This window comes from Miniopterus natalensis, chromosome 2 (assembly GCF_054644295.1).
Source record: "Miniopterus natalensis isolate mMinNat1 chromosome 2, mMinNat1.hap1, whole genome shotgun sequence".
NCBI classification, from domain to species: Eukaryota; Metazoa; Chordata; class Mammalia; order Chiroptera; family Miniopteridae; genus Miniopterus; species Miniopterus natalensis.
Window position 1 is genome coordinate 179,978,334 of NC_142082.1, and position 70,083 is coordinate 180,048,416.

General features: G+C 54.1%; 2 protein-coding genes across 3 annotated transcripts; both read right to left on the reverse strand.

Annotated features, from left to right (window-relative positions):
* Positions 1-11,322: 11,322 nt before the first annotated feature.
* MFNG (MFNG O-fucosylpeptide 3-beta-N-acetylglucosaminyltransferase) lies at positions 11,323-25,494 on the reverse strand. Of its 2 annotated transcripts, XM_016223277.2 has the most exons (8): positions 25,240-25,494; positions 20,351-20,399; positions 19,936-20,038; positions 19,383-19,536; positions 16,406-16,491; positions 15,984-16,149; positions 14,153-14,238; positions 11,323-12,286 (listed from the first exon to the last, which is right to left on the reverse strand). In XM_016223277.2, the coding sequence occupies exons 1-8, from the start codon at positions 25,492-25,494 to the stop codon at positions 12,220-12,222; spliced, it is 966 nt and encodes a 321-aa protein (XP_016078763.2). In that variant the 3' UTR covers positions 11,323-12,219. The 2 variants fall into 2 exon arrangements, with proteins under 2 accessions (XP_016078763.2, XP_016078770.2); XM_016223284.2 differs by lacking the exon at positions 14,153-14,238.
* Positions 25,495-28,516: 3,022 nt separating this feature from the next.
* CARD10 (caspase recruitment domain family member 10) lies at positions 28,517-53,629 on the reverse strand. Its single transcript, XM_087813992.1, has 20 exons — positions 53,395-53,629; positions 52,527-52,664; positions 50,726-51,051; positions 46,670-46,858; positions 45,670-45,825; positions 44,955-45,080; positions 43,678-43,869; positions 42,369-42,503; positions 41,825-41,940; positions 40,973-41,001; positions 40,426-40,549; positions 34,624-34,771; positions 34,089-34,200; positions 33,412-33,655; positions 33,162-33,231; positions 32,154-32,256; positions 30,498-30,656; positions 30,288-30,403; positions 29,723-29,835; positions 28,517-29,530 (listed from the first exon to the last, which is right to left on the reverse strand). Exons 1-20 carry the CDS (start codon positions 53,627-53,629, stop codon positions 29,299-29,301), a joined length of 3,063 nt encoding a protein of 1,020 aa, XP_087670118.1. The 3' UTR covers positions 28,517-29,298.
* Positions 53,630-70,083: the final 16,454 nt, after the last annotated feature.

Here is a 70,083-nt window from a genome sequence, read left to right on the forward strand (position 1 = left end):
CTGGACAGCTCCCAGAGGAGAGAGCCACAAGCACCCAGTTTGAGATGGTGCCATTTGAGATGGTGAACCTGCCGTCATTGGAGGAAGCAAGCCGTTCTTAGGTGGCCTGGGATTCCTATGCTGGGTGAGAGGTTGGACTAGACGTACCCGAAGGTACCATGCAAGGAAGGCTAAGTGAGCTACTATCTATGTAAACTGGCTTCTAAATGGACACATAGTATAAAGCTAATGTGTGTTTACTATGGTTTAACACTCTGATTATTTCTCATCTCTTCACCCTGCATATCATGCTTCATTTGCCATAGGTCTTTATTATCAGTTAATATAGCTAAGGCATTACTTTCTGTGCGGGACACACAGAATTTGCTGTCTTGAGTTTATTTCCAAGTTAGTTTCTTCGTTTATGGGAATTTCCCCCCCTACAAAAATTCCCTTTCTTGAAAATTGTGCCAAGTTAATTAAGAACATATATTCAATATTCATATAACATCGTTAAAGTGGCTATAATCTGTTTATCTGTTTCCATTGGATTCTGATTGGCTCATAACAATCTGCAGTAACTTTCTCGATTAGAAGTTGAAGGAGCAAGTGTTTGGTGTGGGCCTTGTAAGGGGCGCTGTCTGCTTCTAAATCCACACATAGTCATGAACACGCAGGTTGAGTTAATATTTGACGTGTGCGTTGTTCCATTATCTTGTTAGATGCTACAGATAAGAGAAAAGAATTCTCAGTCATGAATTTTCATGGCTATGCCCCTGGGAAAGAATTGATAAAAATAAATTTTGTACCATTTGGAAAGATTAACATACAAATCAAGATTGAACCTGATTTTTTATATCAGTTTAATGGTGTTCAAGCAGCAATTTTTTAAACGGATTTTTAAAACATAAAATGCGAATGGATTTTTCATAGAGCAGGGTTAAAATTAGTTCTGTGGATGGCAAGTTATTCGATATTAATTCCGTCTTATGAACAAATGCAATTATATTGCAAATCCCCTCACAGAGTACAGTGTTAGGCCAATGTCTTAATCCACTTTAGGAAGTGTCAGATTCCATCCCCACGGAGGAAGAAATCTTTGGCACGATGCTGAAACCATACATGTTAGTTTTAAATCTGGGCCTGGCGCTCTCACATGGCTACAGGGAATATAAATCGGTCCATCCACTCGCAAGGGCATTGGACGGTGTCTGCCTAGGTGATAAATGCACTGTCTCTTTCATTCACCGAGTCTACTGCTACAGATTTATTCTCCAATACGCTCTGCGTGTAATACACCACACGTACGAGAAAACTCACTGCAGGACTGTTTGAACTGCACATATTCAGAAACAACCTTAATATCCACCCATAGGAGGGAGACTGGTTTATAACTAACTATATAACTCTTTGAAATACTACACGGCTGTGGTAAAGAAGGATGACTCATCAACAACAAAAAACAACCCGCATTAAAAACTGGGCAAAGGACTTGAACAGGCATTTCTCCAAAGAAGATATTCAAACGCCAATGAGCACATGAGAAGAGGCTCAACATCACCAGTCATCAGGGAAATGCAAGTCGAAACCACAGTGAGACACCACCTCACGCCGATTTAGATGACTATTATTAAAAATAAAAATAGAAAACAGAAAATAACAAGTGTTGGCAAGGCTATGGATAAATTGGAATCTTATGCATTACTGGTGGGGATGAGAAGTGGTGCAGCTGGTGTGGAAAACAGTATGGCAGTTCCTCAAAAGAAAAAAAAAAGTATAAAATTATCATATGATCCAGCAATTCTACTCTTGGGTGTATTCACAAAAGAGTTGGAAGCAGGGATGCAAACAGACATCTGCACACGGTGATCATGGCAGCTGCCCCGAACAGCCAGGAGGCAGAGGCGACGCAGTGTTCTTGGGGGTAAAGTATAAACGAGGTGCCCCCCCCCCACGTGCGGTGGACTAGCGCACAGCCTGGGGAGGGGCGGCGCCGCTGGGTGGTAAGGCGCAGATGCGCCTTGGGAACCATGTTTAAACATTATGAAAAAGTTCCGGCGGTGTTGCACATCATGAATATAATTAATGCCACTGAGTGGTACACTTAAAAATGGTTAAAGTGGAAATGTTTATGTACTATCTTTTAAAAACGATTTTTAAAATTTATAATGCAATTTTACAGAGAAGAGAGACAAGATGGCGGCGTAGGTCACAGCTGCGCCCGCCGCCTCCCGCAAACACATCGAAATTACAACTAAAATACAGAACCACCAGCACTCAGAGCCTCCTGAGATCTGGCTGCACAGAAGCCCCACAACCAGGGACCTGAAGGAGCATCGAGAGACCGGTAGGAGGGGCGGAGACGCGGGCAGGTCGGGGCTGCATCGGAGACTCGGAGACTCGCCGCAGGCCCACACCCGGTGCCGCGGGTTAAACCCGGGAGGGAATCTCAGCGGTGGGGGTTTCCTGGAGGAGGGAGGGGTCCCAGCCCCACAGCAGGCCCCCAGCCCAGGGCTCCAGGGCCGGGAAGAGACGTCCCCACAACTCCGGGCCGTGAAACCAGCGGGGACTGTTGCTGAGGGTCGCGGGGGCTGCAGGAGCCCCAGCAGCTCCCCTTAAGGGCCCGGCTCGGACTCACTCGGACGCTCCCTCTGAGCCCAGCGCCGGGCAGCAGCCGGAAAGGACCCGGGACACTCGGGGAGGAACTGACCTGCCTGGAGTCAGGGCGAGAGCTGGAGGGCGGCTTCCTCCCAGGCAGAAGGGCTGGCGGAGGCCATGGCTCCTGTGGCGAGTCCTCCCCGCACAGCCGGCAGGCAGGCGCCATGTTTGAGTCGCCAGCACCTGACTCTCACCTTTGGCCCCGCCCCGTGATTCCCGGAGGCCCCGCCCCTCCCCACCTGCAGCTCATCCAGGCCATTTCCAGGGGCTTTTCTGTGCAAGTGGCCTCTCGAGCCCCATGCTTAGGACTCTCCTAAAATCTCTCAAACAAGCAGCAGCGGGCCCCATACATCTTGATAAGGGGCCCCAGGCCTGGCACTAGCAGCAGCTGCATTGGCTCACAGCTTGGCCTCTCCTGGACACCTCCAAGCCCAGCACAAGTAGCAGCCAACTACGGTTTGCTGTGTAGCTCATACTGGGTGGCCCTGGGCAAGGCACTGGCAGAGGCTGATTTTGCACCTCCTGGGAGGCCCCAGAGACAGTGCACCTGGTGGTCAGACTCCACCACTCTGGATTACAACCCTACCACATCCACGAGTGACACTCAAGGGGCGCACTTGGTGAGCACCAAAGCCCCACTGAAGTAAATCCTGCTCCATAGGGGTGTCTCCAGCACAGCAGCTCTCTGGCTATAGTTGCAGCTGGTCCTCACAACTGATTGGCCTGGGGGTCAGTTCCTCCCAGTGATGCCAACAGCAACCAAGGCTCAACTACAACAGGACAGTGCACACAGCCCACACAGGGGAGCACCTAGAAGGCCCAGCTCAGGTGACTGGGGAGGCTGAGCCACTGGACCTTACAGGACACCTACTACACAAAGCCACTCTACCAATTCCAGGAGACATAGCAGCTCTACCTAATACATAGAAACAAACACCTGGAAGCAGCCAAAATGTGGAGGCAAAGAAACATGTCACAAAGGAAAGAACGGAAGAAATCTCTAGAAAAGGAACTACATGAAATAGAACCAAGCAAGCTACTAGATACAGAGTTTAGAATTATGGTTATAAAGATGCTCAAGGATATTAGTAAGACTGTTACAAAAACAAGTGAGACCACCAATGACCTAATAAAGTACCTATCAGAAAGGAAGGCCACACAAACTGAAATGAAGAATAATTTACAGGGAATCAACAGCAGAGTAGAGGACGCTGAGAATCAAATCAGCAATTTGGAACATGAGGAAACAAAAAACACCCAACCAAAAGAGCAAAAAGAAAAAAGAATCCAGAAATATGAAAATAGTATAAGGAACCTCTGGGACAACTTCAAGAGGTCCAACATTCGTATTATTGGGGTGCCAGAAAGGGAGGGAGGGAAGAAAGAAAGAAAGAAAGAAAGAAAGAAAGAAAGAAAGAAAGAAAGAAAGAAAGAAAGAAAGAAAGAAAGAAAGAAAGAAAGAAAGAAAGAAAGAAAGAAAGAAAGAAAGAAAGAAAGAAAGAAAGAAAGAAGAAAGAAAGAAAGAAATTGAAAACTTCTTTGAAAAAATAATGACAGAAAACGTCCTCTACCTGGGGAAAGAAATAGACTTACAAGTCCAGGAAGCACAGAGGGTCCCAAACAGGAGGAATCCAAAGAGGCCTGCACAAAAACACATCATAATTGAAATGCCAAAGGTTAAAGACAAACAGAGAATCTTAAAAGCAGCAAGAGAAAAGCAGTTAGTTACCTACAAGGGAGCACCCATACGACTGTCAGCTGATTTCTCAACAGAAACCTTGCAGGCCAGAAGCAAGTGGCAAGAAATATTCAAAGTGATGAAAAACAAGAGCCTACAACCAAGATTGCTCTACACAGCAAAGCTGTCATTTAGAACTGAAGGTCAGATAAAGAGCTTCACAGATAAGAAAAAGCTAAAGGAGTTCATCACCACCAGACCAGCACTACAGGAAATGTTGAAGGGTCTTCTTTAAGAAGAAGCTAATGAACAAAAGAACCTGACAAACGAAATAGATCCAGAGACATTGACACATGCAACAGACGATCATATTTCAGGGAGAAGAGGGAAGGGGAGTGGAGGGTGAGAAGAGATTAATCAAAGAAGTTATATGCATATATGCGTAACCCTTAGACACAGATAATAACGGGGTGAAGACCTGGAGAGCGGGTGGGAGCAAGGTGGAGGGGGTCAATTGGGGGGGAAATGGGACACCTGTAATACTTCCAACAATAAAGATAAATTTTAGAAAATTAAAATATAAAAAATAAAATTTAAATTTTAAAAAATTTATAATATCTAAAGGGGGATGGCAAGGAGTCTCAATTCCCCTTCTTTGCATACAGGCGGGCCTTAGTTGTTGTCTTCCAATGACATGATGCAGCTTGACTCTGAGGCCGGGTCCACTCCTGAGAGGCCATCCCAGCTTCCACTGAGCTCTCTTAGTGGGGATCCCTGAGCCAACATGTAGGAAGTGCAGCTATTCTGCAGCCTCACAGAGATAGGGGACAAGGTCAGCAAGGTGTCAGACACACGAGAGACCCTGCAGATTATCCCAGCCCCATCCTGGGCGCCCTAGCTGACAAAAGCCCTGCCCAAATCACAGATCTGTGAGCAAAATAAGTAGTGTTGCTGCTGTAAGCCATTAAGTTCATTGGGTAGTTGTTATGCAATAATGGATAAATGGAACAGTAAGCATATTACTTATGTATTAGAATTTATTTCAATTTAATTTGAAAATAATCAGATACAGATAAAACAGCTTTGGACTGCATCAATGGCTCCTGCAAACCAACTGGCAAATTGAGTGTTTCACTCTCCTGGCCTGTCTCCTGCTTCTATGAAGCCACTAAAGGTACAAAGACGCTTCCACCCAAACACTGAGTGAAGCTGGGCTGTGAGGTCAGTGGGCTGGAGAGATGGGAACATCGGTCTGTCTGGAGGGCTCTTTCACCCAGAAGATGTGGATATGGGCAGGGAGAGAAAGGTCACTGGGGCTACACAGCATGGTTTCCAACCCAGCAGGGCCAAGTGAGAGACAAACCTGGTCAGCACGTCCCTGAAAACAAATCCAGTTGGGTAAGGGATTTGTATACCATGCAAGATGGGGTGTCAAGAAGCTTGAAAGGAAGTTATATGGTCAAAGCAAGAGACTTGCAGATCAGGACCACTGAGGGGCTGAAGGTTTATGCATTAAGCTTAGGAGAATCTACAAACAAGCCCACCATGTGTCCTCCCCCAAGATCTCCGCTGTCTCCTTCGCGTGTATGTTCCCAGTCACTCCATCACTCACTGCAACTCCGGCTTGTCTGTCTCCCGGTGTACTGTGTCTCCCTGTATGAGTCAGCGTAGGCTAAGCCCTGTAACAAACACCCCTGAGAGCAAGGGCTCAGCTCAACACAGGTTTGGTTCTGGGACTTCTAGCAGTTCGTTGCAGCTGTTTGGTGAACAGACTGCCACCAAGGGAAAAGATCCGGAGGAGATTCTGGGACCTGGGCTCCTCTCATCTCCAGGCTCCACCTCCTCTGACCTAGGTCCCCTCCATCCAATCAGTGATAAAGACAGAGAGAGATCATGTCGAGTGGGAGGGGTTTTATGAGCCAAGTCTGCACACGGGGCACACCCACCAGCCAGAACTTCATCTTTCACCCTTACTTCAAGGGAGGCTAGAAGTGTAGTCTAGCTGGGAGCCATCAGGAGAGGAAGAGTCACCTCTGCCCTAAGCCCCAGTCAGTATAAGATGCCTGGCACCATGCCTGGCACAGGTGTGGAGTCTATGAGTGAATGAATGGTGCTTGGGCTGGGTCCCGGGCACTGGGCTGAGTGGACCCCTTTCTTACAAATGCCTGGGAGGGGGGCCTGGGATAGATGAAGCCACTCCCATTTGTTAGATTAGGAAACTGAGGCTCTGAGAGCCAATGCCACATAGCTAGTCAGTGCCACGGCCAGGTCTCAAATCCAGAAGCTCCTGCCACCAAATGTCTCTTCTCCCCATGCCCCTGGCTGCCTCTCCAATACACACACTCACTAACTCCAGTCTCATTCTCTTCAAGGCCACCCTTCTCTCTAACAATCAATGAACCATGTTTGACAAGCTGTGGGTTCTTTAGGGTGGCAGCTGTGTCTCGCTCATCCCTACATGCCCCTTGGCTACCAGTACAGCCCTTGAACACAGTAGGTGCTCAAACCACATTTGGGGGATTAATTTGTTCACACAGCTCAGGCTTCAAGCTTTGCTGCTTACACAGTATGAGAGTTGCTTACAACTTATAAAAGAAATGGAAGGGATATTTATTATATGTCCCCTCCCTGGGCAGAGTTAGAGCTGTCTCCCAGAGCAGGGCCAGTGCCTGCCCTGAAACTCACTCCTGAAGCTCAGAGAAGGGCCGTGGCACTTGGGGGCCAAGGCCACAGGCATCATCTGGCCCCCATCAGGGTTAGACCATGAACCCCTGCCACATACACACGCAGAATAAATGCCCTTGCTCCAGCTAGTCCTGGGAAGAGAGACACCGCAGCCAAGGTTTCTGTCCGTGGTGCTGAACTCCCTCCAGCCCCACCTCGTCCCCTGACCTAGCAACTAGAGCGTCTTGGCGAACCAGGTAAAAATACAGATTCACAGATTCCCTGGCCCCTCCTTTGGAGACTTGGGTTCTGAAGATGTACAGCTCTGGGCCCTGGAATATGTTTTTGTCAAGCGCCGGTGATTTGTGGCGCTGGCCTGAGGCTGACTCTCCCACCTAAGCAGTCTTTGTGAAGTGCTCAGCACTGTGCCAGATACTATGAGGTCCAGAGATGCACCAACAAGCGTCTCCACTCTAGGGGGAATTCATAAAATTATTCAGGAGATGTAGGGAGGGGAGGAGGGTGTTTTACGTGGACACTGGGCCAGGTACACCCTTCAACTTACCCTGCAAGGTAAGTAGGCACGTGAACAGTCGTGTTCCTAACCGTAACATTTTTACCTTTCCTCAGGGTCTCCATGGCCCTCTCTGCAAGGCAAAGTGTGAGGCATCCGGCTCCTTCTGACCTCCCATGGATCAAGACCCAGATCGAACATCACTTTCCACCTCAAGTCTTCTTGACCCCTGCTGCCCCGCAGACCCCCCAGATTTTAGTCTTCCCTCTTGTGCGCCATGGTTTCATGTTATCAGTGACATGCTCTGCTGTCCCGGCTGCCATCTGAGCTCCTTTGAGGGAAGGGCTTGTTCCTGATTCCCCTGGGTAGCCTCTGATGTAGGAACACTGCTACCGGCCCCTCCCAGAGGAGGTAAGCAGTAAATTCTTATTGGCTGGCTGGCTGGGGGAAGCGTAAGTGGGTGGAGGAGTGTGTCCAGTGACTGTGCCCGAGGAAAGTGCTGCTGAGTGTCAAAGCAGCTGGGACAAGCGCTCAGAACCAAAAGAAATCAGGGTGGGCCTCAGGGAAACCAGGCAAGCAGCCAACTGCAAATCAGGCAGGGGTCAAGGTCGGCCTCTCCTTCCGCTGGGTGTTTGGGGAGAACAGGAAGTGGAGACGGGCCAGCTGTTTCTGATGAAAACAGATGTTCTCTGGACCTGAATGTGGGGCATGAAGGAAGGGACAGGGGAAAGAGAAGGAGAACCATAGCCAGCAAAATGGAATATCCACAGGCCCTCTTGGTTTAATTTTACTTTTTATTATGGCAGTTTTTAAGCCCACACCAAAGTAAAAGGAGTAACATAATGAACCCCCGTGTGCCCAGCACCAGCTTTGACAACCATCCCCATTTTGCCTTTCTTATTTCCCCTCAAGCACCTCTTTAAAGAAAATTCCAGATGTTTTATCATTTTATCCATATTTTCGAATGTGTCTCTCACATATTAGAACATTCAAGAAAAACTCAATATTGTTATCACACCTAATAAAATTAACTATTTCTTAATACCACTCGAATACAAAGTCCATGTTCAAATTTTCTCATTTTTCTAAAAAAGCAAAACACCATTTACTTTAACCAGGATCCAAACAAGGTCCTCACATTGTGTTTTGCTGCCATGACTCTCAAATCTCTTTCAATCTCTTCCCTCTCTTCCTTTCTTATGCCATTTTACTTGTTGAAGAAACAAAGCCCTTTGTCTTCATTGTTGATTGGGGGGATTGAACCCTCATGGTGTCATCGGCAGGTTCCACTGCACCCCTCCTATTTCCAGAAAACAAGTATTTAGATCCAGAAGGTTGGTCTGTGTAGGGTCAATTATTTTAACAAACAGACTTGCTGAGTGGTGCTCTGTCCTTCCTACTGGATCTATCAGGAGCACTTAAAGTCAACGTTTCCTTTTTGGGGGCATACCAGTGTCACCAGCCTGACTCCCCCTTTACAAGGCACCTCGCCACCTTTCCCCAGTGGTTTTAGCACCTTTTGTAGACCCTTAAGGCATTGACAGAGCTGGAAGGGATCTGAAAAGCTCATTCACTCATTTTCCTACTCATCCCACAAGTATTTGTTGAGCATCTACTATGTCCCAGGCAGTGAGCTGCAGTAAACAGCAACAACAAGACCCCTGGGATTGTGGAGCCAACAGTCAGATGGGAGCAGACAACAAATACATGAGTGAGCAGATGCACCAACAAGAGATGTGTCTGCAAAGGTTAGAGCTGCCATAGTGAGGTGACTGAGTGACTGCTGTCAGGTGGACACTTTGTGATGGGTCACCAGGAAGCACCTCCCTAGGAAGGACATAGGAGCTCGATTCAGCCATGCAGAGATGGGGTGCACTCCAGGCAGAGAACCTGGGTACCCACCAGGAGAAACTGGGGGCCAGTGTGCCAGAGCCCAAGCATTGGGGAGGCCAACGAGGAGGCTGCTGTGGTAACGCAGGCGGGACTGACAATGGCTGGGACCGGGGTGGCGGAGTGGAGGTGACGGCCAGTCCAGCACCCCCTCCACCCCCTTTTACAGATGACAAAACTGAGCTCAGAGAGGGCAGGGAGGTAGTGTTCATTGAGATGCTACCTGCACCAGCAGCTTTCTGTGCCGTCTCCAGACCCAGAGCATGCTGCACAGAAGCCATTGTGCCCATTTTACGGGTGAGACCAGTGAACAATGGAGTCATCTGCCTAAGGGTGTAGAACTGGAGGTGGGAAGGGGGGTAAAGTCAGGCCTGGTGAGGCTCCCAACCCTCCAGAGTCATCCCACACTGAGATGACCTCTGCAGGGTCAGCTTTCCTCAAATCTTGGCTCTGGCACCCCTAAGCCCTGTGACCTGGACTAAGGGCCTTCTCCCTCTCTGTGCCTCAGTTTCCTAACCTGTAAAATGGGAATAATATTTGCCCCAGGGACACAGAAAGGCCAAGATGGAGTAGACCAACCTCGCCCCCTACTCCTAGCCCCTGCCCGCGGGGCCCACGCGGGCCACCTCAGCCCGGAGTGTAGCAGCTGCACACTCTCCCACACACGCACACGAAGGGTTAAGCCCAGACTATGTCCTCTGTCCCGATTCTGATCCTTGCTGGCTCTGCCCCTCCCTCCCGCAGCTATTCTGGGACAATGGAGGCAGCAGATGGCCTGTTCCCTCCGCTTGACCCTCAGAATTTGGGAACAACTCACGAGTCCGATGCTGCTTCTAAAAGAGGAGGCGGGCAGCCTTCCACGTGCGGAGTGGAGAGGACCACAGCTCGGAGCACACCGTGCCATCCCCACCCGGCTGCGGGGCCAGCGGCCACTCCTCCTCGGCTCACATCCCCCAAACCCAGCCCCAAAGGAGAGGCGGCTTTGGAAGAGCCTGAGCCTCTGGCCCAGCATCTGACCTGCTGTGAGACCACAAGCACACAGCAGTCCCTCGCTGGGCCTCAGGTTCCTCCCTGGAACACAGGCGCCGAGGCTCTGGTGCTCAGTGGTTCCAGAGTAGCAGCAGGGACAGGTCCCTCAAGGCTGGTGGGTGTGCTCCAGAGGAGCACCTCCATCCCTTAGGATCTCTCCTCCCTTCCCCCAGCCCAGAGTCCCACTGTGACACTGACTTCCCACATTCCTGGGCACGATGCGAGTGGGGAGAAGAGACCCCCCATCCCTAACCCACCAACCATGCACCACCGGGCCTGAAACCTCCCCATTCACCCAGCCTCTCTGGGACCTGAAGTGCGAAGGGCGCCTGCATTTATTCAGCTCCTACCTTGACTATCAAATCGCCCCTTTATCCAACACCAGAGGCTGAAGCCCTTGGCTCCGAGTCTCCATTCTTTCTTCCCTGAGCCTCTGGCCTCCTCCAACCCAGGCTCCGAGGGCACAGAAAAGGAGGAATAGCTCCTGCAAACCAGCACCTCATGACACACACATATGTACACATGTGCACATATCCACACACATGTATATATCCACACACGTGTGATGGTCACACACACATACACCACACCTAAGTCTTATGCGCAGGTGTGTAGAAGGGAACATGCCATGAACACCTTATCACACAGTGGCTCACACACACTAACAGGTCAGCATTCAGAGCCAGGCGCCTTTCTCTGTGCCAGGCCCTGTGCCATGCCCTACAAACACTGTATCACTTCCTGCAGACACCAACCCAGGAAGAAGGTATTCTTTTTCTCATCTGTAGAACAGAAATGTCTGGGCAAACAGGCCAGACAGACCAGGTGGATTCCCCAAGTTTGCACGGCCAGTGAGGCCAAGCAAGGATAACATTTTAGCCACTGTAACAAAAAAACTGGACCAAAAGAATCTTGGACGAATAAGGGTTTAATTTTCTTACAGAACCCGATGCTAGACAAGACAGGTGTGGGTGATTGTCTTGGCCTTTTGTTCATGGCAGCAAGGTGGCTGCCCCAGATCCAGACATCACACCCACATTCACAGCAGGAAGAGGGAGTCCGGGGCTGCAAAACTTTCCCCAGAATCCTCTCCATCGGCTTTGCTTAGTTCACACTAACAGACAGCTCTGACTCTAGGCAGCTGGGGTACATGGAAGCTCCTAACAGCACAGGGAGCTGAGAAAGTGAGCAAAGGGATCATCAAGTTTGGCTGGGACCCATGAGGATCCATCGTCTGACCTGGGCAGGCTGATAATCCAAACAAAATTGGGTTCTGTTAGCAAGGACTGGGGAGCAAGGAGCTGGAGACTGGTCAGTAACAACAGTGTCTGGCAGAGACCCTGCATTTGGCCACTTTTCCACCTGGGTCCCCTCAGTGGTTGCAGATCCAGCCAATGGATCCAGGAGTGGGTGGCCCAGTGCTTGACCCCAGGGGAATGACTGAGAGACCAGAGCTGGGGGTGGGGGCCACACTCCACCCATGTAATTCTCTGGAGGGTTAGGGCTCCTGAGCCCCAGCCCAGCTCAATGGGCCCCACCTTGTTCAACTCAGCCACCCAGAGCCCATGGGAGCCCAGCCGCTGGGGCCTTTCTGGCCTTCGCCTGGTCCCCGGGCCGTCCAACCCACCCCCAAAAGTCTGCGATGGCTTCACCACCAGTCACTGTCCAATTCTGGGCTTGCCCACCACTCAGAGGCCCTGCCAGGAACTGGCCACCCCAGGACACTTGCCACAGGCCCTCAGAGCTGCCTTGTGAAGCAAGGGACAATCAGAGGCCTCAGTTCAACAATCGTCCAGCAGTTCAGGATTCATTGGGCCACCAGCTGTGGGCACCAGGGAGTATCTGGGTAGAGGAGACAATGCAGGGAGCGAAACCTATGGAGAGAGCAGAAATGGACAAGACGGTCGCCCCAGCCTTACCCTCACCCCCGTGGGCTCCTAAGGGAGATGATTGGAGTGGGGTTTCTCCACCTCAGCACTATTAACATTTGGGACTGCTAATTCTTGGTTTGGGGGGCTGTCCTGTCTGTTGTAGGATGTTTAGCAGCATCCCTGGACTCTACCCACTAAATGCCAGTAGCATCTCCCTAAGTCATAACATTCAAAAATGTCTCCAGACATGGCCAGATGTCCTCAGGGGGCAACATGTTCCCTGGCTGAGAACTACTGCTTTAGAGAGACTCTGAAGGCCAGAGAAGCCATAAGGAGACCTCAGCTGAGACCCAACCATCTAACCCTATATATCTGAGTCCCCAGTCCTGCAGCTCCATTAGGCAGAAACCCATGGATACCAGAATCGCCAGGCTTAGAGCATTTAACATCAATTCTTAAGGCTCTTGGCGCTATAGCCACAGTTTGCACATCTCCACTGATGGGGAGCTCACCCCATTAGAAGACAGCTCCCTGGTCCCACAGCCCTTGGAATAGTTATGAGTCATCTGCCCCCAGACAGACAGCTCGACAGAACTTCAGAGCCAGGAGTCCTGGTTCTCCCAAGGGGTACATACTCCAGATAAACCCAAATCCAGACACAAAGCCTTGGTGGGGGTGGAGTCCCCTGCCACCTCCCCAAATGACTCTGACACCACCCCCCTCTCTTGTCCCACATTCCACTCCCACTGTCTTCCTTCACTTTCTTCAGCAGGTCTTGTTCCAGCTGCCACAGTATGTCACAGCTGGGCTCTAAGCTGCTCTATGACAGCCAGGGGCTGAGCTGAACAGCCCTAACCAACCTGTGACCAGTCTGGGGGCAGAACCGGAAGGTGCCCACATCACATCTTAGCCCCCATTCCAACCCTCTACCCACCAAAAACAACCAAGGAAACAAAGAGCTTACAAAAGATCCAATAAAAATTCCCCATCAGGCCCTGGCCAGTGTGGCTCAGTTGATTGGAGCGACATCCTGTGTACCGAAAGGTCATGGGTTCGATTCCCACTCAGGGCATATGCCCAGGTTGCGGGTTCATCCCCGGTCGAGATGCATAAGGGAGGCAACGGATCAATGTTTCTCTCTCACATCGACGTTTCTCTCTCTCTCTCCTTTCCCCTCTCTCTAAAATCAATAAAAACATATCCTCAGGTGACAATTTTTTTAAAAATTCCCTTGCCCTAGCTGGTTTGGCTCAGTGGTTAGAGTGTCAGCCTGTGGACTGAAGGGTCCCGGGTTTGATTCCGGCCATGGGCCCGTGCCTCGGTTGCAGGCTTGATCCCCGGCCCTGGTCGGGGCACGTGTGGGAGGCAACCAGTCCATGTGTCTCCCTCACATTGATGTTTCTCTCTCTCTTGCCCTTCCTCCCTCCCTTCCATTCTTTCTGAAAAGCAATGGAAAAAATATCCTCGGGTGAGAAAAAATAAAAATTTTTTAATTTTTTAAAATTCCACATCAGTGCCTGAAGGTCCTCCATTGGAGCAGCTCCTTTGCTCAGTGAAAACATTTCAGTCTTCCAGGGGCTCCTGAAGGATCCCAGAGGATCAGGGCCGGGAGAACCCTTCAGATCCACAACACTCGGCCTCCTGGTGTCTCAAAATAGGGAGATTATGGCCCAGAGAGGGCAAGGCACTTGCCCAAGGTCACACAGCAAGCCAGTGGTGGAGCAGGGGCTGAAATTGTGCCCTTCACCCCCAGCTCTGTGCTGTCGGCCCAAAGGCCTCTCTCACACCCCTCCCTCCTGGCTCCCCCACCTTTGGGGGCCTGGGATAAGCCTCATTCCTCCCGCTTGACTGTTTCAGCCCCAGTCCCACCTGGAGGGGTCCTCCTCAGGGGAGAAGGGGCCCCGTAGCTTGATGACATTGCGCTTCCCCTCAAAGACGCCGTAGCTGAGGGTGACCTGGGCAGGGAGAAGCAGAGAAGAGAGGGAAGGCTTGAGGGGTATTCCACTGGGGACCCCACAAAGGGGCGAATTTGGGGGGAAGCAGGAAGGCACACAGGCATGTTGAGGGCACAGGTAACCTGCCTCTGTGCCTGAAGCCCATTAGCGGTGGGTGCTTCACCAGGAGCCCTCCCACTCCCCCGGTACTTCGAGTGTGTACAGCATCTTCAGGCCCAAGTCCTGCTCCAGCCCCACCAGTCCAGCTAACCTGGGAAACTGCAACGATTCCCTCATCTACAGATTGGGAAACTGAGGCTCAAGAGGGAAGGCACCTTTCCAGTGTGTGCCTGGGTGGAGGTTTCCCGAGATGCACTGGGGGCCCTGGCAAGTCCCCACTCCCCTCAGAGCCTCAGGTTCTCCATAAGCAGCAGGGATTTGGGATGAGCCCAGTCAAGAGGCTGTCAAGGACATGGTTACAGACTGTCAGCTTAGGGGTCACCCAGCCAGGGTTCAAATCCCCCTCTCCATGTACTAATGTGCACCACGGTTAGTTCCACACTCTGGGCCTCAGTTTCTCCATCTGTAGAATGGCAATAATGTTTGTACCAACCTCACGTGAATGTTATGAGACACCAGAGAGTTAAAGAAGATGAAGCCCCCAATGTGGTGCCTGACACAGTATGTGCTCTGGAAACCCCATTAGGGTGCCCTGGTTTTGGTTGCCCCAAATCTGCCCCCTTTTCCTGGCTTCGGGCCCTGAGGTCCTAATGGGACCAACCCCACACCCCAGCTCCAGAGCTAACTGATCTACACTAATTCTAGGTGCTGGAAAGAGACAGGCCATGTGACCCAGGTGTGCCCTCTGGGCAGCGAGTGGCAACCTTGGGACCTGCGGAAGGAGGCACTCTCCTCCTCTGGGTGAGAGAGACCTGGGGCTGCCAGCTTGCCAGCAAAGGGGGCAAGCCTGCCTGAGGATGAGACCAGTGTGGGGGGAGGCAGATGAAAGAGGGAACAGAGTCCGAGTGCCCAGCCCCAACCAGACCCAGCGAGTCAAGCCAAGCCCTTGGCTTCTCAGGTGCGCGGCCCATAACTGTCCTTCTGTTGATCCAGTCTGTGTCGCTTTTCTATCACTTGCGGCCGAAAGGGTTCTAACTTGCACTGTTGGAGGCAGATCCCAGGGGCCTCCCAGCCAGGACCACCTACAGGGCTGGGAACCTATGACCTGGAGAAGAGCATCTGCAGGGCAGTGCCAGCGGGACCCCAGCAGACTCATTACCTGCCAGGTGGAGGATGGGGCCCCACCCCTCCCCGAGCCTGACTTGCCGCTTGCGTGTCCCCCCTGAAGGCTGCCCTTCCCAGGAACCTCCGGGTTAGAAGGCAAAGCTGCGCGCAGTAGGCAGGTAAGCTCCTGAAGGCAGGGGCTGCTGATGGGCGGAGCCAGAAAGGCAGGCCTGGCCCCTTCGGAGGGATGGGGGGAGATGGAGGAATGAAGAAAGAGAGAGGGACAAGAGGTAGCAGGCTGGGAGCAAGGTTATCTGAGCCTGAAGACAAGCTTCATCTCGTCTCTGCAGTTCCTTCCAGCTGGCACTCGGGGACCGGATCAAAGAATTTTAGCATTACAACCCTCGAGGTTTGAAGGTGGAGAGTCACTGTATGCCCTTAAGGGGGTCCTTTTGCCACCCTGGGCCTCAGTTTCCCTGTCAATAGGGGATAGGCCAAACATAAACTCCCCCCCACTGCCCCCTGCCCCGTGGCCAGCTCACCTGCTCCAGGAGCTGGGCAGCCCCCAGCAGCTGCAGGGTCTCCAAGTGGGAATGGAAGAGGGGGCTGGGCTGCAGGTGGCCACCCAGCTTGCACTCGATTATGTAGCCCACAGTACAGTCGTCAGGAAGTCGGATGAGCGCAGACGTGTCCACGAAGCGGGGGCCGCTGAGGGATAGAGCCGAGCCATGGCCACTGGCCTGTACCCTCAACACCTAGCGCCCTCCCTGCCTCCCAGAAGGCCCTCCCCTGGGATCAGCCGGCAGAGTAGAGCTTGGCTCTAGCATCTGCCTCCTGCATACTGTGTGATCTCCTGAGCTTTCGCTCAAGTCCTTCCTGCTGCAAAGTCCCCCCCACACACACCAAGTGCCACCTGCTCTCAGCAACCCCCTCTCCCCCCACACCTGGGCGGGTCTCTGCTTACCTGGCCCACGGGACCATCTTCAAAGCCAGTTTGCGGTTGATGCAGAAGCCGGCACCCCCCGTGGCAAACCAGAACTGTACCAGCCTCTAGGGGGAGGGGAGGGGACAGCCAAGGTGCAGAGTAAGCCTGGGGTGGGGGAGGTGGGGGCAACAGCCAGGCCACCCCTCACTCCCAGCCAGCATGGCGCCAAAGCTTTGTATTTCATACTTCACTATAGAGTCTTGCTACAGCCTAACATTAATATGCCCATTCTATAGATGAGGAAACCGAGGCCCAAAGTCACATAGATAATTAAGATGATGGGGACACCAATTAGACCCCAATCTGGCTGGATTCTGGCTATAGAGGGCATGTGTACTGTGTTCCCTGCACACTTCACTCCTTTCCCCAGAGAAATGTCTCTACCTTAACCCCATGTGGTTTGAGAGGGGCTACCAAACACCTGCTCCCCTAGGCCAGAGGCGGGCAGGTGCCTCAGGACTGATCACAGGGCCACACCCCTTGACCCAATGATTGGCTCAGCAACAGGCACATGACTTAGGCCAACCAGCTGGGATCCTTTCCTGAGCTTTATGCTAACTGTGAGGAAGAGATGTTTTCCCCAAGCTGGCAAGCTATAATCCTGATGCCGCCCACATCAGGACACATACACTGACTGGTCTTGCCTCTCCTAACTCCTGGGACTGAGAAAGCTTTTCCACAAAAGGACAGAATGAGGCCACTCATTGAATGAAGAGAGAAGAGACAGGCCTGTGAGCCCGAGGCCAGCAAACCCCTTGACATCTCAACCTCACGGACCAATAACATCCCTTTGGGATTTAAACCACTTTCTGCCCCTGCCCAACATCACCAAGGCCTCTTCTAGTTCCTCTGTGTGGCCCTGGGAATTTACCTTGGAATCTAAGTCTTTTGAGAAACACTGGACCCTCTCAGCTGTACCATCTCTTGTCAAGCAAGTTCCCTGAGGTCACCTTCTCCCAGGTACACAGTTGTTGCTCCACTGACGCTTGTTGCATTGGGGTGCATCTCCCAGGATACAGCAGTGAACAGAACCCTCCACAGGGAGTTGAGAAGCCTGGTACTGGGTGCCCTGCTTCCTCCACTTTGAGAAAGTCACTGTCCGTCTCTGGGCCTGATTTGTCACCCAGGAGGGCAACATTGGCTCTAAGTTCTAACATCCAGTGGTTCCCCTGGCCTGAGGTGTCCTCCTCCTATAAACCTCTGCGAGCTTACTTCTGGAAATGCTGCCCTCTTAGAGAGTCAGGGCTCAGCAAGGCTTGGAATGAATGGCTTCTTAAGGAGCCAACACACAGGAGGTGCCCAGTAAATGCTTGTTTAGTGAATTGATGAGTGCATGGCTGCTACTCCCAGATAATTATAGTAACAGCACACACAATGGAACTGCCTGACCCTGGGCACTGGCTGTGCTAAGGGCTGTGCCAGCAGATGAGGTGACAGAGGTGCACAGAAGCGAAACCACTTGCCTGAGGTCCCAGAGCCGGGACTAACCCCAAGCCAGAGCTCTTGCCTTTTTCCTGTCCCACCCAGGGGGGCCCCAAGGTGTGAACAGGCCAGGACACTTTGGGGCAGAGTCCTGGCATCCCAGTGGTGGGGTGCGTGCCAAGGAGGGCATTCATGCACGTTGTGGGGGACAGGGCCTGGGTGTGCCCAGCAGCATGTGGAACCCGCACAGGAAGAGCAGGGCTCAGAGATGAAGGCTGAGCTGAGTCGGTACCACCTGCTAACACTTACTAACACTTACTGGTATCTGTTATATACCAGGCCCCATTCTGAGCACTTGGATAGATGCCACTTAATTCTTTCTTTTTTTGCTCTCAACCACCCTATGGGGAAGAAACTATTATCACCCATTTCACAGATGAGAAAATTGAGGCACAGAGAGGTAAGGAGACTTCAATCAAGGTCAGGAAGCCAAGAGGTGGCAGGGCTGGTGTGTGAACCCCGGAGTCTGGCTCCAGAATAGAGCTCTCAATCTCTGAGGTCAAGAGTGAAATGGTGTAAGAGCCTGGGGGACCCCTCAGCTCACCTGAAATCCACTCACAGACACACACCCTGGGGCCCCGGAGGATTTAATTAGGACTCAGAGGCTGATTAGTTGCTGATAATTAAGGTTTTGTGTTTCCTGCTCTCTCTGTTTCCCTAACGAAGCAGATGGTGACCGAGGGAGGGAGACAGCCCCCTGCGGGCCCAGCTCCTGCTGCAGACGCTGCCTCTAGAGAAGAGACAACTTGCCTTTTCCTGGAGCCAAGAGGGCCCTGGAGGCCCAGGCCCCCCAACACCGAAGCCTGGTGGCATCCAGGGGGCAAGTGGGAGCATGTGCAACATACTTGTACTAAAAAACTCTTCGTTCATCTGAAAGTCAAATGTAACAGGTACCGTAGGTTTCATTTCTTTGTTTTCTAAATCGGGCAACCCTCATCTGTTTCCCCCAGGTCTGGAGTGGAAGCTGGTGCTGGGGACCCTGTTCTGTCATGTGTGGACTCTTCAGTCGCTGGTTAGAAAAGTCTGGAGGGAGGAGGATTGCCTAGGGGAGGGGAGCGTTCAGGGGCTCAAGGCCTGGGCAGTTAACAGGCTGACCCAGCAATATTCAACATTTTAACAACTTGTAAAACCACACAAAACTGCAGACAGCCAGGAGCCCTGCTGTGGAGTCTGGAAGCCTCAGCTCATCCCATGCTCCACTCACTGTGTGACCAGGACAAGCCACTGCTCCCAATGACCAAGGCCCTACTATGTGACAGCTTCTCTGCCTTACCGGTGTTATCTCAGTGTCCCCATTCCACAGAGGAGGAGACAGGGTCAGAAGGAAAGCCACCAGCCCAAACACACAGTGAAACCCAGGAAACCCACCACCTCCTCCACGGCCTGCCCCAGCCTGGCCTCACCCCCAAACCCAGCAGCCCAGGCTGGCCCCTGTCCGGTGGGCAATGCACGGAGGAGTCAGGGGGGGACGGACCGTGCGATTATGGGGCTGCGGCTCAGAAGCTTGGATGGGCCGGTTCAGGCTGGGCCGGCCTACGTAGACATCGAGGGTCAGCGGGAAGGCTTTGAGCAGCTTCAGCAGCGCCCTCGGGTTCACATAGTTGTCGTCGTCCACGTGACAGAGCCACCTGTGGGGACAGAAGGGGACAGTGAGCTTGGCGGGGCTTCCCAGGGGCTGCCAGCCGCTGTGCCCCCATAATCAATCAATGGACAGTTACGGGGGGATGGAGGCTCACATTTAAGATAACTGATCTGGGCCAGGCAGTGTCTGTGCAAGCTCTTGAAGAAGGTGTGCCCATTTAAGCAGTGGGGACTGAGACTCAGAAAGGTTAAGACACTTGCCCCAGGTCACACAGCCAGTGAATGGCAGGATTTGAACCTAGACAGTCTACCCAAAGACAGACCAGGCCACAGGAGGCCCTACATGAGGAAATTCACAGACTTCACTTTTTCAACACGACCACCCCACTCAGGAAGTGGCCTGAGGCGAAGGTCACACCCGCCCTCGGAGACCCAGATGCACTCACCTCAGCCCACTGGCCAAGAAGGCATCAAACTCAGCAGCCATCTTGCAGGACAGAGCTGGGTGGCTGTGCTCCGAAGAGCAGTTGGTGACCACCAGGTGGGACCCTGGCGAAGTCAGGACAAGTCAGAGGCCCCTGCCCAGCTCCCCCCCACAGCGCTGCACACACACTGTGACAGGACAGAGTAAGGCCTCAGGGGGCCTGCAGCAGTCCAGCCACAACCACTGTACACACGGGGAAACTGAGGTCAGGGAGGGCTGACCTGCCCAGGACCCCATAGCTGATGGACTCGCCCAGCACAGCCCCTCCCCACACCCACACCCACTTCCAGGGAAGAGGCTGGCCCTCCTCCTGGGCAGAGGGGACCCCCCGGGCCCCGGGCCAGGGCACAGCCACCCCACGCAGGCCAAGCAGTTACCCAGTCTCTCCCGGAGGCCTTCGTCCGGGCTGTCGGTGAAGACAAAGGTCTGGGGAGAAGAAAGGGGAGTCAGGCCCGGGCTCAGGCCAGGGAAGCGGGGAGGCGGGGAAGGCAGCGCACAGCCCAGCTCCACGACCCGCCCGTCGGGGCAGATGCACGCACGGCAGGCTCTGCCCTCCGCCAGTGACAAACACACCCGTCTCCTGTCACACACTCCCGTGGGACAGCATGACTTTCTCGGCTACACCCCCCGCACAACACACACAACTGTGGGGGCTAAAAAAATATTAATGCTTTTCCTCCCACCTTCCAAGTTCTTCTAGCTGGGCCACTAATCAAATGAACAGAGACAGGATAACAGGAGAAAATCAAAGTTTTAACACACGCGCATGGGGAAGCCACACAAGCATGAAAATTCCAAATACAGCGAGGCAACACTGGGTCTGTAAGACATTTTGGACAAAGGAGAAGGGGGGGGGGCCTAGACTGCAGAAGTGAGAATGGGCGATTTCCAGGTAGCTGAGGAAGTGGGCACAAGCCCCGCAGGAAGATCCCGCGGCTCACAGCAGGTACGCGGCTGACAGGCTGGAGCCCTCCTACTAGGGTGCGGGTTCTTAAGGTGATTCAACCAAAGCCGGCAGGAAGGGGGGAGGGTCAAAGGCTCCCTCTGAGTCTTGTTTCTTAATAAGCAGTTTAAAATCAATATCCCAAAGAGCAGCGTCAGGGTGGCAAAACTTTGGTTCCCTCCACAAGCCAGCTGTTGCAGACACACAACTTCACTGCGCACACCAACCCACCCGTCTCACTCACACTCGCCCCTTCACAGACCAGCACCCACAGAGGCCCTATCAGTCACAACCTTGGCAGAATCACACCCTCCTCTATCACACACACACACACACACAGTCCCACTGGCTCCTTCACAATCATATACACACAACCCTAAACACTGTCAGGAGACAAACCGAAAAGACCCCCACGCTGGGACACTACACCACTTAGCAGGACAGTCACAACTTTCAGAGCCACACAAAATCCCCGTGCATTTGCAGCCCCCCACCCCCCCATCTCAGAAATCTCGCATCTCAGAAACCTTGCATCATGACCCCATCCAGCTCTCCCGGGGCAGACGGGCACCCCACCAGGAGCTTTCTCACTCCTGGTCCCGACAGACTCATTAAACATGGAGACAGGTGTTGTCATCTGTCCCCCTCACAGATGGCACAACTGAGGCTAAGTGACGGGCCAAGGCTGTGCAGTTGGCAAGTGCCAAGCTGGGATTCAAACCCACAGGCCCGGGGCCACTCCCTTGCTCTCATGTCCCACCATAGCCACGGCTTTCCCCTGGGGAAGGCACCTGAGACTCAGAGCCTCAAGACTGAGGTCCGAGCTCCCCAACACCTGTACTTTCTCTCGGTCTCCCCATCTTTCTGGGACCCAACACCTTGGGGTCACTGTGTCTCCTCTGTTTCTCTCACTATGCCCCCATCCAGTCTGTCAGCAAATTCTGTCCACCTAACGTTTAAATGGCCCAGGATGCAACCTCTCCCCGCCGGCCTCCCCAGCCGGGCCATGCTGTGGTCCAGCCCACCCCCGTCACCTCCTGCCTGCTTTGCGGGCAGTCACCTTTCCCCTGGGCTCCCTGCTCTGTCCTGCCCCCAACCCCATGTCCGCTTTCAACACAACCCCCGAGGGAGGCAGTAAAATAAGTGAGGCCTTTCTCCCCCTCTCTCTGTCGAACTTTTGCCACCAAACAGCCACTAGATAGAGGAACTCTTCTAGAGTTTGGAGCACGAGCCAAATGGGCCAGGGAATGTTTGTCCACGGGCGAGCGGGCCAGAATGAGTCAGTGCGGGGAGGGGGAAAGGAGGGGTCCTGCAGCGGGGCTTGGGGGCTGGGCAGGGGGCATGGGAATCCTGAGGTTGGCACAGAGCAGTGGGCAGTTTCTTCTGAGCAAGGGTTGAATTTGATTTGTTTAAAGAGGGGACCCTGCCAATGGTTAAAACCTTGCAGGAAAACAAAGGGACAGGCAGCCTACTGGAGGGGAGGGGGTGGCCGGAGGGCCACCTGCTACAGAGGAGGGGAGGTGTGGGCCCCCCCCCACAGCTCCCCACCCCCGCCTCCCACCCTAGCCCCGCCCCAGCCCTGGAGGGGGCTGTGGAGAAGAGAAAGGCTCCTCTTGGATCACAAAACGTGCCTCCTTTAGCCCACCCATCTGCCTGGGACAAAGGCCGCACACGAGCCCCAGCTCGCAGCCACAAAGGCCCACCTGCCACCAGGCTGCCCTTAACCAGCTGGAATGGGCACCCAGCCCTGGACTTAACCAGCTCAGACCAGCTGGGGTGGGCGACCAGCCCTGGACTTAACCAGCTCCAGCTCAGGCCAGCTCCTGATGGCAGAGCTGAGAGAGGCTCCAACACCCTCCTGTCCTGTGCAGATGGGGAAACTGTGGGCTGAAAGGGGAAGGGCGTTGGCCAAGGTCACAGAGAGAGATGAGTCAAAGGGTGGAGATGAAGGGGGCCCCGATGCAGTGGGGAAAGTGGGTCTCCCTCCCCTTCCTGTCTGAGCATCCATCCTCTTTTGATCCATCCATCAACTCTGCCTTAAAAGACAAGATTCTAGACTCTGCCCTTGCACTGGGGGCGAGGGTGAGTGTTCAACTGAGCAAATTCATCTCCTACCTCCGATTAACTGCTCAGTTTCCTTGCCTGTGAAATTCGAATATCGATAGTGTCAGCCAGGGACACTTGTCCCTCACCCCTTTAGTTCTTCTGGCTGGTCGGATAATTCAAATGACATACAGCAGATTAACAGAAGAAAATCAAATTTTAATACCTGCACCCACGAAATTCACATAGGCACAAAAATTCCCAAAACAGTGAGACTCCTGGGCTAAGAAGGGGGAGGCAGCAATTCACAGGTGGGTGCGAAGGAGCACACATTTGGTAAACAAATTCTCGCAGGGCCGCCAGAAATAATGGGACACGAGTGGGAATCTAGCGGTGAGATTTTCACTCAAATCCTCCCTGTCTGTCACACTTAATTCACATGTGCCAGGGTGCCCGTCCTGAAGCAGGTTTTTCTCTTCAGATCTCTTAGGCAGGAAAGGCCAAGATATAAACCTCTTCCTGAGTTTGTTGCGCTCTCATTGTTTTCAGCTTGAAATAATCTGCATGCCAGGGTGGCACGCTGCGGGAGCCTAGAGTGTGCCATCGACCCCCCTAATAGCTACCACTCGGGGTTGTTGGGAGGGTTAAATAGAGTGATGACCGACACAGCCCCTTAGGTGCTGAGCAGCTGGCAGCTTCTCCCTCTGGCTGCCTGGCTAGCACCTGGAATTGAATTCGGGACACAGAGGGGGTGACTGATTCCGAGTCTGAGCAGAGAAGGCAGGGCCCTGGCCCGGAGATGAGGTCCTGCTGGGCTCTGTCCCCTCAGGCCTTCAGGGTAAGGCACAGGCAAGTACTTCCTCCTCTCTGGCCTCAGTTTCCTCCTCCATCCAAGGCAAGGGCACCACCATGGCGATCAAGACAAGACAGGAAGGGGCCTCAGACCACGAGGCCACACTGCCGGGTACACACAGACACAGCGTCATAAACAGGAAGGTCTGTGGGGAGGGCCAGGCTCAGCGACTTCCGCTTGTAGAACCTTAGAGGCTGGGGGGGGAGGGGGTGCCCAGGGAAGAGCCTGGGGTGCTGGAGGCCTGGTGGGGAAAGGGTTAATCCAGGGTGCTAGGACATCAGGGCCAGGAAATTGGGGGGGGTGTACCCTCTCCCCAGGGGGCCTGGCCTCTAGCCGATATCACCTGACATCACCTCCCCCAATCGTAGGTCCCCAGGAGTCCCCAAGCCCCTCTGAAGGCTCAGTCACTTCCTTCCCTGAGCTACTGGCCAAAGTGGAGATCAAGGATGTGCAGGTGTTTATGTGTGTGAGTGTGCGCGCATGTGTGCATGTGTGGGTGGGTGTGCGGGTGTGCATGTGTAAATCTGCCCCTTCGCCTCCCCCGGAGATAGTTCCTAACACCCCCAAATCACTGACTTTGCTTGAGGGGGGCACTGGGAATGGGGAAGGGAAGAGCCAGAAGGGACTCGGCTAGGCAGAGCTGCTTCTGGGGAAAACGGAAGCCACGAGCCCCTGTCACCCACATGCCTCTTGCCATAGCGTGTCTAGCACTGACACTGGCTCCATGCATGTAAGCGCATGCGCACGTGCAGACACACACACACAATCCCACATGCTAGGCAGCCCCTGCCCCGACCTCTGCCTCAGCCACGGCAGTCACAGCCCATACCCTTCCTCCCTCCCTCAGGAAACGAGCACAGGGGGCGAGGTGGCGCTACCCTTGGCACACCCTGGGCACAGTCATGGGTGCAGGGCTGCGAGGAATTCTGAAAGGATGTCTCCCACTCCAGCCCTCTCCCAACAGGCCCCACCTAGGTGGGCCCCTCCTCAGGGGCTCATCCCCTGTCCTCACAGTACCCAGGGCCAGCACTGGGGACAGCCTGACCAGGCTCAGGTCAGCCAGGACCCCTTAGAGGCCTCTGCCCAAGCTGCCCAACATGCACCACTGCCCCCAAAGCCAGGCAGTGGTGAGCCCTGTACTGGAACAGCCAGGGAATAGAGGGTCCCCAGGAGGAACCCAGAAACCTGGGGCATGAGCCCCACCTGGCCCCTAACAGAGACGGAGCAATGGGCCTGAGGGGTAGTGGACTCCAGGGCCAGCGAGGGGCACAACCAGGACGGCAGGAGGCCCCGCATCCTGGGAGGAAGAGAGAACCGGCAGGTGGGTGGGCAGCTTCTCCCTCAAGGCTGCCAGGGACCCCCCAACCCAGTAGAAAGGCCTCCATGAGTCCCTCAGGCCAGGGGCCACTCCTGGGGCCCACTGTCACCTGTTCGCTGGTCCTGGAGACCCACGTGTCAAGCAGCAGCTCCAGGCGGGAGCGGTGGAAGGCCCCGGTTGTCTTGATGGCGATGAAGACATCCTGCAGCTGCAGCTCGGGGGGCCGAGGGCTCGGGGGGCTCAGCCCGGGGGTCTCCTGCACGCCCTTCGGGGACTGGCTCAAGTGGTACCGACGGGAGAGGAGCCCCATGCACAGCAGGGTGAGGAGGGCTCCCGCCAGGCCCCGGAGGAGCCGGCACTGCATTGGCCCCGGACGGCAGGCAGCTCGCCCCGAGTCCCAGCCGCACCGGGAGGGGCGGCGGGTCAGGCAGGGGCCCCGGCGAAAGCCTGGCGGGCGTCGGGGGCAGGCAAGGAGGAGGCGGGCACTGGGAATCGGCGGTCTGGGCCCGGAGGCCGGGCCATGGCAGCCCCTCGCCGCCGGCGCCACCTGCTCCGGCTGCCCCGCTCCCCGCTCCCCGCGGCCCGCGCCCGGCCCCCGGCCCCGCCCCTCCCTCCGCGCCCGGGGCGGGGCGGCCCCGAGCCCCAGAGGCCGCGACGGAGGCAGCTGCCGGCGGCCCCTCCTCGCCCGCTGCTGCCCTGGGGGTGGGGGCACCAACCGGCCCTCCCTGCGATGGAAGGGAGGGGTCCTCCAGACTTCCCACTCCCCAGAGACTGCCAGCTTAGCTCACTCAGCACCCATTTTTCATGTGGCCTGGTACCCAGCCTCCCAGCCCTTGCTCACACTGTTCCTCCTCCTGGATGCTCTCCCCCACCCCCTGCCATCTTCATCTGTGCTCCTTCCATCAGGTTTAATTCTATTTGGATTTTAAGGCTCAGCTCAAGGGTTCCCTCCTCCAGGAAGCCTTCTCTGATGCCCCCGTCCCAACTTCTGAGGTTCCCACAGTAGTGCGCTCAGTTCCTCTGGTCTTCGCAACAGCACTCCCCAGTTTATAGCTGAACACACAAGGCACAGAATGATCTAAAATGATCCGGCCGCTCGGCCACAGAGCCAGGTGGAGCCCAGGTCTCTGGCCCACAGGAGGCCCTCTGAGGGTGCCTGTCCTGCTGTGTTCTGCCGAACTCTATCTCACTCAGCAGTCACTATTGCTGCCTCTCCCCGCCAGGCCAGTGGACAGAGGGCCTTCTCCTTCCACCACCTCCGTCTAGTTCTGCACAAGGTCACTCACATTTCATCCTTCCTCTGCTAGAACCCTGTACTGGATCCCATCTCCTTTATTGAACAAAAGCCAAAGGACCATACACCACCCTGCAGGCCCTGTGTGAGCTGGCCCATTACCTCCAACCCCACCTCTTACTTTCTCCTTGCTCCCTTCACTCCAGACCCACTGGGATTCTGGCCAGTCCGGGCACTCACCCACCTCAGGACCTTTGCACATGCTGTTCCTGCCTTGACCTCTCTCTAAAGAGCCACATATCTCACTCCCTTACCTCCTTCAGGTCTTTACATAAATGTCATCTTCTCCCCGAGGCCTTCCCAGACTACTTTATTTAAATTGCAATCCTGCCCTGGCTAATGTGGCTCAGCTGGTTGAGTGTCCTCCCATCTACCGAAAGGTCACTGGTTTGATTCCTGATCAGGGCACATGCCCAGGTTGGGGGTCCAGTCCCTCATCCGGGTGGGTGCAGGAGGCAGCCGATTGATGTTTCTCTCTCTCTCCCTCTCCCTTCCTCTCTCTCTAAAAATCAAGAAAAACATATTTTTTTAAAAAATAAATTTTTTAAATTGCAATCCCTTCTCTCCAGCTAGTCCCCAGGCACCCAGCCTGTCCTTCCCATGCTCCTTTTCTACTATATTCTCTGCACAGCCTTTTCATCTCCCTGCGCCTTTGTCTGTTTTTCTCGTGAGAATACCAGGGAAGAGATTTTTTATTTGCTGAATCCACAGTGCCTAGAACAGTGCCTGGCACATAGTAGGAGCTCAATAAATTTGTTAATTAAACACAAGAAAGTACCAAGTGGCTGTGAACTGAACTGGGCCTGTGGTGCCCAGCCCTGCGTTAGGACTGTGGGGAGAGTATAAGGAATCACCCTCCATGGGCCAGCCCGACGCCGGGCCCCTTTGCAGCCCATCTTCTCAGAACAGCATCACCAAGAGATGATCCCAGGCTTCCTGCCACACAGACCAGGGTTCAAATCCCGACTGTGTGAGTCTGGGCAAGTTACTTCACCTCTCTGAACTTTACTTTCATCGTTCGTAAAATAAGGACAAAAATAAGACTTCGTAAAAATTAAAGGATTAGTGGACTCCCCCACCCCATAGAAAGATCACCTAACATGAGACTAGGCAAAGGCAGCTGAGCACCCGGGTTCCCACATCTTCACCCAGACTCACGGGTCCTTAGACAAAGGACGAGGCACACAGCAAGGCGGGGAGGGGTTCATTTACCCAAATGAGAATGACCCAGTCTCCTCACCCAAGGAGCCCACAGCCATCCACAGAGACCCACCATCCTGTCACAAGGCAGGGTATGGCATGGCCAAGGAGAAGTCCCAAGGGCTGAGAGAATCAAGCAGACTTCATGGAGATGGTGTCTGAGCCAGCCCTCAAAGGACACTAAGAATTAGGCAGCCCCCACCCCTGAACTTCCCAGCCTCATTTCCTACCACTCCCCAGTAGCCAAACTCAACCCATTTTCTGCCTCTGAGCCTTTGCTCTTGAGGTTTCCTCCACCTAGTAACCCACTCACCCAAAACCTCCCAGGGGCCTGCCTGAGCTCGTTACTGTTACTGAGAACAGTCATAGGAGGATCTAGGACAGCACCTGGGCACATAGGTCCAATAAATGCTTCCTGAAGAAAGGAATCTCAAACCCCAAGCTCAAGTGGCACCTCCTCCAGTAGGCCTCCTCCAGAGACCATTGGAGGTGACTGTCCTCTCTGAAGGAGCTCTCAGGGACCTGATTGCACACTGAAGGTTTGCTCTTGATCTCCTGGACTCAGCAGCTAAGCCCCTTAAACCCAAGACCATGCCCTGCTGGCCTCAGTGTCCCCACTTGAGGAGACACTCCTTTGATGATCAGACACAACTAGGGCTAAGTGTGGGGGTAGCCCATCTGTGGGGCCCTTCTGCGGTCATTCCGGGGCAGGTAAGGCGATGCCAGCACAGATGGCCAGCGGCTCTGGGATGAGGCAGGAGTGAAATCTGACCCTCCCTAAGGGCTAGCAGGGACCTGAAAGGTGGTATCAGCGTAAGCTGGGGGTAGGGACAAGTGAGGGGTGGGTAGGGGGCCCCAGAGCAGGAATATAAGCAAGTAAAAGGCCACCAACTTCTATGACAAACTGTTTAATGTTCCCTAATGTGCAGCTTTTCAGTGAAAAAGGCCCGTTAAACTCGAGCGGTACATTCTGGTGCCGGAGCACCGGGGCCCCTCCCCACCTGTCCCGAGAGGAGGCAGGGCAGGGGGGAGGCGCTGTGAGAACATGGTCCTGGGTGTGCTCACGGGGAACACATGAGTGTTAAATGCCCAAGTGTCATGGGCGGGTGGGCATGACATTTACACAGGAGAGAGAACCACGGACACGTGTGTGACTAGAAGACACAGGGGCACAGGTGACAGTGGACCAGGGCAGCTACAGTGCCCACGTGTGGAGGTATACACAAGGAATGTGAGCTGGACAGGCAGGAGTCACAAAGGGTGGGCTTGGGGCTCCTGTGAGCAGAACAGGCTGAAAACCTGGGAAACCTTGAGTGCCCAAGGGGTAGGCAAAGACAGGAGCCCGCCCGTGAGAACTTGAATGTGTAAAACAGTACACAGGAGTGAGAACTCAGATGCTTCAGGTAAGCAGTGATGGAGGGACCCAGCCCCACGAGTGGGGACACAGAGACACAAGGGCACAACGGAAGGCCCAGAGCAGCAAGTATGGGGCAGGCTGGTGGGAGCTCTGCCCAGGGCCCCGGCTCCAGTAGGATCACTCAGTGAGAGCCCAGAGCTGAGCCCAAGGGCCTGGGAAGGCTCAGGACAGGGAGGACCCAGCTCTACCAGATAGCCGGGTCCCCAGTGGTGGCTCCTGAAGCGCATGAGGAAGCCGCAGGCATCAGAAAGGGCCCCTCAGGCCTCGCTGCTGCTACAGCCTCTGGTGCCGCCACGCTCCACCCACACGAGGCGGGCCTGCTCCTGCAGGATCCGGCCTCGCACAACCTTGGCCAGCTCCTCAGAGTGGCCCCACGCGTGGGAGGGCACCTGCACCCAGGAGCAGGGCAGCCCCCAGAGCACCTGCTCCGTGCTGCGGCACTGCCGAAGCAGCTCCGAGTCCCGCCAGCCCGGCCGGCCCAGCAGACCCCTGCGGAGAGAAGAGTGGGCAGTGGGCAGAGTGGGCGACAGAGGGACAGACAGATATGGAGAGTTAGAGAGAGGACGAACAAATGGAGGAAGACAAAAAGACAGATGGCAAAGAAAGATGGAGAAGAGACAGACAGATAGACAGACACAGAGAGACATCCACAGAAATGGGGGCGTCAGGGTCCTGCCTCACCTGACTTCCCGGACATTCTTCTCCGTCACCTCCACGTGTATGACAATGGGGTAGACCTCATTCTGGACCAGCTCCCGCACACCCCGAGCGCCCAGCTCCAACAGGCAGTGCTTCTTCTCAGGGGTCAAAGTTACATTTCACTCCCGGCCCAAAAACACCAACCTCCCTGCCCGCCGACACCGGGCCCCACAGCACAGGCCCCTACAGGGTCCTGCTTCCCCATCCAGGGGGACCTTGGCAGTGAGGGAAAATCCAGAAGGAAAGGCAGCAGACCTGGGAAAATAAGTCCCTTTGCCCCTCTGGACCTCAGCCTCCCCATCTGTAGGATGGAGCTAACCCCACCCCCACCCCACAGTCCCAGCCAGCTCCCAGGGTAGTAGAGAGTTGGAGAACAAGGAGCCGGGCAGGAGAGATGCATCCGCCAAGTGACGGCAGCTGCCCTCGCCCACCCACTCACAGGTGAGGGAGGCCCTCAGAAGGGAAGGGAGTTGCCCAGAGCAGAGCAAGCCTGCGCTCAGAGCCTGGCTCTTGGGCTCAGAAGGGCAGCCCCCGCCCGAGTACCTACCTTCCCAACAGACTCCTGGATGGCACGAATCCTGCTGCCCAGTCCAGGGGTGGCAGGCTGGGCCTTCGGGGCTCCGGGTGCTGAGGGTGCGCACTGTTCCTCCCCAGACAGGCTTTCTGGAGAGAAAGGAGAAGCCGGAACAAAGGGCCAGTGGGCCCGGCTGCCCCCAAGTGCCACCCTGCCCTCCCCTCTCTGGGCACAAAGGCTCACCCGCTGGGCACACTTGGAAGTCCAGCCGGGAGTTGGGCAGGTCTAGCAGGTTGCGGATGAGCCGAGGTGCCAGGCACTCGGGCAAGAGCACCACGGGCCGCAGGGAGGGCACCAGTAGCGGCCGCACCAGGCTGTAGGGTTTGAGGCTACACTCTGGCTCTGTGGCAGGGGAGGGGTGCAGAAGAGATGAGGGTTCAGGCAGGGCCCAGCTCCTCTTTTCTAGGGCAGCCAGCCCCCTGAATATTCAAAATCCCATCGCCCCCCATCTTTTTTTCCCTTCTTAAGTCCTGCTGCTATAGCGTCCTGTCCCCGTCCCCCATCCCCGTACCGTCCCCCGTCGTCGTCGTCCCCCCCCATGCCCCCCCCCACACACACACAGCAGAGCTGCCCTGTCTCCTCTCTGGGACTGTGAAGTAGGCTCCTCCCTGATCTGTCTCACTTGCGCCCCCTAGAGGCCACTGTCCACTCAGCAGCCAGGGAGAGGTTTTGAAATTAGAGTCAGATCATAACTCCCAACGTGGGACTTCCCACAACCCTTAGGAGAAAGGCCACATCCTCCTTGCGAGTGACCCAGCCCTGCCAGAGCCTGGGAGCAGTAAGCCTAGTGCCCCATCACAGACTCTACTACTTCCACACAGACCTCCCTTCAGCTGTCTCCAATCACAGGGACTTCCTTGGAAAGGCCAAAGCCCCACACTGGCACCCATTTCTTGGTTACAAGTGTCACATTTTGCAAGTATGTTCATGAATGGGATTATGTGGCCGGCAGGCATCTGCCTCTCCCCATCTCCTAAAGGCAGTAGGCTTCAAAGGGATGGGGACGACTGTGTCCTCTGGACCAAGCACAAAGCATGACTGTTCTGGCATCTGATACCCACTTGCTGTACTCAGTGTCCTCCAAACACCATGCACAGCCATGCCGCTGTGCCTTTGCACAAGCTGAGCCTTCTCTTTTTTAAAATACAGTTTTATTAATTTCTTAGAGAGTGGGGAAGGGAGAGAGAGAAACATCGATGTGAGAGAGAAACAGTGATGGGCTGCCTCCCATACACACCCCAACTGGGACGGAACCCGCAAGCTGGACATGTGCCCTAACTGGGAATCAAACTGGTGACCCTTTAGTGCACGGGATGATGCTCAGCCAACTGAGCCACACAGGCCAGGGCAAGCTGTGCTTTCTGCCTAGAACAAACTCCTCTTCATCCTGAAGGCCCCAGTTCAAATAATCTCCCTTCCAGGATGTCTTCCCTCACCACCCTCCCTTCCTTGCCCTCAGAAATGCTATTCCCTCATCTGGATTCTCCCAGCCCCTTCCCCCGATCTGGCCCAAAGCCTCCTATTTCCTCCAGGAACCTATTCTGGGCTCCTCATGGCACAGCTACACCTGCTCTGCCAGACAAGAACAGGCCCAAGCTCATGCATGCCCCACACTCATACAGACCCCCACACACACTTGGGTATGTGCACCTCCCCCACCGACCAGCTCCCTCAACCCTGGAGGCCCACCTCCCACCAAGGGGAGCCTTGTCTCTCAGGCCCCTGGCATGGGCCCCACCCCACTGGAACCTTCACTACAGGCCCTTCCAGAGGACACCCAGAGGTGCATTCCCAGACTCCATGGCAGCCCAGGCTGCACCTTCACACCTGTGCACTCACCTGAGCAGGACTCCAGCAGCAGCTGCTCTGGGGGATCCCCTGCAGGGCTCCCCGCATGCTTGGGCTTCACCAGCCGCAGCTGGTCCAGCGCTCGCTTCTTCAGCTGGGGAGGACAGAGGGAAAGAGAGGCACCTGTCAACTCTGCAGTATCACACCCTTGGAGAGAGGGGAGAATAAACAGAACCCCAGGCAGAGAGGACTCCATGCCACCGCTGTCCAGGCACCATGGAAGATCTCGTTTCTATCGGGCCTTCTCCTGTCCCCCACCCAGCCCAGCGCAGCTCCCCAGGCAGGCAGGGACAATCATCCCTATGGGCCCAGGGAAGCCAGTCTGTCAGCTAGTTAGAGCTGGAGGAGCCTTAGGTCTACCCACCCCCATTTTACAGATGGAAAAACAGAGGCCCAGGGACCAAAGGAACCTAATGTCACAGAAGAGACAAACATTGGGGTCTCTTCCAATGAATTAGCAAAATGGCCTTGGGGAGGAATATTAATGAAACCAATAATGACAGCATTAATTATACCAAAGCTGACAGGTATCAAATGCCTATAATGTGATAAATACTAACTAGGCCCCAGATGTGCATGAACCACTGAAGCCTTCTAATGCCAGGTGGTTATCCAAGGTTGCACTGCTGATTAAGTGGCAGAGCTGGGATTCAAACCCAGTCGGTCTGGCTCCAGAGCCTGCACTCTCAACCCCCTGTCCAGTGCTACAGCCTCTTGACTTACTTTATCCCTCAGAGTCTCCTTCGGCCCAGAAGTACGGGGGGAAGATGACCCAGCTCCAGCTTATCCAGGGATTGGAAAAGGGGATGTGCTCCTGAGCACCGGGCACACTCTATCTCATTTAATCCCTCAACTACCCTGGACGTGAGCCCTGCTGTTTTATTTGCTGGCACATAGATGTCAACCAAGTATGAATGAAGCCTGGCCTCTCCCTTTTGGACCCCACCCTTGGCAGCCCCTCTTCCCAGCCCCTCACCCAGCTGGCGCAGCCCTGCTTACATTACTGCGGGACCCTCGGTGCCGGCTGGAGGGTAGGCATTTCTCCTGAACTTCCAGGAGCTGCTGGGCTCTGGGGGACAGGGGGAGTCATGTCATATGTTTGTAGGGAGACAGGGAGCCCCTTACCTCCTCTCCTCTAGCCCCGCCCCCCCATCCCAGAGAATTGAGGGACTGAAGAGGGAAGAAGAGGCCCCATCCCAGTCCCAACTCCCAGGGGGACCCCGTCCCCAGGCTCCTGGCTCTGGGTCACCTCTGATAATTGGGCACTGTGCCCCGGTCCAGGTCCCGCAGCGTGAGGGGGTCAACCCGTGTGCAGAACCACTCCTGCCGCCGCTTGTATGCTGGGTCCACCAGCCGCAGGATCTCTTGGGCTTTCACACACAGGGCATGGGGATCTGCCCGCTCGGGCAAAGTGACGTTGGCTCGAATGTAGAAGGGCTCGGCGCCCAGCCCCTTCACCCAGGCTTCCAGGGCTTCGTAGAAGGACTGGCAAGCTGGGCATGGACAGGGCAGGGGCAGCAGGGAGGACAAGAGGATGAAGTCAGGGACCAGAAGGGGCCCTGCAAGCTGCCAGGGCCCCACCTTCCTCTAAAAGTGAGAGTCCAAGGCCCAGAGGGAGCGGGACTTGCCCAAGGCCCCCAGGCCCACCAGGGACTGAACAAGGGCTCAGACCCAGGTGCCTGGGCTCCTGTCCAGTGCTCCTTTCACTATCAGCTGATACTGAGAACAGAGGAAGGGAACAAGAACAGCATGAGGAAGCGACACGGGAAGGAAAGGCACTGCCAAGAGTCAGGAGGTGGGGGGGTCTCCCGCTAGGGCCTCAGTTGTCCCACCTCCGTGGGCTGGATGCACCCTCTCAAGGGCCCTTAGCTCTGACCCTCTAGGACTGATGAGTTCCCAGACAGCCCTTTCCCCGGCCAGACTTACCCTTAGAGTCCATCAGGAAAGGGAGTGTGGACACCTGGTTCCAGGACAAGGTTCTCTGCTGGACCTCACCTTCCATGCCTGTCCCCTCCAGGCCAGCAGCCTCTGCCCTTGGCTGGGAGAAAACCCAGGCAGGGAGAGAGAAAAGTCAGCTTCCAAAGGCAGGGCAGCCCTGGCTCTGGAGGAAGACTGAGTGTGGGGCTGACCATGTCTCACAATTCAGAGCCTCCCCCTCAGAGGGCATCTGCTCCCTTCAATAGGACTCTCCACCCAGCAGGTTCATCCAGATCCTTCCCTTATTTAAAAGCGGGGATCTGTCAAGGTGCTGTCATTCTGCCCCACCTCCCAGTCCCTGCCCAATCAGATTTCATTTAATGCTGGCTGAGGTAGGGCAACCAGCAGCTGATCCTGAACCAGCCTCCTCTCTAGCCAATCCCCAGAAACTGCACCAGGTGACCCAGATCCACCAAGCAGAAGGCATCCAACCCTGGCTAAAGCACTAACCCTCTCCCAGCCCAGAGCTGGGTTAGGGGCTCACCTCTCTTGGTTCCACCTTGGCAGAGCCTGGCCCAGAGAGCACCCTCCGCACCACAGTCCCGGACTTGCTGTCCCCAAGGAACGGCAGGCCATCTGGACCTCTGTCCTGGGGTTCGGGTCCCCCGGGGGAAACTTGGATGGCCAGAGACCTGAGAAGAGAGGAAGGGATGGGAATTAGAGTTCAATCAGCATTTTGATTCAGTTCAACACTCTTGGAAAACCACAGTAATCCCCCAAGTGTGCCATGACACCCACCCCCGATTCTGCTCATCCTTCAGGGCTCAGGTCAAAAGCGACCTCTCCCTCCCAGACCCCTGCAAACGGTGAGGTGGAGCTTCCTGCAGCAGCACCCCATCTGCACCTTGCATGTCGCCTGTTGTTTCCTCCATCAGAAAGAACACCCTCAGCTCTGGATGCCAGCACCAAACCCAGTGTCTGGCACATAGTAGATGACTAATAAAAGCTTGTTATCCTCACAGTCTAGGAAGGAAGGTCACCATTAGAGCACAACACAGATCAGAGAAGGTCACAGCCGGCAGTGGGAGCACAAAGGGGAGTGGCTTCCCAGAGGAAGCTGCAGCTGGGCTACGCCATGGTCAAGAATAGAAGCACTTCAGTAACAGGCAGGGAGGAGATGGTGTTCCAGCCTGGAGGGTGGGCCTGAGCAAAGTGTGGGGGACAGAATACAAGATTGCGGGAGGATTTAATAACAACAGTAATAAGAGCAGCCGACACTTACTGGGTGCTTCCCATGTGCCAGACACCATGCGAAGGTCCATGCCCCAATTAACTAATTTAACATCATGGGAAACAGCTCCCAGAAAAGGCAAACTGTAGCCAGCCTACGAAGGGCACAGCATCTGGCATTCCTCTCATGGGCAGTGGGAGTCACTGATGGTTAAGACAAAGAGTCTCTAAGATCTCCATCATGGCAGGGCTCCACCTGCCTCTGGACGAGAATTGGTGAGGCCTTATGGCCAGACTTAGAGACAACTGACCAGAAGTCTCCTCCATGACCCCCTGGCCCCAGTACTGGGAAGGGAAGAGGCCAGGGTCAGTGAGTGTGCCCGAGCTGAAGAGGTGGCCTAGGCAGAGCCCAGGCATCCACCTACCTCCCCACCCACCCTCCAGCTGCTCTATACAACCACACTGCCCCCTGCTGCCAGCCTAAGGTGAGCAAGGATACAAGGACCTTAACCCAATCAGCACCCAGGCAGAGGGGGACCTGTGGCCCTGGGGAGCCCATGTCAGCTTCTGTCCCCTCAGTCAAAACAGAACCATCCCTGGCCAGTGCTTCTCAGTGGTCAGAGCATTGGCCCATGAACCGAAGGGTCACGGGTTCGATTCCCAGTCAAGGGTGCGTACCTGGGTTGCAGGTTCAATCCCAAGCCCCGGTTGGGGTGCATGCAGGAAGGCAACCAATTTATATCTCTCTCTCACATCGATGTTTCTCTCTCCTCCTCTCTCCCTCCCTTCCACTCTCTCTAAAAAAAAAGTAAATAAATGGAAAAAATATCCTTGGGTGATGATTAACAAAAAAATTTTTTAAAAAAAAACAGAGAACATGCCCGGCCAGGCGTGGCTCAGCGGTTGAGCGTCGACCTAGGATCCAGGTGATCAGGGTTCGATTCCCGGTCAGGGCACATGCCCGGGTTGTGGGCTTGATCAATGACTCTCTCATCATTGATGTTTCTATCTCTCTCTCTCCCCCTCTCCTTTCATCTCTGAAATCAATAAAGATATATTTTTTTTAAAAAAAAAGAGAACCAGGCCTGGGGGGCTAGGACGGGACATGGGTGCTAGAGGTTTCTTCACCCTGGGACTGTCCTGGCCGCATCCAGGTGGTGTGGAAAGGCCTGTGCAGACCTGGCAGGCCAAATGCCGGGCCTGGCTTTACTGCCCAATGACCTTCTGGCTGGAGTAACACAGTCCAGTTCCAAACCCCAGCGCTAACTGTGCCCTGGACTTGGGTGAGTGAGCTGACTGCTTGATTCTCAGACGCCATATCCATAAAGCAAGGACAGTGATGGGACCTGCCTCCCACTTTGCATGTGAGGATGAGACGAACATAAAGATAATGCAGGCAGGAGGGAAACCAGAGGGCTCCAGGGCCTTCCAACTACAGGCCTGTTCCTCAGTGGAAAGTGAAATTTTGGTTTATAATGGAATGGAATAGCACACAGAAGCCTGTCTCCCTTCAAGTGAATCCAACTACTGTCCTGCGACCCTGCACCTCGGGCATATGCACAAGGTTCCTCTCACTGTGGCTCGGACAGAAGAGTTTCAGAAATGCAGCCTGGAGGGTGTCAGCAGGATCTGGGGCCAGGCGGCCTGGCTACTCAAGCTCCAGTCCTCAGCAGCGCACCCTGCGTCCACCTACTTCACTGTACAATTCAGTGAGTTAAAACATCAGACGCTCTTAGAATAGTGCGGGTAAGAATTAAATGCCCGGGGAAAATCAGAGTCACTGTTATCAGGTGTGATTCAGGACAGGTCACCCCTGTGAGGCACGGCTTCCCCACCTGTTTCAAACCCACAGTCAATTAACCATCCCAACCTCCCCAGGGGGGGCCCAGCCAGCAGCCTGCACCCAGGCCCTCCACCCCCTGCCTCGCACACCCCTCCCCTCCCTGCAATTCCATCGTCAGGGCAACTCCACCCTCCAACCCAGTTTCCAGGCTCTTACTACCAACTCCTGCTGCTGCCCGAAGACGCAGCTCAGGCATCCCCACCTTCAGGATCTCCCTCGCCCACATCCCTGAGGGACCAAGTAAGTTCTCTGAGCCTCCACAGCCCCGGGCTACCAACTCTCAGCACCTGGGGGCTGGCTGAGGGCAGGGTCCAGATCAAGTCCTTCTGAGTCCCAGGTCTCAGCAGACAAGCAGGAAGCAGGGGACAGAGGAACACGGTGGGGGCAAGGCTGCCTGCTCCAACCTCCTGGGACTCCTGGGTCTCCAGCAACACAATCCCACTGGCCCCCAACCCTGCCTGCGGGCGGTGCGAAGGATGGGGTAATCTGTCCACCAGGTAAGGGCTCCCACTCCCTCCCCAGTATCAGGTCGGGAGGCCAGGCCACAGGGAAACAGGGGGAATGGGCCAGTCCTTCACTCTGTCAGCTCTGAGCAGTGATGGCCCAAATGGCCTTGATGAGTGCCCCCACCTCACCTCCACCTCAGGGCGCTGTGGGAAGATCCCTAGGCAGTGTACGTGACTGCTCTGTTCCAGGTCAGGGACCTGTGAAGCAGAGGCTGAGCAAGCCACACAGATTCCCTCATTTAATCCTTCCCACCCTTTGGGAAACACCTGTTATTCCCTCATGGCAGAGAAGAGGGAAGCTGAGGTGTGAGGAAGTTCTAACTTCACAAGAGTTGCACAGCTGCTGGGTGGTGGAGTCAGGCAATGACCTATCCAAGCCCCCGTGCAAGCACAGAAGGTCCCAGAGATCCTGAGCCACATGAACAAGTGCACGCAGGGGACACAGCACCCAGTGCTCTCCCTACCCACCCTCCCTACTCAGTGCCTCGGTCTCCCAGCCTGCCATCTGTCCGTCCATCCTTCAGCCTGCCCAATTCCTCTGCCCTGACCCAAGGCCCAGGAGCCCAGCAGGGCAGGAGAGGCAAGGGCTGAAAACACCTGGCATTTAGTGAGTACGGAACATGAGTGGGAGATTAAAAGTGACTCAGATGGAAGGAAGGCACCATGGAGTCCCCAACTCCACCACCAAGTGGCCTTGGGACGAATTCCTGACCCTCTGGGCCTCGTTTTCCTTACCTGTCCTACGACGGGGCTAAAAGGCCAGCCTTGCAGCTACTCTGAGAATTAGGCAACAAGGACAACAACAAAATTAACTAAAAGCTGACATTACCACTCGCTCTGAGCCAGGCACAGTCTACGCACTCTAATGGAAAAACTGGAACCCCCACAACGACCCAAGGGGCCCGGCACGACGGTGACCCATTTCACAGAGCAGGAAACTGAGGCACTGGGAAATTCAGTGACATGCCCAAGATTCCAGAGTAGCAAGTGGCAGAGCAGGGATCTCAGCTGACTAACAGTCTGTCTTCCCAGCTGTGCTGTCACAATGCCTCAGGACACATGCACTGGCACCTCACCTCCCTCTTTGCCTGTCCGTCAACCCCTTTCTCTCTCCGTCCGTCACCCCTGCCTCTACCTCAGTCTGTGTTCTCCCCCATCTCCCTCCTGCCCAGGATGAGCATGGACAACAGAGGTGGCCCCCTGATCACAGGGCTCTCTGCCACATCCCGGCACCCCCTGGACAACAGCCAAGACCCCTTTTGCAGGCCTGAGCTGGAGGGAGGAAGGGCCAAGTCAGGCAGGAAGGGAGGTGCCTCCACCCCTTCCCCCAGAAGCACGTCCTGCACAGGGAGAAACAATGTCACACTGGGCCCACTGCCGGGGGTGGGGGTGGCAGCAGGGCCCTGGACTCCGGCCTGGCCAAGCTGCACAGGAGGCGGGAGGCCCCTGCTCTGCCCTGGTTTCCTGGTGACCTGTTCTATGTAGCTAGCATCCCCACTTTCCAGCTCTGACATCAGTGCTTCCTACGCCCTTTCCAAAACCGAAGTCTGATCAGGTCACTGTGGACTTGGACCCGGGCACTTCCCGGCTGTGTAACCTCAGGCAAGCCGCTTAACCTCTCTCAACCTCAGTTTCTTCCCCTACAAAACTGGGATGATTGCAATGCTGCCTGCCTCCCGGGACAGAGAGAACGCTCTAAGGCAGCCAGCAGCTGGCCTGCATTTGGTAAGAGCGAAATCCTCAGCGCACACCAGCCAAAGTCCACACTTTCCAGCCTGACTCAGAGCCCGCTGTGACTCAGCCTCGGCCCCCACCTCCTCCCTCATGCTCTAGTCAACACCAAATTCCAAGCCCATCCCTGGACAGCCTCTGCTCTCTCCCTCTTCCAGTCGCCCAGCTGCCCTCTACCTGCTCTCTCTCTAGAGCTGAGTTCAAAGGCCACGTTCTCAGCCTGGCCTCTCTATCTCCCCTCCTGAGCTCAGCCAAGGAGGCCACTCATCGACCAATACACAGAGCTCACTGCCTCCAGCACACCCGGAGCCAATGTGTATCCTGGCTCCCGAGGTGGCCCCACCCCACCCTCTGCACGAAGCTCTGCTGGGCAGTGCAGCCTTTCGGGAGCTCAGAGCTGGGGAGGACAGGCAGAGACGGTGGGTGTCCGTACCAGTAACAACTACCATTTACTAAGCACCTACTATGCACCTGGCAAAGCTAGGTACTTTACTGACCTGAGTCCTAAACCTCAAAATACCCACATGCAGAAGAGAGAGCTCACTGCCCCCTGCAGCCGATGAGGAAACTGAGAAAGGTTAAGTGACCAGTCACACAGATGATAAACGGTGGTGACAGGGTTTGAACCCAAGGTCAGCCTGTGTCTAAAAAACTTACTATTCTTCCCTAGCTGATTTTGCTCAGTGGTTAGAGAGTCAGCCTGCGGACTGAAGGGTCCCGAGTTCAATTCTGGCCAAGGGCATGTATCTCAGTTGCAGGCTCAATCCCTGGCCCAGGTCGGGGGCACGTGTGGGAGGCAACCAATCAATGTGTCTTTCTCGCATCGATGTTTCCCTCTCTCTCCCTTCTACTCTCTCTGAAAAGCAATGGAAAAAGTATCCTTGGGGGAGGATTAAAAAAAAGCAAACTTACTATTCTGCCAGTTGCACTAAGCAAAGGCTTAGCTGCTGCCCCCTCACCTCGCTCCTGCTCACTCTGCTCCAGGACCCTGAGAGCCGGCACCTCCACCCCCACCCAGCCCACGCGGCTTCTGTACCTGTTGAGGAGATCCAGGCCGTAGCCTCTGGCCGGGAGGCCATCTGGCTTCCCCAAAGGCCACACGCTGTCAGATGATGAGGAAGAGGAGAGGCCGGGGGACCAGGGCTTGAGCGTTACACTCCCTGGGGAGGAGGGGTGAGGTTCAGGGGTGCTGATCTGAAACACGGAGGAGGGCCCAGGGACAACCCCCAGCCCAGAGGCGCAGGGCCTTGGCAGGTTTGAGGTTCCTGGAGCACACTGGGCCCACTGGGCTCAGGGCCGGGCGAGGCCTGCCAGGGTGACCCTGTAGTTCCCCAGAAGAGGGCGAAGGGTGGACCAGAATGGAGGGGGAGCCCCGCACAGCACAGCCAGGGCCAGGACTAAGCTCAGGGTAAACCAGCTCCCCCAGAGGCCTCCTGAGCAGAGCCTTCCTGCCTGGCCAGGGCACAGCTGGGCCTCAGGGAGGGAGACACAGGCCACAGGCAGAGCAGGCAGCATAGGCCTCAGGTGAGCTGAAAAGCTACCCCCAGATGAGCCCTCCCCATGGGGTCCCCGAGGGCCCTTACCTGTGATGTCTGACATGCTGCTGAAGGACCTGGGCAGAGAGAGGGCAGCGAGGGGCAGAAGCTGAGGTTCAGTGGGTATCTGCCCCACTCCCTCCTCCTGCCCCTATGCCACCAAAAGTTCCTGCAGCCCCCAAGCAAATGCAGGCTAGACCTAAGGTGGGAGTCCCAGGCACAGGGCACTACTGTCACACAGCTCCCCTAAACTCACAAGGCAAGAAGTTAGCATCCTGACCTCAGCCCCATGGCCTTCCACCTAGAATGCCCTGGCCCGTCCTTTAATGCCACCCCCTCCACGAAGCCTCCCCTGACCTCTCACCCCTCATCTCATCCTCACTTTCTAGATTGTCACCCGTGGCTCCTGGACCGTGACTTCCTCATCGCACACCCCATTCGTGGCAGATCCCCTATCTGATCAAGCCCGTGACTAGGACGTATACCAGGAGGGAGGCAGATCACCCTCACCCTCAGTCCTGCCACCAGCGGACATAGCTTCATTTTTCTGGCCCCACTGGCTGCTGATGCCCAAACCTGGAGCCAGCTTTCTTGCCTGAGGCCCCTGACCCCTTGAAACATTCTTCGCATGTCCTAGTCCAAAACTGCCCCGGGTTGAGCAACTTTGAGGCTCAGGTTCTAGTGACTTTCCTGCCAGGGTGTTTGGCTGGAGCTGAGCCCATTCTGCCCTTTGGCCTTGTCTTAACCTGTGACCTCAGTCACACCCCACTCTCAGGGCCCTGGTTTCCAGCGCTCTAGCCATTTAAAGGCAGTAAAGGGAGGTGGCTGCCTAGGGTTGACTCTGGCATTAGGGACTCTGGGAGGCGCTGGGCCTGTGCCACTCTCTCCTGGCCCAGTTACCTCTTAGCGGGTGCAGGGTCCTCCTCACGCTGCCGGCGAAGGATGGAGCCGGCGCTGGGCGGGAAGGGCAGAATGGACAGCCGGTTGATCTCCCTCTCATCGTCTGTGGCCGCCTCCTGCAATGTCGCGACGGGGCCTGGGTCACCCCCTGCACCTTCCCACAACTCAATACACCTATGCTTGTGCCCATTCCACAAATGTACATGAGTGAACTCTATAAGATTACAGTGTGAGTGGCCCCCAGGTCCAGCATGGAGCTGGCTCTGGGCAAGCTTAAATAAGGTGCTTGGCCTTTGTGGATCTCAATTTCCTCCTATGTGAAATACATTCCACAATGTGTGAAAAAGCCCTGAGATGGGACTGTGACACCTTCCAGGAATTCAAAGGCTGAGACCAGAGAACCAGGCAAGAGGGACGGAGGGGCCCAGCTGAAGGGCCTATGCAACATAGTAAGGGCTTTGTCAGCAAACTGGAGGGCACTCTACATGTTAGCAATTGTGTGAAAGTTATCAGTATCCCATATCCAGGTGGGCAGGCGTCTTACCGAGGTGTGGGGCTCAGATCCCCCCATGACAGTGGCCTCTCCGGCTGCTTCCGGGCCTCCCAGCGGGGAGGGGAACTCGCTCAGGCTCCAGGTGCTGCTGAGGTTGGAGCACAGGGAATGGGAAGAAGTGCAGGCCTGGGAGAGGAAGGGGAGCGATGAAGTCAGCAGTGCTGTGCCAGGGCCAGCCACAGTCATTTACGGAAGACCTGCTATGTGTACAGTGGCAATGAGAGCGGGTCCCTGCCCTCATGAGCGATCAGCCTAGAGGGGGACACAAACTGTAAACAAGCAGTCAGGTGAAGGAAACAGCCCTACTCTGCCAAGAGAGTGGGGATCAAAGGCACCCAGGGCAAGGAAGGCACTCAAAGGCCCGGCAGCCCGGCAGCATCAGGGTACTTTCCAGAGCAAGTGTGCTTTAAACTGAGAACTCAAGGGTAAGCAGGTGCTTAGCAGATAAAATTGGGGAGAATGGTCTAGGCAGACAGAACACTGTGTGCAAAGGCCCGAGACAGCACTGAGGGACGCCTTCCAGGAATTCAAAGGCTGAGACCCGGAGAACCAGGCTAGAGGGACAGAGGGCCACCTGAAGGGCTTCCGGGGCATAGTAAGGGCTTTGTCTTTTCCTGAGAGTGAAAACCACTGAGGGTTTTAAAAAGTGAGAAGTCACAGATCCACACCTTCCTTTCTTCTATTCCTCCAGGTATTAAACACCTGGCCAGCTGATTATCTCCAAGCAAAATCAAGATAAGGCAGAGTTCCTGGCAGAGGTCCCCGAATTATTATCTAGTTCAGGAAGGGTCTGTGGGCCCAGCTCCAGTACTGGCTGGCTGTGTGACCTTGGGCAAGCCCCTGACCCTCTCGGGGCCCTGGGCAATGAGAGCATTGGACTAGCTGGTCTCTGAGGGGCTTTTAGGGCCCATGTTTTGCATTCCAAGATGCTCACAGGCCCTCAGGCCACTGAGCTTCTCCAAGTGTCTGCAAAGACAGGCTTTAGACTTAGTCTTAGTGCCCCAAGAGCAACCCCAGAAACTCAGAGACACACATGCCTCTGTCCTGTCCCCTGATGCACCAACCCACACCCACCTAAACTGGGGTCACCCACCAGACCAAGCAAAATCTCCATCCTGGCAAAGAGCTCCCTTCAGAGCCAGAGTGTTCTTGACCCAGGGTAAGGGCTCCAGCCAGTTCCCCCATGTTCCCACACTCACTGGAGGTCCCCCACCAGGTCCCACGTGTTCCCAACCCTGGCCAGAAGCTCCTGCCAGGACCCTAGCATGCCCACCAGGAACCCTGTACTCCAGCCCGTCACCTTGAGGCAGGGGCCGCCCTGGGCCCGCTGCAGCTGGGCCTCCAGCAGGGCCTTGGTGCCTTCCAGTTCGGTGAGCGTGGACAGCAGCTTGTCCCGCTCAGCCTCCAGGCCCCGCACCTGCTTGCGGTACTGGTCCTTCTCGATGAGGCTCTGCGAGTACTGCAGCTGAATACGGTCACGGCTCTGGATGGCCTGGGGAGAGCGGCAGGGAGGGTGAGGGCGCCACCCTGACTCAACTGTCCCGGCCTCCAACCGCACAGGTGAAGCAACAGTACTTCCTGTGTGCCCGGCCCTGGGCTTAATGTCAGCTCATTTAATCAGCACACTCACCCTCCAAGTGAGAAATTCTCATCTTATAGATAAGGAAACCAAGGCAGCGGGGGCAGGGCTGGGATTCAAACCCAGGCAGTCTAGTTGCAGAGTCCCCACAGTTATTCCCAAGAACAACTGAAAACTGTGAGACCTACTGTGTGTGACCAGCTTAATTCACTGCATCCCAGCCTAGTGGAGGAGCCAGGATTCAAACCCAGCCCACTGCATCCAAAGTACTTTCCCCACATTGAAGACCAGGTCCCTGAGAGCTGGGCTCATGGCCTGGACCTGCCACCCACTGCCTCAGAGGGAGCTGGGGACAGAGGCCCAGCGGCCAGGAGCAACAGGGTGAAGTGTGGATCCCACCCAAACCACAGAATCAGAATGTCCAGGGATAAAGCCTCAAATCTGTCCCTTCGCCAAGCCCGCCAGGGGATTCTGAGGTCCACTCTAACATACTGACTTCAACTCCTCTAGTGGGATTCAAACTTGGTCTGAGAGAAAAGGCTCCTGCCCTCCCCAATGCGTGGGAGCCACACACAGGAGGCCTGGGAGCCAGAGGAGCTGGCCTGGGCCCTCAGCCCACACTGCAGCCTCAGCCCAGTGAGGGCCCTGGTGCCCAGGGCCTGGCAGCCAGAACTTTTGAGAATTTCTTCGTCGGCAAATATTTGCAAGCACCTCCCTGCAGAGGCCTTGTTTTTTGCATGGAGAGAATAGGGATTCAGAAGTAAAGAGCACCAGGAGCAACTTCCCTAACTGTGCCAAGAGCTCAGGTGTGGCAGGCGTGTTCAGGGACAAGGCAGGCGTACCTGAGTGCTCAAGGTCCCACGTCTGTTCCTCCTGGCCTATGTGCCCCCTCCTGAGCCAATCAGTGCACTGGGAAAGTCCCTTTTCTACAATTCTAGTCCCTTCCACTTCTCCTTGTTTGTGGGGCTAGGGCCTCACGCACAGCAGGCGGGGCTCACCTGATCCCGCTCCTTCTCAATCTCCTCCAGCTGGGCTAGGACGGTGGCCATGCGGTGCTTGTACAGATCGCAGTCCTTCTGCAACGTGCGGTGCTTCAACCGCAGGTCCTCCATCTCTTGCAGGTACTGTGGGCGGGCGGGTGGCCGGAGTGGTACAGGGTGGAACATGCCCGGGTCAGACCACAGGGCTGGAGACCAGGGAAAGCTAACCAGCAGGTACCCAACAGGTCCAGGGAGAGAGGCCTGAGACCCCAAAACAAGTGCCCACCCCATCTCCTCAGCTGGGCCTGACTTCACCTCACAGGGCCGCAGCTGCCTAATCTGTAAAATGGGACTAACAATAATAATGACTCTCTTCTAGCCAACCTGGGCCTCCCCATTTTAACTGCAAGCTACTCCCTGGCCCTGCTCTGCTTCTTCCACAGCCCTCATTACCTCCACTATGTGAAGTGGTTGACTTAGGTTGTGTATATACCATACGGTTTGTCTCCCCTGCCACAGGGAGAGTAAATTTGTTTTGTTCACTGATGTAACTCACTAAATACTTGAGAATGAATGAACACACAGTCCCTAGAACAGTGCCTGGCACACCTGCATGGAAGGTCACTCAAGTGAGCTGGTGATGCCCACCACCCTCTCCTCTCCAGGAGCCTCCCCAGCTGTGTAAGAAAAATGGGGGCAGGACAGGGTGGGGATGGTGCACCGCGGACACTACCTTGTCCCGAAGCTCCTCGGCCCACTGCAGCTCCCCCTGCACAGCGTGCAGCTTCTGGCACAGCTCCTGCCTGCTGTCCTGCGCCTCCTGCCAGTCATGCTCCAGGATGTCCAAGAGGATGCGCTCTGAGCCTGGGGCCCCAAGCCGGCTGGCCTCCTGGGGGTCAGAGTTCAGGGCTGCCTCAGCCTCTGGCCCAGGGCCCACCTTGAGTGTCAGGGGAAGGGGGACATGCAGCCCTCAGCCCCACCCCACTAGCTCTGCCACCTTGGCCAAGAGCCTTGACCTCTCTGGACCTCGGTTTCCCGTATGCAGAGTGGGTGTGGCCCCACCAGACCTGCCCACCCTCCAGGGAGCATCTGGGGTACCAAGGAGATAAGTGGATGACGGCATGCTTGAACAAGCTCGGCCAGGATCAGGTTCCTAAATAAGACCTAGGCACGACTTCCCTTGCTCTGGTCCCACCACCACCCAGGAGAGCAGACAGGTGGCTATTTGCATGGCCTACTCCTGCCCCCTGACAAGGGGTCTTCACAGGGTCTGAGCCCGTTCTAGGCAGGTAGACATGGGGCCTAAGATCCACCCCCAAAACCCACACCCCAGCCAGGCACCCCCAACCCTATGAAATACACCAGAACCCTGGCCCCTACCCTCCACTTCCTATGTGAAGCAATGGCCAGGCAGCCAGCCCCAACACCACTGACCTGCCACAGGACACCCAGCAAGCCCCAGGGCCACCCAGACCTCAGAGTCTCAATCTTTTGAGGGTCACAGACTCTTCTACAAATCCAAAAAAAGCTGGGGCCCTCTCCCCCAAAAAATGCTCACACACAAAATCAGGTGCAGTTTCAAAGCGTGCAGAGACCTCTTGGGGCCACCCACAGACCCCAGACTAAAGGCCAAGGAGAGCAGAGCACGAGGCCAGCCAGAGTTCCACCCAGATCTCAGATTCGGGGTGCAGACTCCTCACTGTCCAGTCCCCTCCCAGGAGCCGCGCACGCACCTGCTGCCGGCCCTCCTGCAGCTCCTGCAGCGACGCTGTCAGCCGCTGGTTCTCTGCACGCAGCTCAGAGACCAGGTCCGCGCTGTCCGGCTCCTTGTTCTCCTCAGCCCCGGGCTGGGGCCCCCTGGCCCTGCGCAGCACTGTGCACTCTTCCTCCAGCCGGCTCACCTTGAGCTTCAGCTGATCCACCTGGGTACCAACACATGGGTCAGTACAGGGAGGGACGCTGCCCAGGGATGCACCCCAGTGAGGCCATTGAGGAGAAGTCCTGCTCCTCACTCCTGGGTGCCTCCCAGACCCCCAGAGGGGCCCGAGCAGGCGTCCTCCCAGACTTGTCTAAGAAAATACAGGCTGGGCAAATACAATGAGGGAGGAAGGGGCAGCAGGGCCAAGCTCTCCCAGGGGGCTCTGCTTCAAGGACATTTGGCCAAGGTGCTGCATCACAACACACTCGTCCATTCATCCATCCCACAGTCCCACACGGAGTACAGGCGGCGGGATCCAGTACGAGCGCAATGAAGGGCTGCACCGAGAACAGGGAACCGGGGTCTAGGCCCAGCTCTGCCTCTAACTCAGTGTGGCCTTGGGCAAGTCATGGCCTCTCTCTGTGCCTGTCTCCTCATCCCCCAGGGAAGAGGGGACAGAGAATGGTTTTGAGGATCTCACTGAGGCTGAGAGCAATAGGGTTCCCAGGCCACCCTCTAGAAGATTACGCTGTTAGTTCAACCCCAACAAGAACTCCAAGCCTGGGGTCCAGGTTTCAGTTGTACTGCTTTCATCCTGAGAAAGTCACTTACCTCCTCTGGGCCTGTTTCCTTATAGGTAAAACGGGCCCGTTCAATCCCCCTGTTCCACCACCTGCCTCCCAAAGTCATTGCAAGAATCAAACAAAACAGAAGGTGGGCAGAGACCTTGCAACTGTAAGAGGCTGGCTGTAGAGCTGCCAGGGGCATGACAGTGGGTGTCTCCACAGCTTTAAATAAAATCCCAACCTGCCACCCGTTCAGTGTGTGCAGCCGGAACTGGCCATGGTGGTGGATGGGCAGCTGGGAGGTGGCTGCCAGGCTGAGAGCAGATATGCATGATCAGTTGGCCGGATTATGAGTACATCAGCCAGAGTTATTTTCCAAATTCATGTGGGGTCCGAGGTGGCGAGACAGTGACAAGAGCAGGCAGCAGGTGGCAGGCCACAAAGTGAAGTCATTGTTAAAAAAGGCTCAATGACCGCTGGTGCTACACTCGGCTGTTCCAATGTCTGGTGCCCTAGAAATGCCCCGGCCTCTCTTGGAAAATGACTGTAGCCCCCCACCTCTCAGAGCTGAGGATGGCAACACACACACACACACACACACACACACACACACACCCTCCAGAGTCTGAAGCTGGGTCAGAAGTTCCTCCTCCTCCGCAAAAGGCTCAGAAAGAAATTCATGATTCTCACATTCCTTTCCCCTCACAAAACATGCTTTGTAAACCGCCGGAGAAAGGCAGCTAGTTACAAGGGCAAACGTGGTCACACCCTCTCCAGCAAACCACAGCCACACACCACGGCCTCCTGCATGACCCTTGGCCAGCAAACTCCCCTGATGAGCTCAGGGGACAGGGCACCTGGGAGTCTCTGCTGAATGCCAGGAAATACGGATGCATTTAATCCTGGAGTACAAACTCATTTAGCACAAAATTACAGTGTTGGCTCCTTAAGTTTATGTTGCTTAGAAATAACAGCTCATTAAATTTGCACCTTATAAAACACAGGATTAAATCACAGCCACCACACACCTGTCCATGGAGAGAGGGGACCCAAGCTGCCAAGACAGGCACCGTCAGCTGTTCTATTCATTTCCATCTGCAAAGCCTCTGTTAATTTCTGTGGCCAATAAAGCCCCCAAAATTTAGCCAAATTTACAGTAGCTACACTTAAAAAAAACTTACCTATTCGTTGAATTTCATCCCTTACCCTCTACTTGCTGAACTGGGGAAAAGCGGCCATTCTCTGCCTAGTGGCAGATTATTTTACCCCTACGTGGTCATACTATGTGCACCTATACCTAAAATGGACACACAGGGGTACCTCCAATGCCTCTTCATCTTTTTTGTAATCCTCATTTAAGGACATGTTTATTGATTTTTAGGAAGAGAGAAGGGGGGGGGAGAAAAACATCAACGTGAGACAGAAACATCAATCGGTTGTCCCCTATATGTGCCCCGACTGGGGATCAAACCCGAAATTTTTTGGTGTACGGAATGATGCTCCAGCCAACTGAGCCACCCTGCCAGGGCTCCAATGCCTCTTCTTCATCTTCATCCTCCTACCCCAACCCAGGAGACCCCAGATGGCTGTACACACACACAGACACTCCCCCAGTCATGTGCACACATAATTACACCCAGCCCAAAGGCAAGACAAGCGATTCTGGCCACAGCCCCTCCCAACACCCTGGGCCAGTGGCCATCACACTGTCATCTCTGAGCCACCCACCCCAACCACCCTAGCAGTGCCAAGAGTGAAGTCAGGAATTCTCCATCTCAGAACCTGGGAAAGTGCTCTAACCAACTTTTCTGTGCCTCAGCTTCCTCATCCATAAATGGGGACAATAATAGTGTCTCTACCCTTGTCCCAAAAGAGATATTGGAAAATTCAAGGCGTTGGTGCATGGCAAGCATTGAGGACTGTGCCTGGCACATTGGAGGTGCTGGTTCATTATACCATCCTTATAGTGACCTCCCGCCTCCAGGATGATGAGGAAACTGAGGCACAGAGAAGGAAGTCTTGCCTGGGCCACCCTTCGCTAAATCTGCAGCCAGTCTTTGGGCCTCAGACAGCCCCACCTATGCCAAACACCAAGCAGGCCTTTAGATCACAGCCTCCTGGTCACCTCACACCCATGCATCTGCCTCCTACACCCTCCATCGGGCCTGGCAGCCTCTTTCAACCTGTGGCTTCAACACTCCCAATCAGGATTCATTTCCCCAAACATCAACATGCTGGCATGCATAGCCACAGGCTCCCACACGACACCAGTGCACCCACACAACAGCCTCTGACAGGCACTTGTCACCGCCTGCAACGCCACAGGCTCAGTCAAGGCTCATAAGGTCAGAATCCCCCCAGGGAGCCTCGCACAGTATTGCTGGAGAGAGCCTACTGTGTGCCGCTGGCACTGTTAAATCCTTGCAAGCATTAGCTCATTAAATCCTTCAAACAATTCCCTGGAGCAATAAAATTCCAGTTTTATCCCCATGCTGAGTACAATAGGAAACCAAGAAGTGAGGCCTGTTTTCTCTACCAGTAAGAGGCGGGGCCTCACTCCAGGCTGGAAAGGCCTGGGTGGGATTTCACCTGGACAAGATCAGGCAGAGCAGCATCTTGGGGCGAAGGCCAGTGCTGGTGCCAGGCAGACCTGGTTCAAATCCAGGTGCCTTTTCCCAGCTTTGTGATGAGCAACTCCCACTACAATTTAAGCCCCAGTGTGTGCATTTCAAAATGAGAAGCTAGTGCATGGCACCTGGGTGAGGTCATATGACATGATGCATGTAACCCGCATGGCACAAAGCAGCACTCAATAATAATAACGACAATAACAGCAATGGTCTATGGCAGTACAGGGTTTGAGCACTAATTCTGTGACAGGCACTGTACATGTTTTAAACTGATGGATCCTTGTAACCCAAGGTTTCTCCACCTCAGCACTTACTAATATTTTGGGTTAAATAATTCTTGATTGTGCAGGGCTGCATTCCCCAGTCTCTACCCGCTAGATGCCAATAGCACAGTCCTAGTTGTAACAACCAAAAATGTTTCCTTACATGACCATTGTTTCTGGGAGGCAAAATAGCCCCCAATTGAGAACTACAGTCATAACTCAATGAAATAAGTGCCACCCGCACCCCCATATTACAGATGAGAAAACTGAGGCACAGGGTGGTGAAAGGACTTGCCCATGGTCCACCAGCTGGCAGACGGTGGCTCTGGGGCACGAGCAGGCTGCCACATACCGTCATTCTCTGCAAAGGCTCCCCTCCCCCACGCCACCCCGCCCGTTCCCCAGGGCCTACCGCCAGCTGCAAGTCCCGGCTGCGCAGGACGGCAGAGTTCTTCTCCTCGCTGAGCTGTGCCAGGCGCATGGCGATCATGTAGTTCTCATCCTTGAGCCGCAGCAGCTCCAGGCTGCCCACCTCCCAGTCCTCCCGCAGCCGCTGGCAGCGCTCCTGGGCCTGCTGCTGCTCCCGCAGCCGCTGCTCCAGCCCTGCCCGCTCCTCCTCCAGCGCCCGGCCGCGCGCCAGCAGCTGCTGCTCCCGCTGCAGCTGGCTCTTGCGGGCCTCCCGCAGCCGCCGCACCTCGGTCATCAGGAACTGGGTCAGGCCCTCAGGGCCCTCCTCATCTGCCAGACGCAGGGGAGAGAAAAGCCTAGTTGGGCAAATAAAATCCAAGGGGATAACAAACTGCACAGAAAAACCCAAACCATAAAAACACTAGAAGGAAATTCTGGAATATATTTTTATAAGTTGGCGGTAAGGAAGGCCTCTCCTAAACAAGGCACAAAATCAGAAGCTATACAAGAAAAGATAGACAAATCCATATAAAAATGTTAAAGTTTCTAAATGATGAAAGATGTAACAAAGTTAAAAGATAAGCAATAGAGCAAGAGGAAAATACAGTAAAGAATTCAGAGTCACAATATATAAAGAGCTCTTACAAATCAATAAAAGGCAAACAATCAAATAAAAATATGGGTAAAATCTATCAATAGGTATGTTCCAAAACAAAAATGGCTAATAAATATGCTCTATCTCACCAGCAACAATAACAATAATAGCCACTAACATTTGACTTTATTCTTTGGCTAGATATATATGTTAATTTATTTAATCTTCATGACAACACTTAAGACAGGTACTATTATTGTACCTCCCTAAAGACAGAAAAACTGAGGCACAGAAAGGTCAAGTCATTTGCCCAAGGTTTACTTATTAATAAGCTACGAACTGCATCTCTCAATGAAGTATAAACTTAAAACAATAACAATCTTTTTGACATATCAAACCAGCAAAAATATTTTTAAATCCCAAAGATGCATGAGGGTACAGCAAAATGGACAGTCATACACTGCTGGTAAGATGTATGTTGATTTAACATTTAAAATACACGTACTCCTTGAGAAATATTACTTATCAGAACCTCTCTTCCTGAGATACACATTTGCACAAAGATGCACGTAGAAGGATGTTCCCAGCATCATTCGTAATGTTACGAAACTGGAAACAACCTAGATGTCCACCAACAGGGGACCAGTTGCATGACCTATGGCACAGCATCACTAATGAACACTATGCAGTCATTTAAAACAAGTGTAACAGGTGGAGAAAATCATGAAAATCAGGTGTTCTGAGAAAAATCGAAATACAAAGCTGAACACATGCAGGATGATCCCGTGTGTGTGTGTGTGTGTGTGTGTGTGTAAGTGCGAAGAAAAGGGAAACTCGCCAAAGTGTTACCAGTAGAGCAGGGCTGAAGGAAAAAGTAAAGCTCTTTCCTTTTTATTCTAAAGTCACAGGGACTGTGTGAATTTTTTACATAAGCAACTATAAACCCATGTGTGCCTGACACATATATGCCTGCAACCAATTTTAGGGGCCTTGTTTAGTGTGCAGACTCTGAATTCAGACTAACTGTATTAGAATCCCAGCCCCACACTCGGCCTGCTCTTTGGCCTCGGGCACACCTCTTCAGATCTCTCTGTGCCTCAGTCTCCCTATCTGTTCAACAGGGATAATGGGAGTGCCCCCTGACAAGGGACAAGGCAAGGAACCTCTGCAAGGGCTGCTGAGTTGCAGCACTCACTGCGGGTCCACTCACCAAGGATCATGGAGCAGCGCTGGGCCGGCTCTTGGCCGGTGAGCAGTGTGAAGTGCTCGGGGTAGTAGAACTCCAGGGCTTCCAGGAAGGCCTCATAGCCCCTCTTGCCACGGCAGCGCAGGATGTCCATCAGGCGCCCTAGGAAGTGGCAGGAAGGTGCCCAGGGTTCAAGGTGAGGGCTTCCCCCAGTGCCTAGCCAGTTCCCCCCCAGTGTTACAGGGCCCACATTCCCCAAATTTTTAAGACATTGACACACACAGGGGCCTGTCTCAACACATCATGGGGAGAGCCTGTCTGCCACAGCCAGACGGGCAGGACCCCCCATAGCACCTGAGCTTCCACAGTGCCCCCACACCCTGCCTGCCCCCCCCACACAGATGCAGGGTGAGCAAATGCTGCCTGCCTTTTCTATGACACGTAGAGGCGCCTCCATCCCCAAAAGCAAAGTAAAATATTTCTCCCACCGGCCAATTCCTGCCAGTCCACGAGCCAGCCCCTCATCCCCCTGCAGCCCTGTGGGAGCCGACACCCTCCGTAAGCTGAGACGGGTCTTGAGCACTTGGGGGGAAATGACTCTCCAAGGAGCGCGTGGCTCCCAGAGGAGGGGGCAGAGAGAGCTAGGGAGGTCAAAGGGCACAGGAAGATGCCAAGTCCACCAGCTGCGACCGGCGACCACATCCAACCCCCTGCTCTCATGTGGGAGGAAGCCCCGAGACGACAAGACCCAGACGCGGGTGTGCGCGCCACGGCCCGGCAGGGTCGCGCAGTGGTTGGGAGGTGGCAGGACGGCGGGCTCGCCACCCACCGCGCTCTGCCCGCGCGGACGGCGAGGGGCCGGGGCCTCCCGCGCGGGGCTCCCCGGGCTCACCGGTGCGGTTGACGCGGCACGGGAAGCGGTAGGTGCTCAGCACCTCCTCCTCGTCCTGCTCGTCGATGACCCGGCACTGGCGCAGATACGGCGTGAGCTTGGCCGGGTTGAGGGCGCGCGTCAGCCGGTGCCGGACGCGCTCGATCCGCTCCCACAGCGCGTCCTCCTCCGCCTCGGACCCCGAACCGGCCCCAGCCTCCTCCTCGGCCTCCCCCGCCTCGGCCCCGCCGGCCATGGCCGCGTCCTCGGGGTCTGCGGGCCAGAGGCGCGGGGGATCAGCGGGGCGCCCGGGGCCGCCGGCCCGCCTCGCCTCAGGGCGTCGCCCGCCCGGCCCGCCGCCCCGGGTTCCCGGAGCCCCTCTCCCGCGCCCCACGGCCCGGGGGGCTCCGCGGGCCCGACTCACCCCGCACGCCGCAGCCGCCGCGGGCTCCGGGCTCCGCGCTCGGGCGGCGGCTCCGCCGGCGCAGGGGAGCGGTGTCCCCCGCGCCCCCGGCGCCGGCCCCGTCCCCGCCGCTGCCGGGGCTGCCCGGGCCTCCCCACATCGCCGCCCCGGCGGGGCCCAGAGTCCGGCCGGCGAGCCCCCGCACGCCCTGCCCGCCCGCCCGCCGTCCGGCCGCGCCGCCCCGGCTTCCTGTTTCCCGCGGGCTCTCCCCGCCGGCTCCGCGGGGTCCGCGCGGCCCGCCCACACCTGCCCGGCCTCCGGGGGCGGGGCGGGGCGGGACACGCGGGTCACACCCTCCCGCACGCCGCCGCACACCTGCCGGCTCACGCGGCGCCCGGGCTCCGCACGCCCAGAGCGCGCCGCCCCCACCCCCACACAGACCCCACCCCCCACAATCACGACCCCCCCCCACTCCCGCGAGAGTCTCGCGCTCGCACCTGGCGCCGACCTCCGCTCGGAGGCGCGCGGGTGGCCCCAGCAGTGCCCCGGGGACGTGGGGACACAGCCGCGCACGGCGCAGTGGTCCTACACAACCCACAGGTCACACCCACCCCGTGCATGTGCCACACGCTCGGCCACCATCCTGTGCGCTTCTTCACGTCCCAGGAAATAACCCTGAAGTTTGGGGCGAGGGCTCCCAGGCTTCGGAGAGGTCCCACAGGTGCGCCCCTCAGAGCACTTGCAGGGCCCTGCTCCGCTGTGCCACCGGGCGCTAGGTGGGAGCGCTGCCTGGGAGCATCGCGTCCTGGCCCTAGCTGGCTCCGCTCCTGACTGAGCTAAGTGCTTGCCCCCTTGGGCCTCAGTGTCCCCAAATAGACTGCCAGCTCTGGTACCTCCCCTCAAGCTTTAGGGCAGCCCCTGGGTGGGCAGCAAAGGACAGGGGTCACCGCCACCTTCTCAGGGAAGGGAGTCTGAACTCTGCTAACTCCCCGCCTACACAAAATCTCATTAGAGAACATAAGGACCAGGGACCCCGCATTTCCCAAAGAATGTTCCTCCAGATGCTGGACCCAGAAATGCTAGGGAGTGGGTTTGTGGTCAAAGTCAAGTAAGTTTGAGAAATGCTGTGTCCATACTCCTCCCTCCCCCCTTGGGAAACCTGAGGTCACTTAAGGTGGTAAAGTCTATACCCATATGTGCTGGTACGTGTGATACCATCTCTCTGGGCACTGGCAACTGCCAATGGTGCCTGCTGAGAGCAAAGGCCGGAGGGGGCAGAGCTGGTACAGGAAAGAGCTGTGAGCTCCCCAAACTCCTTCCATACCATCAGAATTAAATGTCATGTGCAAGCATGTTATTTATCCTAAATAAATAAATGTTTTCAATGAATAAAGGCCCTGAAAAGCCCTGCAGCAAAGAAATTGGTTTGACTTTATGTATCATGCTGTCGTTTCCCACAGAAGTTTGGGGGTAATTATTTTTTGTTTGTTTTTGTTTTTGTTTGTTTTTGTTTGGGGATCACCTGTTTACATCCAGGGGAAATGCTTTGGAAGTACTGAAGTCTAGCACAAATTCCTCAGTTCACAGAGGAGGAAGCAGAGGCCCAACAGGGCAAGGAAATTGCCCAGATTCACACAGTGAGGCCACAGCCAGAGGAGGCGGGAGCCTAGCCCCAGCCCCTCTTTCTCCTCTCCCAAGCTCTGCACTCAGGCACACACCAGGCCTCCCTCCCAACACACTCCTTCCTCTCAGTGGCCCCGGGTGCCCTCGGCCTCTTGTACTCCTCCCACCGGCAGCCCTGCTCATTGTGAGTATTTTTAACTTGGCCAGAACAGGGTGGAAGCCTTGGAAAATGAGACTGTGGTTAATTATTTTCTCATCAAGAAGCCTAAGCAAGGCCCGGAGAGAAGGTACAGAAACCAAGGGGCCTACAGATAAGTGAACAGAGAAGTGAGGGGACACAGAGTCCTAGCAGGGAGTAGCTGGGTGCCCCTGGATGCCTGACACTCCTGCACAAGCTGCAGTTCCCGAGGGCACCACACCTACATGTTTGTTCACTGCACAGTTAGACACACTCACAGACACACTCTCACACACATACACACACACACACACACACACACATACACTCCCCCACAGTGGGCATCGGGCCATGCAGGAGGCAGGTGGGGACATAGCCGCTTCTCCACAAAGCAGAGCCTCCTGGTCTGCATCTGGTGCCGGGGCATCCATAGCACTGAGGGTGGGAATATGCAATTAAGTATCACCTCCATTATTGTCCTCTCATGCGGTTTGCTCCAGCCACACCAGGAAGCAGGGGCTGTGGCAGAGAGACAAGGAGTCTAAACCTCCCACCAGAGGCCCTAGGTCCCTAACCCAGACTCACCACCAGGAGTGCTGTTCTTGGGAGCCTCAATTTCCTTCTGCAATAGCCAGGCGCTGAGCAACCCCAGCCACACCTAGAGAGAGAGCGTGTGTAGAAGCAGAGAAAGTGCCCTGGGGACCTACATTTGACCTTCATTGTGTCTCCTTGGACAAATGCCTTCTCTCTCCATTTCTACATCTGTAAAATGGGCATAATAGTACCCCTCTGCAGGGACTGCCTCTGAGCTCCAGTTCCTTCCTCTGTGAAATGGGCACAGGGACATCAGCCCTTTTCCTACGTGATAGCAAAGCGTGTCCCCAGGTGTTAAACCAGTCCATGTCCACATAGTGTCCACCCACAGAGCTCTGGCTTCAGCCCACTCTGCAGCCAGAGGGATCTTTTAAAAAAAAAAAAAAAAAAGCAGAGCAGTTTTCTCTCCTGCTGAAAACCCTCCAAAGGCTTCCCACCAAACTGGAACAAAATGCAAGAGGCAGCTGCCCCACCCCTCTTCTCCCACTGCCCCACTCACTCACCAATCTCATTCTGTTCCCAGAATTGATCAGCTTTCCAGCTCAGGGCCTTTGTCCAGCCTGTTCCCTCTGCCTGAAATGCTTGTCCCTCACTTCCTGGCAAGGATGGCTCCTTCTGGCTCTTCAAGTCTCACATTAAATGTCACTTCCCTTGGGGTCAGGAGCATCCACACAGGGAGAGCACCCTGCAAGGTTCCCCTGAACCCCCTCAAACCCCTCTGTGCTCTTTCAGTCACAGCACTTGTCTCCAGCACACACGTCACTCTTCACCTGTCTTGCTGCTTCCACTCCAAGAACAGAAATGTCCTTGGTCAGCAAGGGTGGGCGGGAATGTTCCAAAAATAGTGAGGATGAGGAATGGAGTAGGACAAAAGAGGAAGTCAGAGAAGGGAGTGGAGGGCAGAGCAAAAGGCCATGCAGATCGTGGTCAAGGCTCTGGTTTCCCTTTTATCAGTCATAATTCTGTTATTACTGTCTCCCCCACACCAGTCACAGAGCCCCAGAGGCAGGAATCTACTTTTTCATTCCCTCCTCCAAGGATGCCCCTGGCTGCATCTTCTCTCTTCTTGTTTGGTAGCCTCTGCTCACATTCCAGGACTTGGACCCTTGATTTCTCTCTCCTGAGAGACTGTACACATGGGTACATGGTAAACCCGGGCTCCCCCAACCCAGCCCGCAGAAGGATCGCAACTCTTCTGGCCATCTCTTCACCAAGAGCAGGGCCTGGGTTCCACCCATCGAGACGTGGCAAGCCAGCACGGCAGCTGGCACACAGTAGGTGTTCAACAGAAGACTGGTGAACAGACCCAGAACTGGGGAGGGTTCCTTTTGATGGGCTGCACAGCGCTAAAGCCAGGCCACCCAGGGTTCAAATCCCAGTACAACGTGTGCTTTGTGACCCTGGGCAAATTCCAAAACTTTTCTCATGCAGCCTGAGCACAGGCTAGAGTGCAAATGAACACACTCAATTGAATTCATCACGTGATATCACTTCCCCTCCCCACTGCTCAGTGTCCCCCTGGGGCACCTCTGTGCAGTAGGTCCCCTCCTGGGACCTATTTCATGGGGCTGGGGCGTCTGCTGTCAGCAATCACAGGAGTCTTGGCTGGAAGGATCTTTAAGACTAACTACCATTCTACATCAGCCACGGAAAAAAAAAGGGAATCCTGCCATTTGTGACAACACAGATGGACCCTGAGGGCACTATGCTAAGTGACATAATCACACAGAGAAAGACAAATACTGTATGATCTCACTTACATGTGAAATCTTAAAAAAAAAAAAATGAACTCAGAAACAGAGAACAGATGGGTGGTTGCCAGGGGTATGAAAATGGGTGAAGGGGGTCAAAGAGCACAAACTCCCAGTTACAAGATTAATAAGTCCTGGGAATATAATGTACAGCGTGGTGACTATAGTTAATACTGTGCTGTATATTTCAAAGTTACTAAGAGAGTAAATCCTTTAAGTTCTCATCACAAGAAAAAAACAATTTGTAACTGTGACAGATGTTACCTAAACTCATTGCCTCTCGTTTAGCACATATGCATAAATCAAGTCATTATGTTGTACATAATGTTGAAACTAATACAATGTTATATGTCAATATATCTCAATGTGCCTGTGGGGGAAATACCACCATTTTATAGAAATTAGAGAAACTAAGGCCCGAGACTGCAGTGGCCTGAGCAAGCCCTGGGCTCTCCAAGGCAGAGGTGGCCGGACACCAGGCAGCAGAGGAAGAAATGGCCTGCAGGAGCTGTCCTCCCGGGTCACATGATGCTGGCGACTCTACAGGGGCCGGAGGAAGGGGGGGCCCTGTTCCCACCTTCCCTTCCCCCAATGGCTACCCCAGCAGCCTTGGTGGGGGGAGGGGGGAGTAGAAATGGGGACTCACCCTCATCCCTACTGGACCAGACATTTGTGCCTGCCTGTCCTTGGGCTCCCCATGGGGCTGGGAGCTGAGCTGGGCAGAGGGGTCCCTGGCTGGGGGTTCGAGGCAGGGCTGGGGTCTGCAGAGAGCTGGGAGAAGGCAGAGAAAGAGACCAGAATTAAAGCTGGGCTTCTCTGCCCAGCCCCCTCACTGTGGCTGTGCCACCTATCACATCACTGGTCCTCTCTGTGCCTCAGTTTCCTCCTCTGCAGCGCTCCGTCATCAGAGGGAGATGCCCATCCCGGCAAGCCACATATACTACTCCTGAGAAGATGGTGACTCCAAAGGAGACAAAAGACACCCCAAGGGCCTCCATGGGAGCTCTCCAGGGGGGACACCCCAACAGAGGAATTCCAGCAAAAGGCCTGAGGAGTCATCGAGCTGAATCAGCAGGAAAGGGCGGGCTGGGGGACCTGTCTGCTCTGAGTCACTGGGGCACCGTGGGCTTGCGGGCTTGTGTGCCTTTCTCTGCTGCCTGCTGGGACCAACTGTGGAATCGTGCAGACCCCACATTCAAATCCCAGCCCTGCCCCTTCAGGGAGATTGTGACCCTGGGTGGGACTGAGAAATGGAGACAATAGTGGTTGTATGTGGTTAAATGAACGACTTTATGTAAAGGGCTTGACACGGAGCTGTGTTCAGTGACAATAGCAAACAGATCAGACGTGAGAGTTCATCATATACAGGACGTATTATGTACAAGTGCTTTCTAGCATTAGCTCCTTAAATCTTCTTAACAAAAGTTGCTTAAAGCGATAAGAGGAAAGCCTCTGCCCAGGGGCATCAAAAACTGAAGTGGCCCTGGTCAGTTTGGCCTTGTGGTTAGAGGGTCAGCCCGTGAACTGAAGGGTCCTGGGTTCAATTCTGGCCAAGGGCACGTGCCTCAGTTGCAGTCTCGATCCCCAGCCCCGGTCAGGGCACATGTGCGAGTCAGCCAATCAATGTGTCTCTCTCATGTCTCTCTCTCTTTCTCTCTCCCCTTTCCACTCTCTCTGAAAAGCAATGGAAAAAATATCCTCAGGCAAGGATTAAAAAAACAAAACCTGCCCTGCCGGAGTGGCTCAGCAGTTGGGAATCAACCTATGATCCAGACGATCTAGGTTGGATTCCTCGGTCAGGGCACATGCCCAGGTTGTGGGCTTGATCCCCAGAAGGGGGCCTGCAGGAGGCAGCCGATCAATGACTCATCACTGATGCTTCTATCTCTCCCTCTCCCTCTCCCTTCCTCTCTCTGACATCCATAAAGACTTTTTTTTTTTTAATTTTTTTAAAAAACCAGAAGCGCAGGAAGAGGCAAGAGAGGGAAGGGTGGGCCAGGCAGCAGGAACAGCCAGTGCAAAGGCCCAGGGTTGGAAAATTCCATGTTACGTTCCCAAAGGGCCCCTGGTTCCTCTGGCCTGCTGGAACTTGCACGATTCCCAGCCATCAGTCCGGGTGACTCAGACCCACCCCCGAGGTGGAGGGGATGAGGTGAGGGGGCGGGTCCTGCCCCAGGCAGGTGAATAATCCTCCCACTGGCCTCCCCACAGGAACTGCAACCCCAGGCTGGGTGCCCAGCTCGCTCGTCTCACGCAACCGCGGGCGGCAGGCTAATGCCCATCCCAGGTGTGAGGAAGCCAGGCCTCGCCCCGCTGAGCTGCCCTGCTCCAGCCGGGACCCAGCGGCTCCACACTCTCTTGAGAACAAGCAGCCTCCTGCAGACAAGGAAACCGGGGTCAGTCTCTTGTTCGTTACTGGGCTTTGGGGAGCTGGAACCTCCTTTCTGGGCCTCATTTCCCCCACATGCAGTGGGGGCGGCCTAAATGAAATGAACCTGCAGCCTGGCACAGGCCCTGGGGCCACATTGCCTGCACTTAAGCCCCTCTCTCTCGGGGCCTCAGTCTCCTTACCCGTAAAATGGGGAGGATACTAGCACCTGTCGGATAGGGTCGTGAGGATGAAATGAGGTCTACACATAAAGCGCCCTGCGCGCGGGACGTGTCCAGTATAACACTGGCTGTTGCAAGCCATGGGGGCTCTATCTGTGGGGGAGACCCGTGACGTTAGCAGATTTTGTTCCCCTTCCTGGCCTCCCCCATCTCCCCCTCATCCTGCCTAAGTCCCAGCACACCTGGACCCCACAGGAACCTTAGCACTAGTCCTGCCCCCTCTGCCCAGAATGCTGTTCCCTCCCCTTTTCTCAAGACTGGCTCCTCCGTCACCGTCAAGTCTCTGTTCAGAGAGATGTGCCCTCCCAGAGGGGTTTCCCTGCTCTCCAAGTATTTTTCTGTCACCACTTCCTATGTTTGTCCTTTGAAGCACTCAAGAAAACGTCACCTCCGATGTATTTGTCTACTTCCATCCCAATAGAATGTAAGCCCCCCAATGGCAAAGATGGTGCCCACCCCCTTCATTGCTGCACCCCTAGAGCCTAGCCCAGTGGCTGGCACACAGCCGACACTCCAGAGATAGGATAAAACAAATGAAGAAATGAATAATATCTGTTAGGTTTCCAACGCTTCTCACACACTGAGTAAGCTCCCAGATCTGAGAGATGATCGGGTCCCAGGGCCTAGGGCAATGGTACAAATCGCCAACATTGTAGAGTGCTGTGCATGCAGGGCTCATTCTGAGTGCTTTCCATAGATTAACCCCTTTAACCCTCACAACAGACCTGGGAAGTAGCCACTCTCATAACCCCATTTTACGGATGAGGAAACTGAGGCTCCAAGTTAAGTAACTTGCCCAAGGGAATCCAGCTGGAAAGTGAGAGATCTGGGATTTGAACCCAGACTCAGTCTGGTTTTGGAGTCAGCTTGCTTTTTTTTCTTAATAGACTTTTTATTTTAGAGCAGTTTCAGGTTCAAAGCAAAATTGAGCAGAAGGTACAGAGATTCCCTGCCCCCACACATGCACGGCCTTCCCATTGTCACTATTCCCCCACCACTGACTTGCTGTTATGCATTGACCGACACTGCAGTCAGGAAGCTTTCCTGGAGGGGGGCAGAAACTGGGCCTGCTAGTGGGGCAGATCCTGTCCCACGGACAAGGGAGCTCACCCCCCTTAGGGAATGGAGGGGACCCGGGTGCAGCCGGCATGGCGGGGGTGGAGAGGCCCGGAGGAAGCCCTGGGGAACAGTTACCAGGTGTTCCGGGTACCTGCTGGTGCCTGTCAGTCCACCCAGGACACGGCATCAAACCACCACCACTATTTACTTGGCTCGTGAATGTGCAGTTGGGGAGCTGCCCTCCGCTCAGGTGGCATCAACTGACAGGCTCCCAGGGCTGCAGCGGCTGGAGAGCTGGGGCTCCTCGGGCAACTGTCTCTGTCTTTCTGGGCTCTCGCCGTATGGCCTCTGTAGCATGGTGGCATCAGGACAGCCAGCTTCCTACATGGTGGTTTCAAAGACGCGAGTCACAAGAGCCAGAGGAGGCCATCGCCCTTTACAGCCTGGCCTTGGAAGTCAGCCCATGTCACCTCTGCCACACTCCATTGGTCAACGCAGTCACGAGCTCAAGCTCACCAGGTCAGGGGGAGGGGCCCACAGGGCATATTCTGTACCTCTTTGTTTTGTTTTGGTAACCCTCCCCAGGATATTTGTTCCATTGATTTATTTTTTAGGGAGGGAGGAGGGGAGAGAGGAGGGAGGGAGGGAGGGAGGGAGAGAGGGAGGGAGAAAGGGAAAGAGAGAGGGAGAGAGAGAGAAACATCGCTCTGAGAGAGACACATCAACTGGTTGCCTTCTGCACGTGCCCTGACCGGAGCCAGGGATCAAACCTGCAACCCAGGCGAGTGCCCTTGACTGGGAATCAAGTCCACAGCCCTTCTGTGCTCAAGCCGACGCTCTAACCACTGAACCACGCTGGACAGGGCTATACTGCGCCTCTTGATGGAGGACTGGCAAAGTTCTGGAAGATCATCTGTTGAGTGGAAACTACGGTGCCAGACATTCTTAGACAATGCATTCTGTCACAGTGGGTGCCGGGCTGACCGAGCTGTCCGCCAGGGAGCCTGCTCTGCCTGGGCATGGCAGGTTCAGTCTCCAGGTCCTGGGTGGAGGCAACCTTATGCCTCAAACCTTTTTTTTCATCCTCATGAGGATATTTTTCCATTGCTTTTTCAGAAAGAGTGGAAGGGGGAGAGGGAGAGGGAGAGGGAGAGGGAGAGGGAGAGGGAGAGGGAGAGGGAGAGGGAGAGGGAGAGGGAGAGGGAGAGGGAGAGGGAGAGGGAGAGGGAGAGGGAGAGGGAGAGGGAGAGAGAGGGAGAGAGGGAGAGAGATGTGAGAGATACATGGATTGATTGCCTCCTGCTCACGCGCCGACCAGGGCCAGGAGTGGAGCCTGCAGCCCAGGTACATGCCCTTGTCCAGAGTTGAACCCAGGGCCCTTCCGTCTGCGAGCCAACATTCTAACCACTGAGCCAAACCAGCCAGGGCTCAAACCTTTTTTTAAAGCTATTAAAACTTTTTACTTAGGTATAAAACACAGTAAGATGCACAGATCTTAAGTGGGAGCTCAATGGACTTTCACCTGCGTGTACACCCAGGTGACCACCATTCGTGTCAAGACGCTAACATTGCCGGGCCCAGCCAGGACCCCCTCCAGAGGCAGCTGCCCTTCTGGCCTCCACGGCCATGGATCGATTTCACCTGCTCTTGTTCTTCACAAAAACAGAATCACACAGTGCGCGCTTTTTTCTCTGGCGACTTTCCTCCACTGCACATCAGTGAGATTCTCCCACGTGCGCACATGTCCTTGTAGATGGTCCCTTCTTGTTACCCACTAGTGCTCCGCTGTGTGGCTACACTGTTTAAGGGGCATCTGGGTGGTCCCTGGTTGGGGCCCTCGGTAGTCAGGAGCATGCCTTCCGATAAACATACTCACGCCTTCTACTGGATTCACACCGAGAGCAAGCGCTCTTGACCGCAGGGTCGGCCTTCCCGCAGCCTCGGTGGGCCCGCCGGGCCTGGGTCATCGCCCCGCACTCCCACAGCGCCGCTGAGTGCACGTTCTGTGTCCTCACCAGCGCCTTCGGTGGGCAGTTTAATTTTAGCCAGTCTAGTGGAGGTAAAGTGGAAACCACTGTTTCAAATAAAATCTCACTTAGAGCCACTGCTGCTGAGTCAGATCCAAGGAGAGGTGAAATGAAAACAAGCACGCGGTCCAATGGGGCGCCCCCAGGAGCATCTGGCTATTGTCCTATCTGGTTTGGCTTTATTTCATGTTTATATCTTTTTTGAAGAGATTTCGTACTGGTAAGTTAAAAGCATTAACATAAAGCATGTGTGAGCCCTCCTTGAAAGACACCTTGATGTGCCCGGCCGGGCGTGGCTCAGCGGTTAAGCGTCGACCTAGGATCCAGGTGACCAGGGTTTGATTCCCGGTCAGGGCTCATGCGTGGGTTGCAGGCTGCAGCCGATCAATGACTCTCATCACTGATGTTTCCAGCTCTCTCTCTCTCCCTCTCCTTTCCTCTCTCTGAAATCAATAAAGATATATTTTTTTAAAAAACACCTTGATAAAGACACGTAGCCAACTCAGAGACAATGCTAAATAAATGAGCCCAGAAATGGAGAAGCTGCGGGGAAGGGACTGGGGTGACCATCAAACCCACCTCAACAGAGAAAACAGACAAGCGAGGCCTCCCGGAGGGGACGCCTCCCCGTGACAGCACGCCTGTCGCTGAGGATCTCCTTCCTCTCCCCCCAGAGAGAAGAGGACACACAGGAGGAGGCGCCCGGTGCGGAGCCCAGATCCTGCTTCACGGGCGCCTCCTGAGGGCACACGCAGCGGTTCCAGGCGGCGGCTGCGCCGCGGGCCCGCGAGCTGCAGAAGGAAGCAGCTCTGAGAGCCCCCGAGGCGAGCTGGGGGGACCACCCCAGTAAACACGCTTTGGATTCAAAAAACTAAACAAGTGAAGAAGTTATGGTGAAAAACACAATTTAAATGTTATAAACGTCAACAAAGCAAAAATCATATAAACAATAGTAACTGGGAAGTGGGTCAGGAGGAAGTGGGGGAAAGTGTAAAACGGCAAATTATCTTCTATTTCAAAGAGGCGATTCATGCTGATTAAAAGGAAACATTTAGTGTTTTTTAAAATTACTCCAAAGTGCTCAGCCAGTGTGGCTCAGCGGTTGAGCACAGGCCTAGGATCCAGATGATGAAGGTTCGATTCCCGGTCGGGGCACATGCCCGGGTTTTGGGACTCGATCCCCAGTGGGGGGCGTGGGGGAGGCAGCTGATCGATGACTCTCCTCACTGATGTTTCTCTCTCTCTCTCCCTTCCTCTCTCTGAAATCAATATATATTTTTTTTAATTATTCCAAATATTCCAAGTAAAAGGTAAGACAGACTAGATAAAAGCAGCAAACCCAACAATATGCTACTTACAAGAGACATAACTTAATATAAGACAGAAAGGTTGAAAACAAAAGGATAGAGATGCCACAAAACAATAACCAGTGACTCTGCTGTCACTGTCCCAGTGTCACCGAGGAGGAGACTTTAAGAAGCATCATTAGAAATAAAAGGGACATTTCAAACAAGAAGATACCATCATCCCAAATTTGTATGCACCCAATAGCAGAGCTTCAAAATATAAGCAAAACTTAATGGAACTAACCGGAGAAACAGTCAAACCTGTGGGAGGAGACTTTACACACATCTGTCAACGAATTTACATAAAGTTAGAAAAGTCACTAGAGATGGGGTCAATGTACAAAATCAACTATATTCTATCCACTGGCCACAAATATAAAACATTTTAAGACTGAAACCATCAAACTCCTAGAAGACAGCATAGAAGAAAATCCTCATGACTTTGCATATGGTGATGACTTTTTACATACAACACCAAAGGCACAATCCCTGAAAGAAGGAATTGATGAGCTGGGCTTCATTAACATTTAAAATCTGTGCTCTGCCAAAAGCACAGTCAAGAGAATGAGAAGACAAGCCACAGACCAGGAGAACATATTCCAAAGGACATAAAGGACTGATAAAGGACTGTTCTCTAAAATATACAATATACAAAACTTGAGCCCTGGCCAGGTAGCTCAGTTGCTTCAAGCATCATCCCGATGCGCCAGGGTTTCGGGTTCAATCCCCTATACAAAACTTTAAAACTCAACAATAAGAAGAGGAACACCCCACCTAAAAATGGAGCAAAGACCTAAACCTCCAAATAAGATGTAGAGATGACAAATAAACATACCCAAAGATGCTCAGCATCATATGTCGTGAGAGAATTGCAGATTAAAACAATGAGATAATACTCCCTATTAGGATGGTCAAAATCCAAAGTACTGACAACACCAAGTGCTGGCGAGGATGTGGAGCAACAGCAATGCTCATTCCTCGCTGGCGGAAATGCAAAACAGCACAGCCTCTTCGGAAGAGCACTTGGCAGTTTCTTACAAAATTAAACATACTCTTAACATATGATCCAGCAATCGCACTCCTTGGTATTTACCCAAGTGTGTTGAAAACGTAAGCCCACACAAACTTGCACAAGGATGTTTATGGCAGCTTTGTTCATAATTGCCAAAACATGGACGCAACCAAGATGTCCTTCAGTAGGTGAATGGTTAAATAAACTGGGACATCCAGACAACAAAATATTTTTCGGCTCCAAAAAGAAATGAGTTATCACAAACGACGTGGAAGAACCTCAAATGTATATCACTAAGTGAAAGAAGCCAATATGAAAAGGCTGCTATTGCCCGGCCGGTGTGGCTCAGCGGTTGAGCGTCTGCCTAGGATCCAGGCGATCCGGGTTCGATTCCCGGTCAGGGCACATGCCCGGGTTGCGGGTTGTTCCCCAGTTGGGGGTGTGCAGGAGGCAGCCGATCAATGACTCTCTCATCACTGATGTTTCTCTCCCTCTCTCCCCCTCTCCTTTCCTCTCTCTGAAATCAATAAAGACATACGTAAAAAGAAAAAGAAAGAAAAGAGTTGGCCAGGATGTGGAGAAAATAGAGCCTTCTCACATTGCTTGTAGGGATGGTAAATGGGGCAGTTGCTTCAGAAAATAGATCAGCAGTTTCTTAAAAAAGTTAACTATAGCCCGGCCAGGTGGCCCAGTTGGTTGAGTGTGGTCCCCTACACCAAAAAGGTTGGGAGTTCGATCCCCAGTCTGGGCGAGCACGGGAGGCAACCAATGGATCTCTCTAACCCTCTCTCTCTCTCTCTCAAATCAATAAAAGTATCCTCATGTGAGGATTAAAAAAAAAAAGTTAACTACAGAGTTACCATATGACCCAGCAATTTCACACCCAGGTATAAAATACCCAAGATAATTAAAAATATATGCCCACACAAAAACTCACACATAATGTTCACAGCAATATTATTCATAAAAGCCCAAAAGCAGAAACAACCGAAATATCCATCAACTGAGGCATGGACGAACTAAGTATGTGTCGTGGAATATTACTCAGCCATGAAAAGGAATGAAGTTCCGATACATGCTACAGCATGGGTGAACCTTGAAAACATTATGCTGAGTGAAAGAAGCCGGACACAAAAGGCCATATATTGTATGATTCCATTTATATGGACTACCTAGAATAGGTAAATTCATAGAAACAGAAAGTAGGTTGGTGGTTGCCAGGGGCTGGAGGGAAGGGGAATAGGGAATGATTGCCAGTGACTACGGAGTTTCTTATGGGAGTGACAGAAATATTCTGGAATTAGATAGTGGTGATGATTATACAGCTTTGTAAATATACTAAAAACCACTGAATTGTACACTTTAAACAAGGGAATATTAGGTATGTGAATTACACCTCAATTAAAAATTTTTAATAGCATTATCATGTGAAATTAAATAAGATCTAAATAAATTGAGGGATGTATCATTTTCATAGACTAGAAGACAATATTATAAGCATATTAATTTCTTCTCAAATTACTCTACAGATTGAATGTAGTCCCAACCAAAATCCCAGAAGTGATCTTCCCTGAAATTAATAAGCTGATCCTAAAATGTATATGGCGATGCAAAGGAAAATCTGTTCATATAAAAGACAACAATAAAGAACAAAACTAGAGAACTTACTGTACCAGCTACAAGAACAGTTGTAAGTACAGGCGTTTAGACAGTGTGGTGTTGGTGCAGGAACAAACGGACTGATGGAACAGACTAGAGTCCAGGAACAGACCCACACCTGACCGTGACAAAGTGACAGTGCCGTGCAGTGACAACGATCTTTTCAGTAAATAGTGCTGGGTCAACCGCATAGTACATTGTATCTCTGCCCCTGCATAGCTTCCTGTGCTGTTGTAAAAAAAATTACCACAAATTTGTGGCTTAACACGGTAGAACTTCATACCCTTACAGTTTGGAGGTCAGAAGTCTCAAATCAGTATCCCTGGGCCAAAATCGAGGCGTTGGCAGGGCCAAGCGCCCTCTGGCGCCGGTGGGAGAGTCGCTGCTTGCCTTTCAGCTCTGCAGCTGCCGGCATTCCTTGATTCATGGCAACTTCAAATCTCTCCACCTTTCTCTGCTCCATCTTCACTTGGGCATCTGTGCGTGTGCGTCTGTGTGTAAAATCTTCCTCTGCCTCCCCTCTTATAAGGATACATGTGATTGCATTTAGGGCCCAACGAGCAAAGCCAGGTTAACTGCCCCATCTCAAGGTCCTTAACATAATCACATCTGCAAACACTTGGCCACATTAGGTAACATTCACAGGCTCCAGGGGTTGGGATGTGCCCATCTTTTGGGAGCCTGTTTTCCAGCTTACCACAACTCCTACCTCACACTATATAATGGAAATAAATATCAGACCTAAATGTGAACGACTAAAACAGTAAAACCTTGGAGGAAAACATCTTCATGACCTTGGAAGCAAAGATCTCTTAAACCAAACACAAAAGCACTAACCATTTTTTTTAAAAAAAAAAAAGAACTACATCGGGCTGTATTAAAATTAAGAACTATCTTCATCCTGGCAGGTGGCTCAATTGGTTGGAGCATCACCCTGTGCACCGAAGGGTTTTGGGTTTGATTCCAGGTCAGGGCACATACCCAGGTTGCAGGTTCCATCCCTGGTCAGGGAGTGTAGGGAAGGCAACTGATCGATGTTTCTCTCTCTCCCCCTCTCTCTAAAATAAAAAACATACCCTCAGGTGAAGATTTTTAAAAAAACACAAAAAAAAACATGTTGAAAAAAACACACATTTAGAACCGTTCAGACAACCACAAAGTGGGAGAGGATATTTGCAACACATCACAGCAAAAATCTTCTACTGGGAATATATAAAGAACTACAAATCAACAGGAAAAAGGCGGACACCTCAATAGGAAAATGGGCAAAAGACTTGAATTGATAAAAGAATATCCAAAAAGGCCAATAAACACATGAAAAATGCCCTGGCTGGGTACTCCGTTGGTTAGAGCATCACCCTGATACACCAAGGTTTCGGGTTTGCTCTCTGGTCAGGGCACATATAAGAATCAACCAACGGAGGCATAAATAAGTGGAACAACAAATTGGTTTATATCTCTCTCTCCCTTTCTCTCTCTCTCAAATAAATAAATGAAATTTTAAACACATAAAAAGGTGCTCAGTTTCATTAGCAATCAGGAAAATGCAGATTAAAACCACAATGCAACAATGGCACTTCAAACCCGCCAGAATGGCTGAGGTGAGAAAGGCGGGCAATGCCACGCGCTTGGGCAGCTTCTGCGGAAACAGGACACACGCAGACTTTTGACCCGGCGACGCTGCTTCTAGGTACAGACCCAACAGAAATGTGTGCACATGTTCACCAAGACGCACACCACAGTAGAATGCAGCAACGCTATTTGTAATAAGCAAAACCTGGGAACGACCCAAATGTCCATTAATAGAACAGATACAATAAAGCCTGGCACAGTCGCACACTGGGTGCCACACAGCGATGCAGATAAACGCTGCACAACTACCGGCAGCAGACGTCACATCCCGCAGACGTCGTGTTGAATGAAAGGCGCTGCACCGAGAAGAGGACCCGATTCCACGGGGGGAGCGAAACAGGTCCAAGTGGGAAAGGTCTGGACAGCGGGTCCCTTCACGGGGACTTAGAAGGGGCTCACTGGGGGCTCGTGGAGTTGTCTTTATCTGCGCGCTAGCTACACTTGGTGTTCACTCTGTGTACACTTATGTTTTCGGCATGTAGCTATCTGTTGTATTTCAACAGAAAATTGTTAACCCTTAAAGTAAATGATATGTAATAATATGGAGTCAATGCAAAAACGTCATTGAGTGACAAAAGCAAGCGCAGAGATGTATATTGCATGCCACCTTTTGTTTTTAAAAAAATGGGGGGTGGTAATGATACATGTGGGGGGTGCACATATGTGCACATATGTGGATATGTACATACCACCCCTGGCAGAGTGTGGACGGAACCGCCGTCAGCTGATTGTCTTTCAGAGGGGAGGTCTGCGTAAAGTTCTTACCCAGGAAGTATTTTTTTTAATTATCAAATAGTTCACACATGTGAAAACGTT

Coding starts and splice junctions, on each gene's coding strand:
- MFNG (XM_016223277.2), bottom strand. CDS start 25,494: ATGCAGTGCCGGCTCCTCCGGGGCCTGGCGGGAGCCCTCCTCACCCTG. Junction 19,537..19,935: donor TTCTTGGCCAGTGGGCTGAG/GTGAGTGCATCT, acceptor CTGTCCCCACAG/GTGGCTCTGTCACGTGGACG. Junction 16,492..19,382: donor CGCAGCCCCATAATCGCACG/GTCCGTCCCCCC, acceptor CCCTCCCCCTAG/AGGCTGGTACAGTTCTGGTT.
- CARD10 (XM_087813992.1), bottom strand. CDS start 53,629: ATGGCCGGCGGGGCCGAGGCGGGGGAGGCCGAGGAGGAGGCTGGGGCC. Junction 52,665..53,394: donor GTGCCGCGTCAACCGCACCG/GTGAGCCCGGGG, acceptor GCCACTTCCTAG/GGCGCCTGATGGACATCCTG. Junction 42,504..43,677: donor AGGGCGGCCCCTGCCTCAAG/GTGACGGGCTGG, acceptor TTCCTCTCCCAG/GCCTGCACTTCTTCCCATTC.